The 60,782-nt window shown below is 39.6% G+C and overlaps 1 protein-coding gene across 6 annotated transcripts; it reads left to right on the top strand.

The window, feature by feature from the left end:
• The first annotated feature begins 6,559 nt into the window (after positions 1-6,559).
• Positions 6,560-51,936, top strand: OMA1 (OMA1 zinc metallopeptidase). Of its 6 annotated transcripts, XM_087820475.1 has the most exons (10): positions 6,560-6,628; positions 9,541-10,059; positions 12,608-12,836; positions 17,751-17,924; positions 18,024-18,131; positions 20,918-21,046; positions 23,679-23,753; positions 24,925-25,020; positions 25,709-25,823; positions 34,379-34,523. In XM_087820475.1, exons 2-10 carry the CDS (start codon positions 9,560-9,562, stop codon positions 34,447-34,449), a joined length of 1,497 nt encoding a protein of 498 aa, XP_087676601.1. In that variant the 5' UTR covers positions 6,560-6,628; positions 9,541-9,559; the 3' UTR covers positions 34,450-34,523. The 6 variants fall into 6 exon arrangements, 5 of the variants coding, with proteins under 5 accessions (XP_087676601.1, XP_087676600.1, XP_087676604.1 ...); XM_087820474.1 differs by lacking the exons at positions 24,925-25,020; positions 25,709-25,823 and adding an exon at positions 51,487-51,936 and having other exon boundaries at positions 34,379-34,528; XR_015715039.1 differs by lacking the exons at positions 25,709-25,823; positions 34,379-34,523 and adding an exon at positions 24,474-24,843 and having other exon boundaries at positions 6,565-6,628; positions 24,925-25,009.
• The last annotated feature ends 8,846 nt before the right edge of the window (positions 51,937-60,782 follow it).

Here is a 60,782-nt window from a genome sequence, read left to right as displayed (position 1 = left end):
TCCACTTCAGATGGAACTTCAGAATGTGACCTCTCTGGGAATAGGGTCTTTGCAGATGTTAAGAAGCTAAGGCTCTTGAGAGGAGATCACCCTGGATTTAGGGTGGTGCGTCAAATACAGTGACTGGTGTGTTTATGAGAAGAGAGGACACACAGCAACGCAGAGGAGATGGTGCTACGAAGACAGAGGAGAGACGGGAGTGATGCATCTACCAGCCAAGGGGCTCACTTGTGTGGAAGCTCATTAGTGGCTTTGTCCTGGGAGGGGGAGCCAGGCCAACCTGGGCCTCAGAGTCACCACCTATAATCTCTTAGTAGGAATGACATAAGCAAAAAGTGCCCAGGTGCATGGAAATAGGGTAACTTGCCAAGCCTGGTTCAGAGCCATGAGAGACTTGCCAGAGTGACTTTCACTGTGTGTTTTGAAGAACGCATTCGCCAGGTGACAGCAGAAAAGGCATTTATGGCAGATGCCCCTGAGGCCCTCTCGTAGCTCCCTGCATTTTGGTGCCCGGCCCACATTTCTGCACCTGCTGGTCCAACTAGCAACCAATAGCCTCTGAAACCCTTTGCTTGAGGCTTTTTCTGGGCCACAGGAGCACACTCAGGAGGCTGGTAGTGCCAGAGAATTAATCACCCCCAGGACAGCCCTCAACCAATGACTAGCTGGAGTAGGTGGGTGAATGGCCCAGCAACTTCATCTCTCAGCTGGGAACACTCTGAGATGTGTGTTCCATAGCCTCCCCACATTTATCAGAGGGACTTGGCTCCATTTGCCCCTATTTGTAACTCCGGTGTTAATGTGTCATTTCTTGGCTTCCTTTCCTTCCCTGTCTCCCTTATCTGCTCTCCAACTAACGCATCTTGGGATCACCTCCCAAAGTAATTACTTGCATTTGAATGCTTGTCTCAGGCTATCCTTCAGAGGGAGACCCGAATTGGACAGCATTTCACATGGAAAGAACAGCATGTGTGTAAGAACATGGGAATATAAGCATGGAAATCTCACCACAAATTTAAAGGGTTGTTCAAATTATTTGAGAACCTGCTGCCTGGTCTATTGGTCTAATGGGTGGAGAATTATCTGGGGCTTAGAAATAAATGGGTACTATGTTGTAATGGCCCTTATGTTTTTGTTTGTTTGGTTTTTTGAGAATCATTGGAGTTCAGAAGATAGTAGGGGATTGCTAATTTTCCCTGGAACCCTCAGGCCTACTTAGTGCCTGGCACAGAGTGTACACTCCATACATGCTTTTAAATTAATAAACTTGTTTATTGTATTTAAATTAGTGTATTAAAAGTGTCCAGTGTTTACTATATAATGTTTGCTATGTAAATATTTGTTGAATAGAACTGAAGGACACTGTGGGAAGCCAAAGAAAAGCCTCTATTTTAACAGGCATTCTGCCACCTGGTGGTGACTTTGTGGAAGGGGGACCTTGCAGGCAGTGGTTTTGTACCCTTGAATTTGGGGGACTTTGATTTTAGTTAGGGTTCAAGGTTGTAAGCTGAGCTATTTATAATAGCAAAACAATAGAAATAGCTAAAATATCCATAAATGGGAATAATAAATTAAGTGATGTAATATCCTTTCCACAGAACACCATATAGTGATTAAATGGATTAAGTTGATCTATACTCATCGATTCAGAAATTTCTCCAAGATTTACTGTTCAAATGATAAACTGGAAATCACAAAAAATACATATAGTTTTATGTCATCACATTAACCACCCCCCAGTACACCCATATCCTTGGATGTCTGAGAGGTAGTCTCAGTGACGAGATAATTTTTAAGTCCCTTCCAGTCCCGAGATTCTGCAATCCTAAGAAATCAAAGTTTATAGTTCATTTAAAAAATATACTGCTTTGAACCATATAAGAAAACTGTAAAACTTTATGGAGAGACATAAGAGAAGACCCAGATAAATGGAGACACATGTCAGTTTCGTAGATTGATAGATTCAATATTGCAAAGATATAAATTTCCTCAGAATTAATCTCAGTTAAAAAATAACAGCAATAAAAATATCAAAATTTGAATGCATTTTTGGTGGGGAGAAGTTAAAAATTACTTCTAAACTTCTTGAAGGTCAAATATGTAAGAAGGGCTAGAAAATATTTGAAAATAAAATCGATATCATAAAGTTAGAATAATTGGAATCATGTACCAGTGTCAGAACAGACAAAGGAGCAGAAGAGAGAGTCCAGAAACATATGTGAGTACTTATGAAAAGTTAGCATATAACAAAAGTGATTTCAAGTCAGTCAGGAAAGTTTGGGTTATTCGATAAATTACCGGGACAGCAGTTACCTCAGTGGCCCTCCCCATGGGCCGGGCACATGCATGTGTCTTTTGTAAAAGTCCCATTGGCCTAACCAGATAATATTTTAGGTTATATTTTTGTGTCCTACCTTCCACAGAGAGAAATTCCTGGTAGGTACAAGATTTAAGGAAGAACAAAGTCATTGAAAAAAATGGGTAAATCTATAATTTTGGGATTGAGACTGAATGTTTATATGATGTCAAAGGCAGAAACCACAATGAAAAGTTGGACAGATTTGTCTGTATCAAAATTTTAAAAACGATGCATACATGTATACATGAATTAACAAAGATGAAAGACAGACATCAAGCTACATAAACAACAGGCAATTATTAAATATGTAAAACATTTTTACAGGTGAATCTAATGAAAATGAATATTTTATAGGAAAACATGTTAAGGACAGGAAGAGGCAATTTGCTAAAGAAGAAATCCAACACATAAACATGAAAAAGTGTTTTCATCATTAGGAATGAAAGGAATGCACATTAAAATGACAGTAAGAAACATTTCATCCTATCAAAGTCTCAAATATTTGCAGTAATTTAAGTCTTGCATTTCAAGAGGGTTCCCCACCAACCTGTTAACAGTGGTAATCTTTGGGTAGTGGGATTAAGAGTAGTTTTCTCTCTCTTTTTTTTTTTTTTTGCTTTTCTGTGCTATTAATATTTTACTTGTGCAACAAAGGAAAGTGCTCAACTGGAATCTCTAGGGAGCTCATCTCTGGTGAGTCAGCAAGACCTGGGCCCAACCTGGAGCTAGATGAGCCACACTGAATCATCTCGGTGGCCCCCAGTTGACCCGGGAACTGGGCCTGGGTGGCTGCTGTCCAGACAAGAGGAAAGAGAGGGAGGCAAGGAGGCAGTCAGCAGGCTGCTCCTAACTGGTGCAGCAACAACCCAGGTGCTGATTTATAAAGAGTATATGATGGAACTTGTGATCATTCTCTCCCAGAAAAAAAAAATATTAGATGGTGTGTCTGTCCGTGTTATAGGGGAAGTAGGACTGAGACGAAAGAGGAAGTTAAACAGGTGGATGAAGACAATCCTGAGCCAATTTTGGTGAGACTAGAATATGCAAATGAAAGTGCTGCTGTTATCTATGTTGGGGTGATTTCAGACTCAGAGCCTGTCATTTCCAACATTTGGAACAGCCATGCCTGGCATATTTAAAAAAAAAAAAGGAAATCCACTTCCGTCACGGCACCACGCACCCACTGCAGCCTGCCAAGCCTGTGACCCTGCCCCGCATCACACCCTGTGGCCTTCTCACCTGGCTCAGCCTGAATCGAGATCAGCATTGTCTGTTGAGCCCCTGTCCACACCTGGTTCTAAAACAGGTCACGCCTCATAATTCTTCAGAGTTAGTCTCTCCTTTAATTCAGGATTCAGCCTCTAGAACTTCCTCTTGGAAGTGTGCAGGAAAGTCTTTCTGTATCAAAGCAACTTCCACTTCTAGGGAAAATGCAGTTGCCTTAGGTTGGGTGCCCTGGAAACTGCCTCTGAGATGCTTCTGCGGGGTGGTTACTGAGGGGGGGGGCTTGGTCCTCAGAGACAACACCTACAAGGGAGTAAAGGAAAGAGGGCTGGGCGGAGGCAGAAGGGGTCTTCTCAGCCGATCCACGGACAGCTCTGGAGCAGGGATGGCCCTGCAGGGTTGTCCTCAATTGAAGAACAGTGGCCAGGCCTTTGTACGATCTCCCTTCTCCCTGCCAGGTTAACTGGTCATTGGCTATATGCTGTCGCTGGGGAGAAGGCATATTTTTGGATGAGCCAAGGGAAATCTCCAGGGAGGAAGGCATCTGAATTGACCTGACCGACTGCAGAAGGAGGGAAGTGGGCCTGCTGAAATGATTTATTATGTGGAGCAAGGACACCAGATAGAGGGTTACGTTTCATAGGAAGACCGAAGGGCAGATCATATACACAGGCAATGGTGAGAGGAGTACCAGTATCACTAAGGGATTCACAGGCTGCTCTCCTCTGCAGGCCAGGGAGGATGGTAAGGGAAGCAGTCAAGGGCTGGGCTTGATAATATTCAGGGAGTCACAGGAGTCATAGAAGCCAGGTGGTGGCTATAACTCCCAGAAGTCTGGAGGCTGCAGGCTATAGTCATTACTATAACGGCTGGCAAGGTCAGAGGGGCAGCCTAGGAGGCTTGATCTGCAGGGGGTTGTGAAGGAATTTAATAATACAAGGTGTCCCGGCGGGGGTGGGGGTGGGGGTGGGGAAATAGATGGGTAGCCAACAGGGTGCTGCTTAACATCTGCAGCCAGAAGAAGGTAAGAATGGAGGAGTAGGAGTCTGAGGGCAGTTGCCTCAATAAAAAGGCATGCTCCTTGCTCAGTGCTCAGATCTGAGTCAATTTCCAGACCCAGACCACAGAGAGCCCATTGACTTAAAAGGTGGGTCCCTAGGAAGAAGGACCCAGTAACACTGAAACAAGTACTCACTGTAATGATCATAGGTCTATGACCTATGATCATTTTATCAGCTAACTATATGTTGGGGAAAGAGAAATACCCAGACATTGCACAGGATCTGCAAGGATCTTGTTACCCAGAAACCCAAAGTATTATCATAGGCTCTCTGTGAGAGCGGGGGCTTGTGGCGATCAGGTAATAGGCAGAGTGCTGGACAATAGCCAGCTTACAATGGGTGCATGGGTCTATAGACCCATCCAATGGTCATTTCCCTGGTCCCTGAGAATATATATTGGGGATATATATACACATATATATATATACACATATACATATATATATATATATATGGTACCTGGAGCAAGCTCCATATTAGGTCCTTGGCCTTCAGTTCTCATGGTGGAGGAGACCGAGTGAAAGCCTCTGAAACTTTCTCTTCCCTAGCAACTCGAGATAAGAAATCAAAGCCAATATTTCATCCAAGGGAATGAGGGAGGTGATGGTGAAGATCAACGTCACTGCAAGAGACCTAATGGATGGAGGAGTGGCCATCCTGTTCTATCTCCATTTAATTTGCAAGTCTGGGCCCTTCAGAAATCAGGAGAATATCTGATAGAGTACTGCAGACCAGACCAGACCTAACCATGTAGCTTTGATCACAGCCATTTTGCCAGCTCTGTGATCCATCGGAATACAGTCCGCAAGGACCTAGACCACCTGGGCACCCTATAGAACATCACAACCATCTGCTACATTGATGCCACCATGCTCATCAGGTAGGATTAGCTAGAGGCGTCTAGTACCCAGGAAACCTTGGTAAGACCCATGTACTTCAGAGGGTGGGAGGTAAAAATCAAACCTGAAGCTTTTGGGACCTGCCAGTTCAGTTTTCAGGGAACTAGTCGTCAGGGATCTGTCAGGATAGTTCCTTCAAAGTAAAAGGCAAATTATAAAACACAGATAAGCAAGATAAAAAATTATTTATAAACCTTAGAAAAGTGATACCTAAAATTGTTATAGTGTTTATATCCGTTAAGACTTTTTTCATTATGCATAGAATATAAGTACAACTAATATGGAATCACATCACTATCTTATATCCTCTTTATTTACTTGTTTAGTTGCCTGTTATCTATCTGTCCTTACTGCGATATAAGCATGCTGTGGGAAAGTCTGTTCTTTGACTTGTTCACTTCTGTATCCCCGGCACCTCCAAATACACTTGGCTCTCCATAAATATTTTTTTGGTGGAATGATTGAAGCGTATTATACACATTGCTTTTTAGCCCATTATTTTCAGCTAACTTCCAGATGCTTCAGGTTCTTCAAAATGTGCCTCTCCAGAAGTCACGTGAAAGCAGAGTCCTCACACTCCAGAGACTACTATCAGTGCAACTTCAGAACCAAGAAACCTTAGTCTTTTGGAAGCCGAGTCTTTTTCCGTTTGGCTAGCCCTGACTTAGAGTCTACAGCGGGCACAGCTTTGGAGAGGCACCTTCTTTACACCACCAGGTTCCCAGGACAGCCTACCTGGAGCTGTTCCCGGGCAAGCAGCCCGGCCCACCGCGCGTTCCCCTCCCGGCCACGCGGGGGCGGTAGAGCGCCGCAGTCCGCGCAGGGCCCGGGGACCCGCCGGGAGGCAGATTCGGGGCTGCAGGGTTGACTGCCCGGAGTGGGCGGAGCCCAAGGCGCCCGGGCCGGAGCCGAGGGCAGGAGTGAGGGGGCGGGGCCTCTGGGGTGGGGTGTGCGCTTGCGCAAGGTGCGGGGCGGGGGGGTCCTCTGCGCCGCGGCCCCCGCCGGCCGTGTCCTCGGGCGGACGCCTTTGCCCTGCCCTTCTGGGTTGGCCCGGCCCAGGGGTGGGGAGTCCGAGGAGCACCGGGGTGAGGAGCGGGGCCCGTGGGGACCCGGCGGGCGGGGCTGGGGTGGCGCGGCCCGGGGTGGGGGCGGGGAGGGACGCAGGGGCGCCCGCGCGCACTGCGGGGAGGAAGAGGGGAGTGGAAAAGGGGAGTGTGGGGAGGAGGCGTCCTCCTGCCCTCTCCTCGGGTGGGAAATGCAGGCGCCCAGGGGTGCCGTCGTGGCACCGCGGGGGGTGCCGATCGTGGGGCGGCCGTGCTTTCCGGGAAGTCCCCTCCCCGCCCCAGCCTTTCCCGCCGCCCCGTTTCTCCATTACCCCCGCGCCCCGAGCCTCCCGCCACCGTCCCGCGTGGAAACCGCTTCAGCCGCGGGCGGCGCCTTGAGTCCCGCCGACTCTGCCTCCTCGCCCCTGACGCAGAGAAAGAGAAGTTTTCCCGCCTGCACCTGCCAGTGAGGAAGGAGAGCGTTTCCCGGCGGAACGATCACTTTTTTTTTTCTCTTTTGCTGTTTAAATAACGTCGCTCGCCCGTGTGCGGCGGACCCGCGTGCGCCGGGCCGCGCGGGCCTCGGGTTTGGCCCGGGGGCCGGGAAGCCCGCGCGGGGGCCCGGGGCTCGCTCGGCGGCGGGGCGCGGGCCCCCCGCAAACGCGCGCTCCCGGCCGCGCGCACGGGTGCAGGTTGACTTCTGGAAGCGTAAGGCCCACCAAGTCTGTTGCTTTCCAATTTATTTTTTAAGCCTTCCATCATGTGTGTACTTTGCTTGAATGATTATTTTGAAGCACATGCCCTATTTTTGCCAATCTGACAGCTGTTTCCATAGAAACTAGAGGGGGGAAAAAAGTCATTTTCAGCGGAGTTGTTAAAAACCGTCGCCCCGGCTTCGGCTGTGAGTGCCGGCGAGCGCCGGCCTCGCTCGTTCCGAGGTGGCACTTGCAGAATTAAGGGTCTGAAATGTTCCTGCAGGCTAACAATCCAAATTGTTTAATTTTCTCACATCATTAATTTGGTAATCCCAGCAGCCTGCCAGCTCTGGGTGTTGACCTTCTCCAGTTCTGTGAAGTGGATGTGTCAGGCTCGATTTTTTTCGTGTGCTCCGTGTAGCCTAGTGACAGGCTCTTTGAAACTGTAAGCAGAGTTCCCTCCCATTCTTTCCCCTTCCTTAAGGATACACCAAGGATTATGGGCTGCCAGGCACTATTTCTGTTCTAAGTGACACTTGATTGTCAGTGATGTAAATGGTAATTAAAAAAAACTTATATACATATAATGTTATTCCTTCTGTGTCAGTAGAATACTTTTTTAAAATTCGGCGTAAGTCATGAGAGATGAGCAGGAGTTTGCTGGGCATCTGGGCAGAGCTAAGCAGTGTAAATAGATGTGCGTTGTGGTTGTAGAGAGGAGAGCTTTTCTTTCCTGAGAAGTGTAAGTAGATCCATGGGCAGGGAGCTCAGGAGTGGGTGAAGGAGAGGTGGGGAAGGTGCCTGGAGAAATAGAGGGAGGCCTGGTCTACCATATTGAAAGTTTATGGAAGCCAGTGGAAACCAATGGAAATTACAAAAATGGTTGCCTTTATTGGTTTGGAGGCTTACAGAAGTTATAACAGGTGCTGTAAAAACTTAAACAGCACAGAAATCTATAAGATGGAAATACTAAATCCCTTACAGCCACCATCCTGCCATCCAAATAACCACTATGAATAGTTGGGTGTCTATTCCTTTAGATTTACTTATATTCGCATATGCTACCATAGTTTGGCATTACCGTTTTTGCAAATAGGGTAGAGATCTTTGTCTGTTTTGTTTTCTGTGGTATCCCTAGTGTCTAGAGTGGCATGTAGTACACACTGACGAAATATTGAATGAATGAATGAATTATATGATTCAGAGATCAAAGACTGAAAGGGTTTGGCTATATTTGTTTGGCCAAGGTGGTTAAAAATTTTTTTTAAGATGCTTGCCAACATTTTTAAATTTGTAACTTTCATATAAAGCTTGAATTTCCAGCTTCCCTTGAGAATACTGAAACATTTGGCAACACAAAGCCCAAATTCCATTGTACTTGTTGGATCTCCTTTAGATAGGCATGAGTCTGCGTTTCCATCAGTAAGGCTTTGCTGATATTCACCTTCACTGCCTAACATTCAGTGTGTTCAAACCATTGTTTTATTTATTCTACCTGTATCTTTAGTTGTTTTAGGTGAGAGGATAAGTCTGGTCCCACTTACTCCATCTTGACCCCAATCAGAAGTGCCAGGGCTTTTTCTGAAAGGAATAAATTTGTATTTAAAAAAAAAATACATCTTACAAGTTAGGGTTATAAGCATTACCTGCTTACCTCCCACCCCGCCAGTACTGCCAAATGATAAAATTTTACTACTGTTTTTATGTAATCCATTTTTTATTCCCCAAATAATTTAGTGTTAAAATAAAAAGAGACGTCTGCCCTGGCTCGTGTGGCTCAGTTTGATGGAGTGTTGTCCGATACACTGAAAGGTTGCGGGTTTGATTCCCAGTCAGGGCACATACCTAGGCTGCGGGTTCCATCCCTGGTTGGGGGACATAGGGGAAGGCAACCAATCTCTCTGATCTCTCTCCTCTCTCCCTCTCTCTTCCTCCCTCCCTCCCTCTCTCTACAGTCAATAAGCATGTCCTCAGGTGAGAATTTAAAACAAACATAGATTTCCCCCAACTGAAAACAAAAACTGAAAAGAGGAAAAAAATTCAAATTTTGAAAGTATATGTTGGAAAGTAAGGAAAAAGTAAGTGAAACCTCTTTGGTTTGTATTGCTCAAAGGCACTGCTGTAGGGATGAGAAACCCAAGACAGTTTAGCCTGAGGTGTGTTAAAAGAACAACTGACACACCTATTTTGTGTTATGTTTCCAGTTTGGTAAATAAGTACTTTCTAGAGATAGTTATAGTTTATTTTTTTGTGTTCTAGATAATCAAGCAAAAGAAAAATGAGCTTCGTCTATGGCTTCCAGTCCGCTTCTAGAAACTGTGTTTTCTTCCGATTTAATTTACTGACCAACTGGAGAAAATGTAACACACCAGCTGTGACCTCACTGAACTGTCATCAAGCACAAATTAACCATGTAGTGAATAAGCATCAGGGCCTGGGAGTAAATCCCTGTGATAGGTTGACTTCTCTGCTTGGAAACTTTCATTTCTATAGGATTTTTAATAACAAAAGAACAGGATACCTTTTGAGTATTAGAAGTAAGGACATTTGGAGGATTACCCCAAAATGTACTGCACAGAGTGACTCTTTTTCAAGACAGAAACTAATAGACGAAGTTGCAGTAGTTCCTGCTCTTTCAGTATCGCATCCTCTAAACTGCTTTCCCATAAGAGACATCAGGAGTTTCCACACTTCTCCACGGTTTCAAGCTGCTCCCATTCCTCTCTTGTGGATAATTCTTAAACCAGTGCAGAAACTACTTGCAATCATTATTGGCAGGTAAAATGCTTTAAAAAAAACCACAAACTTTTGTGTTAAAGGATATTTGTAAAAGTACACTTTGAAAGAAAATTTGTTAGATTTTCCTTCCATATTTAGCTCAAAATTAAGATTCAGTTTTGTTATGTATGTATGATTTAATAATTTTGAAAGAATTTACTGCATATTATCTTTAAAAAATTATTCTGATATACCTTGTATAGACACTTTTAAGAAGATCAGCCTTATATACATGATTGCAAAAAGAGTCAAATATTGATTATAACTCCTATGTGAGAACAGTACTTTAAAAATCCTTTTTTTAGCGTATGGAATTTTACGCAGTGGATCATGAAACTGAAGAATTTCGCTTATTTAAGAATGGGCTCTTATACCTGAAACTAATACAAAATAATATTGAATGTAAACTGTAATTGAAAAATAAAATTTAAAGTTCTTTTAAAGTTAAAAAATAATAATAAAATGAAGGAGTTTATCTTAAAAAACAACAAAAAAAGAATGGGTTCACTCCTAACCAAGTTAACTCTTAAACCATTCATATTTACTTATTTATTTTTCTATTCTATTTTCAACCCATCTTTATTATTTGCTCTTGGTAGTCCTTTATAATAATTAATGTTTTTACAGCTAAATAGTATACTTGATATTTGATTTAACTGCCTCTCCCCGTAATTAATCCTGTTTTCTCTTACTTGCTCCATGAAGATTGAAGGTAAAGTTGAGTGTCATCTCCTCTAAAGCTTTCTTATGTTTGATAACAGTGAAGTTCCTCCTAGCCTTCCTCTTACTTCCATAGCCGCCCAATTTTGTTTTTTATCAAAATTGAGAACTTTGTACTCTGTAATTTATTGTGTTCTTTATGGTTTGGCATTGGCATGTGGAAAATGCCCAGCTAGTTTAGCTCTCAATTTAAGTAACCACTGTAAAAGAAAACCAGAGCTAGACCATAGTTTAAGCAATAAAAACAGGTTTTATCCAGGAGTATTGGAGTAAAGAAAATAGATCTCAGGATAGAACGAGTCAATTCTGAACACATACAGCGTGGGCAAGCAGGAATTTATTTATAGCCAAGGAGCAGGGTAGGGGTCATCGGATGGAAAATTAGAGGAAACATCAGGAGATTCTGCCTGAACAGACCTAACAGGATTCTTGTTGAAGGCAGGTGGGGGTGATCAGGTGTCACCTGGGGATTGCTGAAGGCTGAGGCTCCCAGTTAGATACCAAGGATGATCACATATGGAGAATGGGGGATTCTGCCTAAACTGACTTGGTAGGATTCTTGCTAAAACTGGAGAATGTGGGGTCAAGACCTAGTTGAAAATGAGTTCAGGAGACCCTGAGTAGAGTTTGCTGGAGGAAAGAATCTTTGTCACAAATCAGCCCTGGTTCTTGGGCCAGTAGCTCTTTTTCATCCTTTTAAATTATTTAATTATTTTTAACTTTTTTATTGTTACTACTGTCAGTCACCTAAAATTTTCGTTTAGAATATATGTTTATAAATTTAAACAAATAATAGCAAGTCATGTAAAGTTTTAAATAGGAAATAAGTATACTTCATAGGTTGGTTTAATCTTTTTTGGGTTGAAACACTTTAGAGGCATTTTCAGTGTGATAACACAATTAAGATAACTTCAAGAAGTTATTTTATAGAATAAATTTTGTCAAGAGAATGATGTATATGTTTTAAACTTTTGTTCTGATTTCAAAGATGAACTCACGAGGAAAACTTTTTTGTCCCAGTCTTGAGAACATTGCTTGTTTTCAGAATGTCTCTGGACCCTATTAAGCAGCAGAGAATATTGCTGCCGGGTAGAAATGGGGCTCCCTAGGTGTTATCTATAAAATCTCTTATTTCCTTATTTTCTTCGCTTATGTGCTCTTCTTATTACCACTCCTTTGTCATGTTCTGGAGGGGACGGAGTTTCTGCTACTGAACAATACTTATTTCTAAAAGCAATGCTGAGGTAGTTTCCCTTGTACCTTGCTGAGGCCCTGGCAGATTATGCTGGAAGCCTGATGAGCAGCGGGGGGAATGGTAGTTAAAGGTATAGATGCTTATTTGGGCAATTCATTCCCTATTAAGTGGTTAAGTGCTCATATTCTGGAATCACATTGCCTTCATTGCTTGGTTTTCCTCTTATTACGTCTAGGACAGATTGCTTAACTTCCCATTGTCTCCATTTTCTCTTCTGTAATATTATTATGAAGATTAAATGAGAAGACTTATGTATAATGATTAGAGGAGACCTTTGCGTGTGGTAAACAGTTATCAGTGTTAACTAGAGGTAGTAGTAAAATAGCTCCTCATTTAATATTTACCTTTAAAGTATCTGAAGAAAATTAAAATAAGCATTAGACTTTTTATAGCTCTATATAGTTAATTTTTTCATCATTTAGCTAAAAATTTTAGAAAATTTTGAAAAAACATACAGAGGAATATATCATAAGTTCAAGTATTTGATGACATAACATTCTAGCCTAAGCATTTAGTTTTGGTGATATGTGCTGATAATTTTATCAGAACTTGGAATTTTTCTTTCTGCTCTAGGGGCATAAGGAAATGGTGGCGTGCACTCCCTCCCAACAAGAAGGAGCTATTTAAAGAAAGTGTGAGGAAGAATAAATGGAAGATATTCCTGGGTTTGAGTGGTTTCGGATTGCTGTTCGTAGTGTTTTATTTTACTCACCTGGAAGTGAATCCAATCACAGGAAGGACCAAGCTACTGCTGTTGGGGAAAGAACATTTCAGTCTTTTATCAGAACTGGAATATGAAGCAGTAAGTAGCAAGAATTTTTTTTGTTTTTTTAAAAATATATATTGATTTCAGAGAGAGGAAGGGAGAAGGAGAGAGAGGGAGAAAAACATCAATGATGAGAGATTCATTGATCGGCTGCCTCCTGCACGCCCCTGACTGGGGATCGAGCCAGCAACCTGGGCATGTGCCCTGATCGGGAATCGAACCATGACCTCCTGGATCATAGGTCAATTCTCAACCACTGAGCCACTCTCAGCCAGGCAAGAATTGTTTTTAATTAGATTGCTTAATATAATACTTAAAGCAGGAAAATGTCTTAAATATGAAAGGTGTTTTACTTCTTTTTGTTTTAGTCTTTGATAGGGAATTAGCTTTTTTCCCCCCAAAAGGCTCAGACCTTTCATGCTTAATAGTCCTACTGACTATACTGCTTTCCTCCCATTTACCCAGCTAACTCCTTTTTTTTCACATGTCAGCTTAAATGACACTTTTTCAGGGGAGCCTTCCTTCATTATCCAAACTGGGTTAGGCAGGTGGCTACATTGGGCTCAAGGAGGTAACCTTCATGTGGACTGAATTATGAATCAGCTCCTTTGCATTTGTGCCTAGTGCTTGGGGTTATTTCTCCTACTTTATTTTCTCTTTGCATACCATACTTTCCCTTTAAAGCACTTATCACATGAATAACGTAATTATTTACATAATTATTTATTTGCTGATTTGTCTCGCTTGTTAGACTAAGCTCCTGTTCATGATTTTATCTTTAGTGCAGTGCACAAAATAGTGCTTAGTATATATTTAGATCTATAGTCTGATTTTTTTGTACCTTGAAAGTAGAGTAAGAGGTGTGTGTTTTTTTTTAGTAACATCAATTTTGACAATTTATTATGTTTTTTGAATGCAAAATAAAGTTGGAATTTAGAAGCTTAGCTCCTTGTAGAGTATAATGGAGATAGTTAAACATTTTATAGTAATAGTGAGCTCCTTGAGGACAGATCATCTTTCTGTCTCCAATGTGTAGCACATACATAGTACATGCTCAGTGGATGTTTGTTGACATCTCATAGCCTCACTTAATAGCTTTGTCAGGGTTAGATCTTTATATCTTTTTTTTCCCAATTGAGTTTCCCAGTTTGTCAATGGAAAGTTACCACTAAAAAAAGAAATAATGGTTTTTCATTAGAACATGTACTGGAACATCCTTTCTAGTAGAATTTATACAGAGATTTGAGATGTTTCTCAGAATATCGTCTAGTCAGGGGCAAGTTTGAGAAAAGTGTTCAGGAAATATTGAGACGGGCCAACTTCTACCATCCACATCACTAAGCAGCTTTAAGAAATTACATATGTGTACATACATATATTCTCTTCCTTCTTTCTTATTTTTTTAACCTTCAGATTTAATACCGGCTTGACATGAACATTCAAACACACGTTCTTACAGGGCTATTATAAAGTACTGTAATTACAGCAGTTCTCCCTCATTCGTGGTTTCTTTTCTTTTTTGTAGCCTCCATTCTGACTTAATTAACAGTTTTGATCTTACAATACTTGGTAGGGTAAGCGTTCCCCAGTCAGACAGAATATCTTTTCCCAGCAAACATTCAGGTAAAGGAGACACAAGTTATTTGCATAAGTCTGTTTAAACATTCCAAATTTCATACTCCCATCAACCCTTTCATTGGGAGAGCAAGCTTTATGTTCTCACATCTAATTGTAGTTCACACCAGGACTTCACCAGTGGATTTTGGTACCACAGTTTGTGGAGCTCCCATGTCAAGGAGTCCAGAAACTGTTTTACCCCCATCCCTTTACCCACTCTGGTATAAAGACTTTGGGTCCCCGGTGAGGGGGGTCGTGTCAAGGGATCTTGGTTTTTTTGTCAGCCTTCATCTTGATTCATCTCCCTAACTATTGCTCAAAGCAATTACAAGTTAGATTTCTCATTATAATCTTTGAATCTTGGCTTTCAAAATGTCTCCAAACCAGGATAAATAAAGCAGACTTGTTTGGGGCTCTTTAATCCTGGGGGTTCAGTATGGGGGTCCTTTTGGCCTGCACCACCTTAGGTAGTACTATATTAAAACCTTTGCCGAGCCCCATCAATGTCCATTTTATTCATACTTACCCATCGAGGGTTTGGGTATTTATGCACTGGGCCAGGGCTGCTGTGATTGGGGCCCCAGCATTGGCTCCTTCTCTTAGGGGCTCAGTGTCATGGGTTCTGGGCAGCTCCATCAGCTGAGATTAGTGTAGGCAAACACTTAGGGAGTCCTTAGTGGCAAAAGCTTTGGGTGTTTCTGACAGCCACGGGGGTTGCTTGGGTCTTTGGCAGTGAAAGCTGCTGGGGTCTTCTGTTCTCCTTTTCCTCCAAAGGGGGAGGTCACAGCTGAGGGGATCCCTTTTAGTGGCAAACCTTGTGGGGTTGGAGGGTGGGCTGATACATGTAAAATGCTATCTATGATTTTCTGTGTGGCCATCTTTGATTTCTGTGCTCTGCTGGTTGCTGTAGCTCCTGCATGTACTCCAGAGCTCTCTCAGAGCTATTTTCATCAGTAAGTAGCTGTTAATCATTGTTTTTCTGGAGATACAAGTGCTGGGACCTCCTATTCCACCAGTCTTGCTGATGTCACACTCCTAAGTGTTTATTGTTTCTTTCTTTTTTGTAAAAAATAAAGATAGTGCTTGGGGGGACAGGAATTTTTACATGGTATTGACTTTCACGGTGCTAAGCTCAATTGGGACGGCTAGGACCCAAGGAAAACTAGCTGATTTTGCTTCCCCCAAAGATACCGATAACTTTCCTTGATACGGAAGTTTGGTTCAGGAGATTCAGAGGACAGAAATTTCAGGTAATGATGAAAGGTAGAGGGATTTCTTCTTATAGAAAAAGATAAGTGACTGGTCTGTTTACACTGAAGTCGACCCATTAAAAGTATTTGGAAATGTCTCTCAGTTTGGCAAGATTTGGATCACAGACCTTTTTCAAGAGCTGATCTCACACTGGAGATTAGTCTTAGCTAAACCTCCTCAACCAGGGCACTTTGGGAAGAGACACTGATCTAGACCACTGGGGTAATCATCCCCAGGTAAGGCATATAGTTGTATAAACTGACCTAAGTCATAGAGAATAGAGGCCCAAGCAGGATGAGAGACCCTCAGACTTATCTGCTGGAGATCCTAAGGCTGAGAATCCCATGATGCATTCCACACAGAGACACCAGCCCCTCCAGGGTGCTCGATACCAGAAGTCTTAGGTGGTTCATGGTCATAGGCATTCACAATGCTGGGACTCACGGGATGAGTGTGTGTAGAGGTTACTGATAAGGGGGTCTCCTCATTCGCTGAAATGATTTGGTTCGGTGCTTCTAGTGCTAGACTTTGCTTAGTTTGTAGCTGCTGCTTCCTCCTCTTGATGTGCTGGTTCTTGAACCAAGTCTTTATTACTGACTCATCAGTTTGAGTAGTTGAAGTAAGCTCTGCCATGGGTACATGGTCTTTTCAAATGTATCTTAAAGTATTCTAAGCTATCCTGGACTAAAGGTTGTGTGGCACCAGTGAGCAGACCGTGGCTTTTCTGCTGTAATACCTTTTAGAAGTATAATGATTTGTTGTGTTTGTTTCTGAGCTCCTCCCTTATTCATGGTTGCAATTCCATGGGTTCAGTTACCCTTGGTCAACCTTGGTCCAAAAATATTAAATGGAAAGTTCCAGAAATAAACAGTTCATAAGTTTTAAATTACATGGCGTTCTGAGTACTTCATTTCATCTCATCACATAGGCATTGTATCATCTCACATCATTACAGGTAAAAGGATGTTAGGAAGAAGCATAATATATTTTGAGAGAGACCACGTTCATATAACTTTTATTACTATTACAGTATTTGTTATACTTGTTTTGTTTTATTATTATTGTTATTAATCTCTTACTGTGCCCAATTTACAAATTCATCTTTATTACAGGTATGTATATATAGGAAAAAACAGTATATATAGGGTTTGGTACTGTTTGCTGTTTGAGGCATCCACTGGGGTTTGGAATGTATCCCCCACAGATAAGGGGAGACTACTGTACATATAATCTTGCTTGTTTTATCTATTTCAGAAGGGTTAATATAATAGTGGGTAAGACAGTTTACATTGGTGATCTGTGGTTTTTAAAAATGCTAACTGATATAAAGACTTAAAAATTCACTTTCTAAAAATCACCTATTTTTAATGCATCTCAAGGAAGAAGCTTACAAGCTTGTTGATTTATATGCCAAAGAAATTACATGCTGATTAAAGTAATATTTTTGGAACATCCTTAATTTCAGTGCACTTGAAAGGGTCTTTCATGAATATTGTTTCAGAAAGAAGTGTCTTTATGTGGTGGCTAGTCTTAATCAGCATAGTATAGAGAAAATGATATGCCCATTAGTTCTAAAATTTCAGTCATTACCTTTCAACCTGTGTGAATAAACACTTAAAATTAATGAAATGTGGTGTTTTTTTTGGTAGAGGTTTAACTTTCTTAGTAAGTATAGGGTGTTTTTCTATTCAGGGGGTTAGGAAAGTAATTTTTTTTTGGTATGCTACTTTATGTTCTCTAGACAATGTTTTGTTTTCTAAAATACTTAGGAAAATAGAAATAATATATAAACATTTTTTAAATTTATAGGCTAATAGAAAAGATGAATGAAAATTTTATTTGCACTGATTTATATGAAAAATCTTAGTTATTAGAATTTATTCAATTTGTGAGAAACCACATTCCCTTTACATGAATAATCAAATTTGAGAAATTTGAGTGTTTGATATAAGCGTATTTTTACATAATTAAAAATTAAAATGTTCAACAGTAAGTAACCATATAATTCTCTTGAAAGAATTTAAACATTTTGTAGAGCTAAAACTCTTAAAAGAAAGACTAATTTTCTTTTTAATCTTTCAGTACATGGAAGAATTTAAAAATGATATGCTAACTGAGAAAGATGCCCAATACCTGAACATTAAAGAAGTGTTTTATCATTTAATTGAATGCAATAAAGATATTCCAGGGATCTCTGACATCAATTGGATTATTCATGTGGTTGATTCCCCAGATATAAATGCCTTCGTGCTTCCAGTAAGTAAAATGTTTTCAAACCTAAGTTTTAATTGTTAAATTTAACTTTCTGGTTTTTTATGGTGTTCTAATTGCTTATTTTTTTTTTTTATGGTGCAGAATGGCCATGTGTTTGTCTTCACTGGGCTTTTCAATGCTGTGTTTGATAGGCATCAACTTGCCTTCATTCTGGGCCATGAAATAGCACATGCAATACTTGAGCATGCCGTAAGTACCTGAAGTGAACGCCCAGTTGGTGAAGTGCTGCAGTTAGCAAGTTAATCTTTTAAAGAGCTAAATCTTTTCAGTTTTCTTTTTTTTTCTCTTTTTTTGGATGGGATTTTAGTTTTCAGTAATTGTCTTATTCTGTTACCTGAAAAAATATGATTGACTAGTTTGGGGAGTTTTTATGGTCTTTAGTATTTGATATTGAATAATTAGTGTTTCTCTTGAATACTATTTTTATCACCTGTCTCTTTTGCTAAGAAGTAATTATTCTCAACCTGTAATTATTTCAAATTAGATTTAAAATTTTTTAATAATTATTGTATTCTAGTCAGAAAATTAATTATAGGAAAGTGATATTACTATTTAAGTGGGTAAATCAGTTTTCTTACTTTTTTATTCATTCTCCGAGGATAGCTTGGAGCATCTTTGAAAATGTCTAGAATGATATGCCATATATAATTAATGCAGTGTAATAATAATGATACCTTGCCATTTTACAGTTTATTGAGCTTTTTAATATGTACCTTCTCATTCATAATTTTAATACCATTCTCATGAGGTATGTATTTAATATCCCTATATCGTCTGCGAGGAAACCAACGTTAAAAAGGCTCTAAGTAACATCACTGACGTCACAAAATGGCAGAATTGGGACTTTAACCCAGGTCTCCTGTGTGCAAGTCCAGCATTGCTTCCTTTTACTAGTTACCTGTTTGTTGGCAGCACTTTCTTATAGAACACAGAATTCAGATTGATTTTATGCTCCTTTGAATGCACATCTGATTGATTTGGTGTGAGTCCATAAAAGTAATATATTTGTTTACTCATATTTTATTTTTCATTAAAAAATATGCATGTCTCTTTTTTTATCCATTTATTGATGTACAACAGTGGGAATATAGCCAATAATGTTGTAATAACTGCATGGGAACACGTGGTTATACCAGACTATGGTGATCATATTGTAAGGTATATAAATGTTGAATCACTGTTGTGCATTTGAAACTAATACAATATTGTATGCCAACTATACTTTAATAAAATTTAAAAAAAATATGCATGGGTCTTTTGTCCACGTGTTTAGAGAGAAGCACATTTTCTTTCATTGAAAACATGAAGGTAAATAGTGAAAGGATTGTGAAATGCTATGTAGGAAATGCAAGTAATACTAACTTTAAATGGAAATGATAATGTTATTAATTTCTCTAAAAGTTATCTCAAATTCTATCTATTCCTTAGAGTATTAATAAGATGGGATGGGCCAAAATTATGCTTTTCTGGAGCACAAATCATAAAAAATCTTTATTTCTTTTGAGTTGTAGGAAAAATTTAAAAATATTTTCTTTAAACAAACATATACAAGAATAAATCTGAGCAGTTAAAATAGATTTTATCTTTCAAGAAATGGCTTCAGAACTGCAAAGACTATCAATTTTGGCCATTTTTAGCATTTAAAAGCTGTTAATATTTAGTGCATTTGTTTTTCTGGCATCTCGTTCAATGCTGCATTCAGGATATTGTTATCACCTCTTGTAAGTGCAAGACCAATAATTAGATGAGACATAAAAAGTAAAATAGCAGCCTTAAAAATAGAAAATAGTTACTAACATTTCTTTTGCAGAGGTCTTAGACCTGATCAACACTATGTTTTCCCTTTTAGGAGTCTCCATTCTGATTTGATAGAGTCTTTTATATTGTTTTCTTTAGTCCACAAATACACCGAGATTTTGCTGCATAGTAGCAATTATATTCTTCAGTAATTAATAATAAGGATTTTTCTTTTCTGTAGCAACTTCATCATTTGGAATTTTACTCTTTCATCCTAAAATAATTTCACAGTTGTTTTTTATGACCCAGTTCTTATCATCAAGCAAAGAAGGCCTCATGAGGGCAGATTATATTGTAAAGAGGAGTATTCTAGGTGGTTCTTTTTAGTTGTCAGCCATGTTTCATACATTGAAGTAATGATTTCTATATTAGCAGTATTAGCATTACGTTGACATTTATAATCAGCTTCAATGGTGAACAGTCTTGTGCACTGCATGTATATTTAGATATTACTACTAGAAACAACTATTTTAAATAAAACCTTTTTTGATTATTGTTATAAGTAAATACAGAAATTCATAGGACCCAATTTTCTGGTGAGAGATACTAGATTTATAAAATTGCAAACTCATATAAAATGAATCGTACTTCATATGTTAGGTCATGATGGCCAAAAGATTTTTATTTAAAATAAAATTCTAATTTTTTTCTGAACTGTTCCTTGTTTTAACTTTTTCATGTGTTAGGTAGTGTTTAGTCTCTGTCCAAAAGTGTAATAAACACATTGATTTAAAAAAAAATTAGCAACTGTATTAGAAACTAAAACTTCTTGGGTTTGATTCCTTGTCAAACTAATAGCTGTGAGAATTTGAGCAACTTTTAACTTGTCTCCAGCTTAGTTTCTTTATCTATAAAATAGGGATAGTAGTACGTATTTCACAAGATTACTATGCTTGTTAATATAAGACACTGGAGATTAATGAACCTGCTGTTGTATCTGAGTGAGGTGAGTTGCTCCGTAAATGTGAATGAATGAATGAACTTATAAGTATGTAAGCAAGGGATGGTGCAAGCACACTGGGAAACGATATAGCACTCAGAAGAAAAAACCTCAGGATCTTAGTTTGTGAAGGTCACTTAAGCATAAGTATTTAATGTGATTACACATGAGGAACTAGAAAATGTAAGCATGTTCTGTCTCAATTAAGTATAATTTTCATTATTTTGATTATTCTTAGGCAGAAAAGGCCAGCGTGGTTCATTTATTGGATTTCCTAGGTCTGATTTTCCTCACAATGATTTGGGCCATTTGTCCTCGAGATAGTTTGGCAATCGTGGGCCAGTGGTTACAGTCTAAATTGAAGGAGGTAAGTCTGAGACAATAACTTGAATTTATGATTGCCTGTGGTGAGGGTATTTTAATATTACAGTAAAGCAACAAATGCCAGAGATGTTTTCACATATTAGCATGAAATATGGGTACTAATTTAGTGTTTTATTGTTTTCTCATTTTGGGGGTGGGGCTATTCTCTCAAATGATAGAGGTAAATGGGTTAGAAGGGCTTAGCAAGTTTTGGCTTTACCTTCAAGCTTTCCATTTTTGTTTCTCATAGCGACCTTGGTGTACTCACTGGATGACTCTCTGTCCCCCCAAATATTTGTGTTTTGATGGGGAACTCTTAAAACCTGTGGGCACAAGGTTGGCTGAGCTACTTTACCCACCCTCACCTCCTCACTCCTAGTTAAACTGTCATTGCTTAGAAAATATTGAAAGGCCAGTCTTACTAGATGTTTGTTAGCTTTTGTTTTTAGTACTTACATATAATGATAATCATCTCATAAAATATGTTGGGTCTCTTATTTTGTTCAAAACACAGCACTACTGAAAGTAGGTTCTGCAGTCTTGATATTTGCTTTGTTAACTATGATTAATTATTTTATTTTACATCTTTTTTCAAATATTTCCTCTTGTCCTGGGAGGTTTGGTTATTTAGGAACAATCTGTTATTTGTTTATTTAATGATTTGTGGAGCACCCATCAGAGTGCCATCTGGGTGCTGTTTAAATCTACTGTGTAAAATTCTTTGAGACAAATTGCTTTCGAAATTGGATAACTAAGTCTTTTATTCAGTGTTACCATATCATTTGGCTTCATTTATATTGAAATAAATGTTCTTAAAAGGAAATAGAAGAAATGGTTATTGCTTATGTTATAGGATCTCATATTTTGAATTTTATTTCTGTTATGATGTGCTGGGAAGTCAAAGGAGTTAATTTAGTTTTTTTCTCTATCAATAGATAGCTTTTTCTGTAACAAAATCAAAAGATTTGGTCATAAAGATAACTTGATAATTCTTTTTTGAAATATCTTATGAGTCCTGCGACTTCAGGATAATTCTTCGATTTAATAATTAAGCTGAAAATAAAGTAAGGATTACTTCTCTTTGAACCCTTTTCCCCTAAATCAAGTGTTTTCCCAAATTTTGGTGACAAGGAACTGCCTCTCTCTAGAAAGCCTTGCCTGTTGTGATTAGAGAGCAGAGGGGGATGCGAGTAGTGAAGTCCTTAAGGAAGGGGAGTTGCTGACATTTACCTGCCAGAGGGAGGATGTGAAATGAATGATACCTTTAAAGCAGGATTTATCAATGTAAACACTGTTGATATTTTTGGACTGGATAATTCTTTTTGGAGAGTTGTCCTGTGCACTGCAGGGTGTTTAGTACCCTCTAAACATCCAGCTGCCCCTACACATCTGTCCTCTACCCACGAGGAGCCGGTAGCACTCTCCCTTCCCACCACCACCACCCCGCTCTTCCAGACAATCAAAACTGTCTCCAGATATTTCCAAATGTCCCCAGGGACACAGCCACATCCCCTTGAGAACTACTGATTTAAAGCATTTAGTTAGCACAGTACCTTTCACAAAGCAAGGACTCAATAAATAGGAGCTATTATTATTGTTTTCTCATTTTATTCTCTCTGCAACATGTGATGCTACTGGGCTTAGATGTGTTCAATAATTAGCCCAGGGTGAACAGTTAAAAAGTGTTAGCATTTGGACTTGAATATAATTTTGTCTTCTTTGAAAGCCAATGTTTTTAATTAGTTATACTATCAGTGGACTTGATGGGACACCAGTGGATGAATCATGGCAAGTGAAGACACTATAATATAGTTTAGCAACCTCAAACAGACATTACCGAAGAGGAAGAAAGTTATATATAACGGTCACATACTGTGGATCAGATTGATTATCTTATTTCTAGCTATCACTGACATGTACTTCTGAAAAATTGCTTCCTCAATTAATAGCTCTTCTCTCAAAAGTCTTGCCTATTGATCTATCTCCTACAAAGTTTTAGTGCTTACTGAAAATTAGAATTTAACTGGAAAGCATTCACATAAATACAAGTAATTAGGAAAATTAAAGTTACAATATCTATTTGCATTTTTTTTATTGAGGTTGGAAGAAAATTTCATTTTCCTAACTAATCAATATTTAGAAAAAAGGAAATTAAGATAGTTTATCAAAGAAAGAACATTCTGCTATGTGGTTAATTTTCCAACTGAAATAAATTCTCTAGTAATGTCACTGGCTATTATATAGCTGTACTTTTTCAATTTTCTTTTAAAACCACAAAGATCAAAATGTTCCTTGGCCGTAATAAAAGACTGCATCAATAAGCTTTCTTAGGGAATTGTCTACATAGTAGGTGGAGATTATAAATGGATAAAATTAAGGACTCTATACTATATAATAGACTCTCCAGAAGTTTGTAGGCATGATTTTGTTTTTATTCTTTCTATGTTTAAAAAATATTAATCTCTGGTGGAGGAAATAAAGGCTGCACTGTATGTGTTATGCCATGGTGCTCTTTAAATGTTCGTAAATGGAGAGTATAAAAACTTGATTCTAGATACTCCATGAAATGAATTTTAAAAATCTCATTCTGTTGAGAAATAACCTTAATGGAGCTTTTCTTTTCTATTTCTTCTTAGTATTTGTTTAGTAGACCATACAGTAGAACATTGGAGGCCGAAGCTGACAAAATTGGACTACGGCTTGCTGCAAAGGTAAAATGTTCCGTGGTTGAGAACACAGTGTCCTTCACACAGTAAAAGATAAATGTGCATTGTCTTAATGAGATTTGGCATGGGCAGAGAATGAGAGATTGTGCACAGATTTTCATTAACACCATTTTAAATCTGTATCCTCTGCAAGCCGATGCTCTCTTTATCTGAACTCCTTTCCCTTGTTTCTCAGATCTAAGGAGTAAATAAGATGATGGGTAGTTTTTTTTCCAGACTGGGAGAGAGGGTTATCATATTGTAGCTATGATCCCGGCTGAGCAAACTGAATTTTCACCATTGACATATACGGGTAGAAGAGCAGGCTTTTTACTCTGTATCTTTCAGATTATTTTTGTTATAGCAGATGGCTTATTTTTGCTCTCCACAGCGAGCAGCTCTGGGTGTTTACCCTGATTTAATTTAGTTCTGTTCATGTCTACTTATGAGGGCACTTTACACTGGGTTGCTGTTTTTAATCACCTGTGATAAGTGAGTATTATTAGTAGAAGGATTTAACATTAGAAGTAAGACTGAATTTTAAAAGATGAATGAAAACAATGCCACTTCACATATTAAATTCAAATTGCATTTGATTCTTTGTTGAGTTTTCGGTAGTTATTAAAAGAACTAACTATTAAAAATAATTATTATTTGAACTTCTCATTATGAGTTTTATGGATTTAACTTGAGATTAATCTTGACTAACACCTGGTGGAAATATAGGAACCCTGCAATAGAATATTTGGGAGTCATCAAGGATTTCCGTCCAGGTGGAGCTCGTCCTTCATGTCCATCCCTTGCTCCTGAGTACTTCCTCTTCATTTCCAGCTGTGCTCTAGCTTCTGGTTCTGTTGACTGAAAGGTACTTCAAGACCATAGAGCTTCCAGCTTTTTGTTGCCCACACTGCTCATGGCTGAGGAATTCACTGAATTAAAACAACAACAACAAAAAGCAGCACACTTACAGATCTAGTCCGCATAGTCAGTTTTTAAAGACTAGTTCTTTGTGGTCTTTGCTTGCTTGTCTGCAACCCCCACCCACCTTATAAAATACGGACTATGTATGGTGTCAGATGGGTAATCACTTCATAAGGTATGTAAATGTCTAATCACTTTGTTGTAAACCTGAAACTAACATGTATAATATAGTATGTCTCCTGTCTCGTTACCTTAGCTCACCTCACCGTGCCCTGCTGAGAGGTTCTACCTCCCTCTGTTGTGGTCAGGAAACTGTCCTAGGCAGAGACCAAGGGCCAATCTGGGAATCACCGTAGGTGTTTCTCTTTCTCTCAAGACTTACATTCTTGTCCTGCCTGTTGTTCAGTACCTGAAAATATTTGCCTCATACATCTCTCCAGTTTTATAGATATTTATGGTGCAGGGGCAAGTCCTGTAATAGTTACTGTCTCAATGGATGGAACTGTAAATCCCTAAAATTTGTGATTCATGATTGCCTGTCCGTATTTTATAAGAAGGCACTAAGAAACTTTTTAGAAGCTCTGTTTGCATGGGTTGGGATAGTAGACATCACTGTAAGATTATAGGGCAGTGAGGTAGCTCTTTTTTTGGAACCTCCATGTGGAATATGTACAGGCCTTTTTCCTGTGGCTATTCAAATTTCTTTGCAGAGGAATCCTGTAAAACTGGCTGTCACTGTTTAGAGGAGGGAGGTGGGGGTTTTCCCGTTCATTGTGGAGACCTGACTTCATTTGCTGTTCGAACCTTATACCTCACCCCTTCTTTCCTGGGTACCAAACACTGAACCTCCCCGGAGTTCCCATAGTGCAGGGTATCAGCTGGCTGCCCAGGAGGCAGCCCCGTGCTGTGATCATGAGCGGGCTCTGGAACTAGACTGCCTCTGTCTGAGAATGTGCTTTGCCAGAGAGTACCAGCTGTGCGTGACCTCAGGCAAGTTGTTTACCCTTTGTGTACCTTGATTTTTCTCGTCTGTTGGATAGGAACAAGAACAGGACCTGCATCATAGAGGTGATACAATTAAAGTCCTAAGAGCACTGATCTTCTCAGCATTGACGTTCAAATGTCAGCCTGTTATTTCCTCTTTATATTTTGCAGGTATCTCAAACCTAATAAGTTCAATGTTAAATCCTTGATTTCCTTTCACACCTATTTCTCTTCTGGCCTCTCTTTTTACAATAAATACACCACCTTATATTCAGTTGCTTTTGGAAAAAACCTGGAGTCCTCCTTAGTACTTCCCTCCTCTTTATCATTTACATGTAATCTCTTACCAAGTCCTGGTAGTTCTATCTATAAAATATACCCCTAGATGTTTCCATCTCTACTATTAGCATCCTTTACCAGGACTTCTGCTCCAGCCTTATTACGGCTTTCACTGACTCCATCTATATTCCCCTCCATTCTGTTCTCTACCCTGCCACAGGTAAGAGTCAGGTCTAGCAAGCTAGGATATTCACTTTCTCAAGGCATGACTTCAATCGACAGTGGCCAGCATTTGCCATCAGATTTTTTTTAGTTTCTGGGCTGACTTACCCCCTAATTCTGATTGACACATTCACAAAAAATATTTGTGAATATAATCAGAAGACAGATTTTTTTTAGGCCCAGGGGCCACTCTCTTTAAATTGATGCCCATAGCTCTTCTCTGACCTGTTGATTTTCACTTATTAATTCATTATATATTTAGTGTGTGCCTTTTATCTTCCAAGATGTAGGAATACACAATAAAGATGGAGCTCACAATCTGAGTAAGAAACAGAGACATTTAATACATAATTTTTACAGTTTGAAGTATTATGATAGAGATGTACAGGCTCCCAATTGAAGAATACAGTGTAGAGATGTAAAGTTAGGGATCAGGCAGACTTAGTCTAGGGATTAGACGGAGGAAGAAATAATTTGAAGTGAAGATATAAAAGCTAAGTAGTAATTATCCTGGTGAAGACTTTGATGGAGGTGTTTTAGGCACGGCGGATAGCATGTCTAAAGGCAAGAAGGATGAGAGCCTAGTCTAGGACTTGAAAGTTCTGTAAGATTACAAATAGGTAGAGTCAAGAGCACCAGTGTTAAGAGAGAAAAGTGAAAGGTAGGTGGAGACCTCTTTGTTAGCAATTTTTAGGATTTTATATTGTATCTTGCATAGTGGTTAGGACCTTGGACTCCAGAGTTAGACCTGTGCCTGAACTCTTGTCTCCTCTACATGGCTGTAGAAAAAATCACTTAATCTCTTCAGGTCTATTTTCTACTCTGAAAAAATGGGTATCATGATAGTACCTATGCCAAAGGGTTATTTTGAGTGTCCTGGACTTGATTCTTATCTGTGGCTTGTATCCCTTTTTTTGGACATTAATGCTCAGACTCTCTTGACTTCTTGCCATTTAATATTCATATCACAGAACATAATTCTCTTATTCCTTTCTACCCTTACTAGACTGGCTTCCTTTGCATTATGCCTGAGAGGGAGAGAACATGCTGACTTGAGGGCACAAATGCCCTGTGCCCGTGGTAGTTTTGGCAGTTATAGTTATTGCCATAAATTAATAAGTTGGTATTCTGATTTTATGTCAGTCTTGTGAGCTTGGGAACTGTTCTTGGGAGATGGATCTGTTGGTCATGTGCTGTACCATTAGATTTATGAGCTTTTAAGGCCAAGGGCTAGAGAGAATATTGAAAATTCATTAAAATCAAGTTACTCTGAGGCCTCTTTCAAAATAGGCAGCTTGTCTTCCCTAGAGTGCTCTCTACTTCTGCTCTACTATTGGCTGTGAGTTTATTTTATATATTTACATTTTTATAGTTGTCTTAATTTTTTATTTATAATATATTCAATTTATCATTATATAAATTCAAAATGACTAATGTAGAGTTAGTAAAAGCTGGCAGGACTCAGGTGTGACTGAAACAGAATAACTAGCTGTTCAGTTCTCAGCTGATAAAAAGATGTCCTGTGAAATATTTGGTTTTGTTGTATTTATAAAATCATTTGTCACTTATATTAAGAGAATTTGGCACTTTACAGTCATTCACAGAAAGGACTTCTGTTTATTTTATTTCACAAACAACTATATCATTCATTTGTAGTTTTGAGTGTTTGTTTCTTAACTATGAAAAATAAAACGTATTTTCTTTTAGTGGTTCTTATCTGGGCCGGGGATGTAGCCTCTTAGTGGGACACTTTATATGATTGTTTTTTATTGTCACAGTGATTGGGGAGATGGGAATTACTGATGCTTAATGGACGTGGAGGATGTATGGGGGGGAACAGGCCTGTTAAATATCCTATAGGATTGTCCAGCCCCAAAAGTTTGTAAGTGGCCCTGGTGAGAGGCAGGGCCAGCTGGTTTCTTCAAGTAGCCTAAATAACTATGCAGATAGCACCATCTAGTGAGGGAAATAGGTAATAGGCAAAATTTACTTTCATCACAGAAGTAAGAGAAAATTCAAAATTCTAAACTTTCAATAATAGGTTATAGAATCGTAGACTTTTAGAACAGGAAGGAAAATTAGAAATAATCTAATCCACCCTCTTCCTTTACAGATAAGGAAATAGGGTCCAAACAGGCAAAGTGATTTGTCCAGTAATGTATACCTAGTTAGTGGCGAGACACTGGGCTAGAATCCAGGTCTCATAGTTTCTTAGGTTAGTAATCTGAGCCTTTGTCATAGCAAACTATCTTTGGGTTCTATTTGGGTTACCAGCTTAGATTCTTTGTTTAGTTATTGATTTAAGAAAGAAAAAAATCTGTAAATGAGAGCATCTCATTTACTAGGTTTGTTATAAGGTAAGCTTTCATAGTGTATGCATTATGCATTCGTTATACCTTGTTTTGAACCTAATTGCATTACCTAGAAATATGAGACAGACTTTTGTGTATTTAATTTTTTAGTTGCCATGATTTCAGCTCTAAGGGTTGAGTATTATTATGATAAAGCTTTAGGATAGAGGAAAATATATACATGAAAATGTATTACAGATTTATCGTATTGGTGAACTGACATGCTGGCAATCACAAGATGCAAAACACTTTAAGCTAAAATGATATGAATTAAAAATAATGGATGTCTTCCCATTTCTTCTCTTTTAGGGCACATTAGTTTTGACAAGTCAGGTGTTCTTATATTTTTTTCCTTTTTTCCTTTTATAATGAGAGAGATTGGCAGATACTGAGAATGGTTTAGTTGGAAAAGAGCAATTTTTAATTACTGACTGAAAAAAGTGTTGTTTAGGCAAGGAATGGGTTACAAAGCAAAGTGAGCTTTAACAAGCGATGCCACGGGCAGTGCTGGGAAAAGGAACCCGTGAAAGTGAGAGACTGAAATGAACCAGTTTCCTGGTCCATGATGATGCCAGCTGCCACGGCAGTGCTGATAACACTGATGATGATGTTCACACAACGATGATGATGATGACAGCTAACATTTCTTTTTGTGCTGGGCACTGCTCTCAGTGTTTTATGTGTGTTCACTTTTAATCTTCGTAACAACCCTGTGAAGTATAGGGACTGTTATTCTTATTTTGCAGATGAAATTGAGGGATGGAGAAATCAAGTAACTTGCCAAAGGTCTCACAGATATGAAGGTTTTTCCCCCTGACAGGATGAAAGCACCTTCATTTCTGAAATCTGACTTTCTATTATAATTGAATCCACTAGGAATAGTCGGTCTTCTGCAGTATTGTCCCTGAGATGACCATTTTTATATCTGTGTTGGTACCTTTAAATCTCATCTTAAAATAGCCTCAGCATATTCCTCTGCCTCTATGAGTCCAATTACCTTTCTGCAACAGTTCTTTGTAGTATTATCTTAGGTGACTATTTTACCTACCATGTGTATGTGGAATACAGGAGAGGATTCCAGAATGACTGGGACACGTGTGGGGTATCAATGACATTGCAAAAAAAACACACCAAAAAAAACAACCATTCAGAACTGCTAATGTCAGAACTTACTTTTTAGAGAAGGTGATTATTTGGCAGGAGTTTTGTTGGAGAGTCATAGAAAGAGCAAAATTCAGAGACACTTCTCATCTCTGTAACTCTGATGAACATTTTGGCTACAGGTAGGGCATACTAGGTCTTGATCTATTTGTACATTTTTCTCTAGCATTGTTTTAGCATTGGGAAGTGTTCAGATTATGAGAATAGCTCACATACTACCATTTTTTAAAAAAAATATATCTTTCCTGATTTCAGAGAGAGGAAGGAAGAGAGAGAGAGAGAGAGAAACATCAGTGATGAGAGAGCCATTGATTGGCTGCCTCCTGCATGCCCCCTACTGGGGATCGAGCTCGCAACCCGGGCATGTGCCCTGACCAGGAATTGAACCCCGATCACCTGGATCCTGGGTTGATGCTCAACCGCTGAGCCACGCTCGGCCGGCCACTACCATTTTCTTATGAATATCATATTCCACTGGGTTTCTAATTGAATAGTAGCAATTTTTTTGTCAATATGTCTCTTAATTCATATTCGTGCATAGTGGTATTATAGGCTGAATTAAAGTAGACTCTTCTTTAGTTGTAAATTCATGACATCATCACCTATGACCAAACCTAGTACCCTGCAGTAACTGCAGGACTCTGGTACTCACCCAGGGAAAGGAAGAGCAGAAATAGTGTCCACTGTGTTCTGGATTCTGAGCTGCCTACTTTACAAGAGTTCCCACTTTCAATCCTAAAGATCTAATACTTTAATTCATTTTTACAGATGAATGTGAGATTCCTGGAGATTAAATTATGAGCTCAGGGTCACAAACTCTGTAACCAGCCTCTGTGGGATCAAATTGTGGCTTTGTCACTTACTAGCTGTGTTGACCTTTAGCAAATTACTTGACCTCTGTGGGCCTCAGTTTCTTCATCTGACCTGTAAAATGAGCATAATAATAGTACTTAGCTCATGAAGTTGTTACGATGATTAAATGAATTAATATAATGCAGTAATATTTGTTGTTCACATAGAACAATACCCGACACAACAAGTGATTATTAACTAAACAAAATATATAACTGATATTTTGAATCCAGGTCTTTCCAGTTCTAAAACCTGTGCTCTTCCCATTGTCCCAGTATACTGCCTCAAAAGTATTCCAGGACCTGTGTATTTCACATATTTTTGTATGTTTGTGGCCATTATTAGTTTTTTTTAAGAAGCAAATAGTGTCTAGAAAGTGTCTGATCCTTCGTTTCTTTATGTACTTCCAGACACTTGGTAAAAACAAGTTTCTTACTTTGCAAATTTTTTTTATGGAGGCAAATGAGTTAGGCTTGTGATGAGCTGAATAGTTGTTTTAAAAGTATTGCCATTTTGATCTATAATTTTTAAAAAAAAAATATGTCTTTATTGATTTCAGAGAGAGGAAGGGAGAGGGAGAGAAAGAGATAGAAACATTAATGATGAGAGAGTCATTGACTGGCTGCCTCCTACACGTCCCCTAATAGGGGTCAAGCCCACAACCCGGGCATGTGCCTTGACCGAGAATCGAACTGTGATCTCCTGGATCATAGGTTGATGTTCAACCGCTGAGCCATGCCAGCCAGGCCTGATCTATAATTTTTACTTCTTTTTTTATTTTTCTTATTATAGCAAGAACATTTAACATGTATATAATACAAGGTTGCACATCAGGTCTCTGGAATTTATTCATCTTGCATAACTGTTGTTGCAACTTCCCCCATTATTTTAAGTGTCTCTCCCTCTGGCTGAAGTGACTTCTAGGTCTGAGGTCCTCCCCTTCATTTTTTCATTTTTCATTTTTCTTTTTAGGAGCTAGACATGAAAGAATCTGACATTAAAAAACAACTGCATATATGAGAAAATTAGGAAGTAACTGCACATACCCAGGGAGAGGCTCAGAAAAAAACCTGAGAAGATGTTAAGTTTACACCTCAGGCTGATCCTCAGCACAGAGACAGCCTACCACAATAAAATACTCTCTCTCCCGCACGCACGCTCGCTCGCACACGCACACACACACACACACACACACACACACACACACACAACAGCCAGCTGTGGGGAAGGGGTAGGATCTGATTTCAAGAAATACATCGTTATTAGATTCAAATGTCCAGTGTTCAACAAAAGTTCACAGGTCATAAAAAGAAACAGGAAATTATTGCCCATTAAAGGAAAATATAAGTCATCCCAAACTGTCCATGGAAAAGCTCTAAAGGCAGATACACTAGACAGGACTTTAAAACAGTTGTTCTAAAGATGCTCGGAGAACTAAAGGAAGTTGTGGAAGAAGTCAGGGAGTGATTATGAATAAAATGGGGATCTCAATATAGAGATAGAAAAACCTAAAAAGGAACCAGCAAGAAGTTTTGAAGCCGAAAAGTACAATAATAAAAATGCAGGATTCACTAGACGCATTCAAAAGCTGGTTTTTAAACAAGCAGAAAAAAGGGTCTGAATTTCAAGCTAGTATAATGGAAATTATTGTTGCTGAGAAACAGAAGAAAAGGGTGGAAGAAAAGCGAACACCATCATGTGGACCAACATGTACACTGTGGGAGTCCCAGAAGGAGAAGATAAAGATAAAGGGGCAGAGGGAATATTTGAAGGAATAATAGCTGAAGACTTACCAAATTTGTTGCAGTACATGAATATGAACATCCAAGAAGCTCAATGAACTGGTAATATGAACCAGTGAGACTCACACCATGATACAGAGTGTCTTCTTTGACCACAGTGTGGTTAAGTTGAAATCAGTAACAAGTAGAAATGGAAAATGCGCAGAATCGTGGAAATTAAACAAAATACTTTTAAAGAACCAGTGGATTAAATAAGAAATCACAAGGGAAATTAATAAATACTAGAGATGAACGAAAAGAAAACTAGAACATACCAAAAGTTATGGGATACAGTGAAAGCACTGCTAAAAGTGAAATTTGTAGCTATAAATGCTTAAAAAATGTGAAAGGTCTCAAACAAACTAACTGTACAACTTGAATTATAAAAAGAAGAAACTAAACCCGAAGCTGGTAGAAGGAAGGAAATAATAAAGATTTGATTAGAAATAAATGAAATAGTGAATATAAAGAGTTTGTTCTTGAAAAAGATCAGCAAAATTGACAAATGTTTAGTTGGGCTAAGAAAAAATAAAGAAGACTCATTACTAAAATCAGAAATGGAAGTGGAGATACCACTTCTGATTCTGTAGAAAGAGGATTATAATGCAGGACTGTGAACAATTGTACACCCAAAATTGGACAACCTCGATGAAATGGGAAAATTTCTAGATACAAAACCTACTGGTGCAGCTACTGTGGAAAACAGTATGGAGTTTCCTCAAAAAATTAAAAATGGAACTGCCTTATGACCCAGCGATTCCACTTCTGGGAATATATCCAAAGAAACCAAAACACTGATGTGAAAGAATATATGCACCCCTATTGTTCTGGCAGCGTTATTTACAATAGCCAAGATTTGGAAGCAGCCCAAGTGCCCATCAGTAGATGAGTGGATAAAAAGGCCGTGGGACCTTTACACCATGGAATACTACTCTGCCCTAAAAGAGAAGGAATCTTACCCTTAGTCACAGCACGGAGGGACCTGGGGGGTATTGTGCTAAGTGAAATAAGCCAGTCAGAGAAAGACAAGTGCCATATGATTTCACTCCTATGTGGGATCTAATGAACAGAACTAACAAACAAAATAGAAACAGACTCAGAGAGAGCAGACTGACACCTGCCAGAGGGGAGGGGTTTGGGGGGGGCTGGATGAGGTAGGTAAAGGGATTAAGCAAAAAAAGACCAAAAACAACAGACTCATAGACACAGACAACAGTAGGTGATGGCCAGAGGGAAGGGGGTGGGAGGTAGGAGAGGGTGAACGAGGGATAAATGGTGCGGGGAGGAGACTTGACTCTGGGTGGTGCACACACCATACAATACATAGATGATGTAGAATTGCACGCTTGAAACCTATATAATTTTATTAACCAATGTCACTCCAATAAACTCAATGATTTTTTTAAAAATCTACCAAGATTAAATCACAAATAAAAAACCAAAAAGACCTAGTATGGAGATTGAATCAGTAATCAAAAATCTTCCAACAGAGAAAAGTCTGGGATCTGACTACATTGCTTGTGAATTCTACCAAGAGTTTGAAGAAGTAATACCATTTCTTCTCAAACTTTTCTAAAAGACTGGGGAGGAGGAGAGGATATACTTCCTAAGTTGTTCTGTAGGCCAGCATAACCCGATACCAATGACAGCCAAAGACACTACAAGAAAAGAAAGCTACAGATAAATGTCTAATTATTCGAGTGGTATAGATTAAGAATACAATTTTTTTAGTACAGTTTATTAACAGTTTTAAAACCTTGTTTTTATGAAAACTTAATTTGGAAGATTTTTGCCCTCGATACATGTTCTTAATACCTATCAGTGAAAAGCATGGGCTGTCTTTGGGAGTGATTATTGTAAGTATTGTGTAGGGGTGGGGCGAGGGGGAAGGGTGGGCATTCTTTTTTTGAGTTTTATAATACCATATTGTTTGAGTGTTCTTTTTTAAAGCAACGAGTATATTCTTCTTTTATTAAAATGATAGAAAATATTTTTAAATCACGTAATGACATAAAGGTAAACTTTTAAAGATGTCCTCGTGATTAAACTCATTTTGTGCTTTTATTAATTTTGGTTCCAGGCTTGTGTGGACGTCAGATCCAGTTCAGTGTTTTGGCAGCAGCTGGAACTTGTAGATACCCTCTCTGGTGATCCCAAGTTGCCAGAATGGTTATCCACACATCCTTCTCATGGAAACCGAGTTGAGCACTTGGATAGACTCATACCTGAGGTGAGCTAACACTATGTAAGGCAAGACATTATTTTTACGGTGTCATTTTTATGCTGCTACTACTTGTGCTTAGAGAAAGAGTTCTAGCTTGTCAACTGTTTTGATCACTATAATTATGGATTCTCAGTTTTCAAAGGATTTGACTGAAAAGTAAAATCCTGCTTGTCCACAAGCCTTGGGGAATAAATTGCTGTGTAAAGTTGACTTTTCTTGATGGTGAAGGCTTAAGCTTTTTAGTATTATAGCTTTTAATTTTATCTGATTTGGTGAAAGTCTAAAACTCAAGGCATATTTTTTCAACATACTGGTTATAATTTCATATTTCCTTGGTGATTTAAGCTTATTGTTTTTTTTAAAAAACACACCGAAATACTCCAGTTAATGACCTGTACAAAATTTTTTGATCAAATGGGTATTAATTCCAATAACAATGCTGGAATTTTTCTTAGAAAAAAAAAATCCCCTGATATTAGTTTGCTTGCTGGTTATTTCTTTCTTTAAAGCATGGGTGGCTCTTTTTTTTTTGGTAGAATTCATTAATGAATAAAGCTAAAGCAGCTTTTTCCCAAGTAGTTTCCACTATCTCCTAAAAATCTTTTTATTTGTTAACATCATTTAAAGTGTTTTCTGTGGTATCCACATCAGTACAAGATGGACGTCAGACATCTCCAAACCAGTCTACACGCTCTTTTTGTCTCACTCGCATTGCCAGTATGACTTCAAATTTAGTTTAACAGATATTGAGTACCTATTATAAGGAAGCAGTATGGTAGATACAGGGGATACAAAGAGAATTAAGACATGGTTTTGGTATTTTTAGGATGCTGACATAAGTACAAAGTGATTCTTAATGCAACAAGGAATATGGTTTATTACAAGAAAAGTAGAAATATAGTGGTATGCAATTTGAAGGCATAGCCTGCATCTAGTTTGGGATAAGAAACTACCAGGAGATTCATTCATTGATTCGTGTGATTAATAAAAATCCACTAATAGTTTACTATTCTGTATTCTGTTGGTAGAAACAATACAGCCTCTTCTTTCTTGGAGCTAACATTCTTGTTAATGCAAGTAATAAACAAACAAACATACACTGAGTATGTCAGGCAGTAATAAGCATATTGGCGAAAAATAAGGCAGGGTGAAGGCAGGCGAGAGGGCTGGGCAGCAGAGGGGCCAACTGGCCTACGCTCCGTTTGTCAGGGAAGGCCGTGCCTAACAACCTGGAAAGCAGCCGGGGACCAAGTCCTGTGGAATCCGGGGAGAGTCTCTCATGCTGAGGAAGCAGCAAGTGCTTAGGAGAGTGTGTCTGGTGTGTTCGAGGCGTGGCAAGGAAGACATTGGGGCTGAGTGAGTCAAGGAGGGGGAGAATGGTTGAGATATGTGGGGACCAGACCATGAAGGGTCGTCTTAACCATTGTAAGGACTTGGCTTTTATTCCAGGTGATTTGGGAAACTAGTAGAGGATTTTGAGCAGAGGAGTGACTTGGTCTGACTCACGTGATGACTCCTTCCGTGTTTTACAGTGGTCATGGGGGAAGATGGTACCTGTGTGGAGAGTGGACTGTCGTGGGGCAAGGGTGGAATCAGGGAGGCTGCTTGTGAGGCTCTTGCAGTAATCCTGTTAAGGGATTATAGAGGCAGAAGAGAGGGAAAGAATGATGAGATTTTGGATATATTTTTGGAAAGAATGATGACAGGATTTGTTGCTAGAGTGGGCATATTTTGTGCCTGTCATGGGCATTGGGGCCAGCCAGACATGGATTAAGAACTATCCTAAATAAATTTCATTTATACCCTTAATTTGAAGAAAACATATTTGAGAAAAAAATAACAGTGACATTTACTTGACACGCTGTAGGAATTATTCATCTTAAAAGAACAACATAGGAAGGGACAATATGTGTTTCATCACTGATTGATTTGTACTGAAGATCACTGACCCTAAGGGCCTCCTTAGTGCTACCCAAGACCCAGGGAACTTATATCACCCTAGGAGGCTTAGTCTGTCTCTAAAGCCATAATAACCATATGGTTTTCTCTTGGAATTCTTTTTCTTTCTGTTTTTGCTCAGTGAAATTCTAAAAATATGTGGTTTACTTAAATTGGATAATGAATTTTAGCCGACTTTCATCTAAATTCTGAGTTTTCATTTCATCATCGAAGATTAAACTAAGGATCTTCAGAGAAGTAAAAATGTGCTTTAGAGAAGTCTTTACAATAATAATGAATTGATTAGTGAGTATGAAGAAAAATGATTGGAGAAATAAATATGTTACTTGGGTGCCAGTGCTGAAGAAAACATTGGGAGATATTTTTTTCTAAAAATAAATTACTCTAATTCAGAAACTTAAATTGAAAACCTTATATAATTTCTTATATTCCCCCCCTCCCCAAGTGATTAAATTCAATTTGAAAGTAATAAAACTCTGCTACAGTATTGGGAATAATTCAGTGGTTGAAGTGAAACTTATAGTTAGTATAAGAGTGTATTGTTAATTAGAATACATAGTCATAATTCCGAGATTGGAATTCCCTACTATCATTTCTAATTTCTCTAATGAAAGAAAGCAGATCCTCAGGCAGTATATAGAATTATGTGAGTCTATATACTACTAAAGACTACATTTTTTGTTTGATTTTATTTAAGATTTTTTTTTTCTGTGTAAGTTAGTACAATATATTCTACCTAATGCTCTTGTTCTTTGAAGTGATGTACATCACACAGGTTGTCTGGCTGAGAGCACAGAAATCTAGGCCAGAGATGAGGATTTCAGGGTGACCCCAAAAGAGGTGATAGTTGAAGCCGTGAAAGTGGATCAGTTCATTTAGAGAGTAAGCAGAGAAAAAGGTCTCGGATAGAGTTAATGATATTAGGTGGTTTCCTCATTTAATTGGTAGAAGGAAGACAGAGCCCATAGTTGGTCAGATTCGTAGGGAGAGAAAAGATCAAGAAAATCAGGAAAGTAAAATTATTTGCTTCCATGAGAACATAAATCTTGGTAATTTTGATTTTTTAAAAATATAACTGACGATTGTGTATTTTTAATTTCCTATTGGATTCTTCAAATATCATCACAGAAATGTGTTATTTTTACTAAACATATCAACATTTAAGATGTTTTAAAACCGTATGCATTTAACAAATATATATTAGTCATCATTTATGTGCCAGATTGTAGGTGTTGTAGGGGCTGTGAACAAAATAGACCCCAAAACCTGCCCTTATGAAGCTTATTTTGCAGTAAAGAGAGACAGACAATAAATAGAATAAATTAGTAACATATAGAATAAATCACCAGTATATTATTATATCTTAGTCAATAGTAAGTATTAGGGAGGAAAACAGGAGGAAGAACAGTGGATTAGTCAGCCTGGGCTGCCGTCGCAAAATACTGTAGCCGGGTGGGGTAAGCGCCAGGAGCTCGTTTCCTCAGCGTCCTGAAGGCTAGCAGTGCAGCGTTAAGGTTCCGGCCCGTTTGACTTCTGGTGAGGTCCCCTCCCGGCTGCAGATGCGGCCTTCTCGCTGTCCTCACATGGGGAGAGAGTGGACACACTGGTGTCTCTTCCCCTTCTCCGAAGGGCAATGATCCCATCACGAGAGCCCCACCCTCATCTTAATCGAGTCGCCCCCAAAGGCTCCATCTCCAGATCCTTGGGGGTGAGGGTTTTAACACATGAATCTGCGGGGGAAACGCTTCAGTCCATAGCAAGTGAGTAATGTGTGAGCAGAGATGGCAGAAGTGCTGGAATAGCTGTTTGAAAGGGGGTTGATCAGAGCTTCACTGAGCAGTTGGTATTTGAACAAAGACTTGAAATAAGCGAGAGTCTTCCCCTGGGGGGCTGAGGGGAGCAGGGGTGGGGTGAGAGCTTTCCAGGTTAGGAAATGTGAGTGCAACGCTCTGAGGCAGGAGGGGGCCTGGCGTCGCTGAGGAGCAGCCAGTGCGCTGGGATGGAGCGAGCAGGGAAAGTGGGGGGTGCGGCCCCGTCGCCCCCGTAAGGACTCCAGCTTGTGGTCAGGGATAGGACACCCGTGGAGGGTTTTCGGCAGACGACTAGGGAGTAACAGGATCTGACTTACATAGGGTGTGATCTACAGTTCCTGTGGAGTAGTACAATCATATCATTTTGGAGTATTTTAGTACAGTGCATTGTTTAGAAAACAGACTAGTTCCTTTTCTTGATTTTGTTTTTAAATCAAGAAAATGCCTCTAAAGTAGAAAACAACATATTCCTGCTCTCTTTTAAAATGTGAATTCTGAGGTAAAGCATTTGCCAATGCCTAGTTAAATATAATGCTGTGATCCACGGGCATTTAAACAGGATAAATATAGGGTTGTAGCGATGATATTATTTGTAGTTAATAAGATGATATCTTGTAATTTTATTTACTTGAAATAATCAGTTAAATTTAGGAAACACATATTTTGGTTACCATAACAACTTGGGTGAAAAATTGAAGAACAGATGTTACATCCACCTGTTGATGTTTAATGGTATGATAGTGTTACAATTACTGTTACATTGTTCAGAATTTAAATTTGTGTATACCATAAGTTGTCCTGGAAAGAGATATCTTTTAAAACTTACTTTCTATAGGATTGTTATAAATATGAATGTATGTGAATAAGGGAAATTGTATGATAACCTAGGGTAAAAAAGTCACTTGAAAGATTTATTTTATAGCTGAATTTAGACTGAATTTTTTATTTTCTACCTCTCTCACCAACTCTTTGCCATCTTTTCCTTGGGGTGGGGGGAGGAGATGGAGAGTGATAAAATATAAAGGAAAAACATTTAATTTGGACTTAGTTGTTTGGGGTTACATTACTATAATCATAATTTTGAATAGGGTTTATTTTTTAAATGTTCTTAGGACTTTCAATGTCAGCTTTATTTGTAAACTGGTTTTTAAATCATTATGTTCAAATTTACTGCGTTCAGTTTTTTAGATGTCGGAACCACTCAGTGGCAGGCTGTAAATATATTCATTTTATTCTCATTTATTTTGAGTTCTGTAAACTTTCAGGAAGCTGGGGGTTTGAACTCATATGTAAATAATTCTTATGCATTTATAATTGGACAATATAAATACATAAATCATTAATATTATACATCCCATAAGTAGAAAATATGAGTGTTTAACATTGAAGTGAAATGTTGGCCAGCGTACACAAACATACACTGTTCACCTTACAGAGTTTCATTTTCTCTGACAAGGAGAGTACTGAGGAAGAGGCAAATATCATAGCAGCTCCTGTAATTGAATTGGCCTCTGGATCATATAAAGCCAGGAAGCCTGACAGTAACATTGTCTAAAACCTTTAAAACATATTATGATACATATAATGTGTATTTATTTGAGGCTGCCATGAATGAGCTCATAGAAAAAAGTCTCTTTTAGGGGGGAAGGGGAAAAAATGACATTTTCAGAAAAACATGTTTAAAAAATGTATGAAATCCCCCCCCCGAAATGCCTTGGTTCCTATTTTCATAGGAAGCTTTTAAGCTCATCATGCAACTTCTCTCATTAATTTTTTTCCTTTTTTTTTTAACTTAATATAGTTTAGTTTTTGTGAATAAGTTATTGCAGTTTTACTTGCTATGCAGTGCCTAGAAGAATCCTGATGTATATTAGCAATTGTTTCATAAATACTTTAGTTGTTACTTTTTTTAAAAAATATATATTTTTATTGATTTCAGAGAGAGGAAGGGAGAGGGAGAGAGAGAAACATCAGTGATGAGAGTCATTGATCGGCTGCCTCCTGCACGCCTCCTGCTGGGGATCGAGCCCACAACCCGGGCAGTGCCCTGACCGGGAATCGAACTGTGGCCTGGTTCACAGGTCCACGCCAGCTGGGCGATATAGCCATTTCTTAATATGCTGTTCTCGTATGTTAGCAGTGGTTGATTATACAATTTTATTTGAAAGCTTTTCCTTATTATTTGATCATTCAGAGGGCAATTGGCCTGTGTCAAAGTGGCCTTAATTTTTAATTTTTTTATATTTATTTAAAATTTCTAGTTATTTATATTTAATTATTTTAGACTACTTCAGAACAGTTTCCATTGCAGTTTATGAAGGGAAAGGAAATGAGTTAGATGAAGAAAATTTTTAAAAGGTAAGATCATGACTTATAGAAGTATCAAAGGAACCACATTTGAGATTTTACTTAATGTATTTGTGAGGGACCAGTAATGTGTTATCACTAGCTCAAAGGAGACTTCAACAACCACAGGCATGTAGGCAATAGGGAATGCTGAAATGAGTTTATAAGTAGTGCAGGACGGATCCACTCATAAGGCAATAATCAGTTGCATTCCACCAGACGTGGACAGGCATCACGTGCATTGTTATCAGTTTTCGGCAATGTACAGAGTTGTAAAAGAGCTCTCAGACCACGAAAGGTGGAGCTAACGCCCAAGGACACACTTGACAGGACACCCAGTGATCTTTTTTGCCCATATGAAAGTCTTTCACCGTCTTCTGGTTTGTTTTTGTTTTTTCTATTGTCATTTATTTGCCTTTCAAGTAAAGATACCAAATCAAATCATCCTGTCAGACTAATATATAAAGAGAAATTTTTGTTTTGTTATTTTTAAGCAGCAACATAGGCATTATTCTTGTTGTATTTCTTTTCTTTCTCTTAGAGTAGTAAGCAGCTATTCTCATTAATTTCAATTGAATCTCTTTCTAGTGAGTGTTAGGAGTTAGGTTGTTGATGCTAAAATCTTAGGCTTTTTGAAAAGTATATGCTTGCCTTCAGAAATTAAGGGAAATTAAGGGAAGAAGTTGGAAATAGAGGGGGTGTAAAAGGACTGGTTAGGTGTTTTAAGAGAAATATTTAAACCTCTCATGAGCCATTTAGAACTAAAGATACAGATGTAAAATCAAGGGTGAAGTCACAGAAATACAAAAATGACAGAGAAGGGAAGACAGAGAGGAAAAAGTGTTTTTTTATATTTTTCTTTTTTTAAAAATTGAATTTATTGGGGTGACATTGTGTAATAAAATTTTATAGGTTTTAGGGATACACTTCTATAACAACACATCATCTATACACTGCATTGTGTGTTCACCACCCCAAGTCAAGTCTCCTTCCATCACCATTTATCCCCCCTATACCACCCTTCTACCACCTCCCCACCCCCTTTTCCCTCTAGTAAAAGATGTTTTTCTTTTAGGAGAAATTGTTTTAATTTAACTTTTTATTATAATTTTTAAAAAACACCTGTAAAGGTAGAGAATAATTTAAATAATTTAACAAACCCCATTTTTTTAATCGCATCCAGTGGTATCAACCTTCTTGTACACATGCTGCTTCAGTTCCTTCTCTAATTTTTTTTTTTTTTTTTTAACCCAGACATTGTAATGCAAATCCCAGACACGAGGTCTTTCCCTCCTAATTAGTTCAATATGCACTTTTAGGAGAAGTATCATTTTCTTCCATTACATATCTGAGAAAATTAACAGTAATTCCTTTATCCGATTGCTTCTTAGTGGTATCCTCTAACTTGTTTCTTTATAATTAGAAGCTAAATTTTGGCCAGAATATTTTGTAAGTGGTGCAACTATGCTTCATATTGCTTCCCGTGAAGATTCTCTTACTCTGGCTGCTCCGCATTTAGTGATGCCTAATTCCGTCAGTGGGTTTGGATGGTGATGGCCCAACTCCTGTGGAAACGTGGTTTTCCCTCGTGTGACCAGCAAGCGATAGTGGGGCGGTGATTTCGCACTCTGCTGATACCCAGCTTTTTAGCAGCCTGAGAAGCTTTTTCGATTGAGGAGCTGTCATCCTCTGTCTCAAAAGGTTAACCTGAATGTGTCTTCCATATAGAGCAGTGAAGAAGGAGCTCAGACCAGCCAATTTAACTAATGGAATAAAAAAAGATGCCATGCCGTAGCCAATTTTTTTCTCCTATTCAAGAGGAGATTCAAGAGGTAGATAAGAGATTTTTAAAAAAATCATAGTAATGATGAGTGCATAAGATTGGAAAAGAAAGGAACGATCATCACCGGTAATTGTATTTAAAGACTTATTCAGTGTCTGAGTGTCCTTAACTAATAACAACACAAGGATCCTCATCTAAACTAAATGCTACAGTAACAACAACAAAAAAGCAAAGCCTCAGAAATGCCCATTTCCCCCCAGGAAGATAAGCTTCAAAGAGTAGAAGAATCTAAAAGAAATAAATCTCAAATCTCTGGTCTGATTTAAAAGCTTTACTCCATTGGAGAGGACAGCCTAGGTCACGAGAACTACAGAAGTGTCGCTACCTGAAGCTGGTATGATAAGGCTGATGTAATTACATCGAAAGTGACAGAAGAAGAAAGAATGACTTTAGATATATAAGATACGTCCATTTCAGAAAATTGCTGAACTTGTCAGTACAGCAGAGAAGCTGTGGAACTTGCACTGGAGGCTGTAAAGACCAGAATTGTTGCCCCAGAGCAAAGACTTACGGATGCTGGAGGAAGAGGAACACAGCACAGCCAGATTAAATCACCGAAAGCTAAAAAAAAAGTCTTAGGAACGGAAGAATATTGAAAGGACCCAAGGAAATCCAAGGTGCATATAACAGCGGTAAAGACCAGTACATTCATTCATGTCCTCATTTCTTTGGTTATGGTTAATATACCACATTTTTGGTTTAGATAATATTTCTCAAGATGGGTTTTTAGAAGAATCCCAGAGCATCATGCATGAGAAGCCCTGAAATGATGATGCCTAGATACTTATATTTATCAAGTGTTTAATATTCATTGCAAAGATAGGCTCTTAGAAGATGCCAGGGTATAAAAAGAAAATTTAAAGACATATAAGAGTAAGAATGACTTTGGATCTTACTTTTCAGACTTTGGAGAAGTGTAAGAGGTTAGGGAGAAAGAAAGAACGAAACAAACAAATAAAAAGCACAGAACCCAGTACACTGTGCTGTGGTATCTAACTAAACCAACTCTCTTTCTTTTATGTTGGAAGATCCTTAATAAGTGAAACGCATAAGCAATGTCGGTGAAGTACTCAGCAGCAGCGCTCTTTCCACAATCCAGTGTCGGTTGAGAATTAGGTAAAATATGTAGTTTGTTTATATATAGTTGTGATTATAGCTTGTACCCTACTATTCTTAGAAAACCAAAGTTCAAATAAGGAATTAACAAAGAATTGAATGACTAGTACAAAAATATTGAACCGACATAAGAGACTGCTAGGAAAAAGACGTATATTTTCTTTTCAAATGCATATACACCTTTCAAAAAAATACTGGTCATATAACTTGAACAAAAACATGTACAATTAATATAAAATGTTGTGGTTCAAATTGTCAGGATACAGTACATTAAAATTAATATACTAACAAAAATTAAAAGGTGGGTGGCCACATGAAAATGAAAATGTATATATAAGATGAGCAAGAAATCTATGAACAATTAGAGCGTGCCTTAAAATCAAGAAATTTTATAATATGTAGTTATATTTTTATGTGTTACTGTGAAACCTATATGTAAAGAAAATTAAATGTCTCTATTAATAAGAAAGAAAAATAGTAAAGAGATAGAAAATTATAATATGCCCAGACAGAATACAGTTAATAAACCTAAGCAAAAATAAGCAAAACTGTAGTAGTTGATTCTTTGGGAAATTAAGTCAAAGTGAAAATTATTGGATCAGTTAGTTAGAGAATAACATGTAAATAGGATCAGAAGAACTATAATGATTAACATACAGGAAAACCAAAATATTTGGGAGAATGTTATTTTTAGTTAGATGATATTAATTAATAGCCAAAGTCCAAATCAGAAGTAAAGTGTGTGCACTCACAAGTGTGCCTGTATGTGAGAATTGCCAAAGTGGATGCAGCCAGCAGTAGAAATTATAACTAGAATGAACCTCCTCAAATTAAGTTTCGAAGAAAGATGTATGGTGTAATTAAATTAAGTGAATAAAAACACTATTAGAAACCCAGAGTTATAACAAATTATAAAAGAAAAGGGCACCTACTGCTGACAAGGATTTACTTTGGGGAATTTTTTCAAAAGTTGAAAGAACAGTTATTCAGTGAATAATTAATTCCAGCTTCAAAATATAGAAAAGGGCCACTTGATTATCAGCTTCATTTTATGAGCGTAAATGATTTCATTTTGATAATTTGGTAAGAGCAACATGTTTGAAAGTATTTGTGGACTGGGGTCATTAACCAGCAAACAATACAGTCCTACTTAACAATAATTATTTACTATAAGCAAGTAAATTATCCTCGGGTGCATGGGTAGCATAGGAAAAAAGCACTCAGTGTCGAGGAGGAAATGCAGGACTTGACTTCGACTCTTCTGTTTTCCTGCTTACGGGGAAATCTTGCCCTCACAGGGCCCTGGGACCCGTCTCCTCCGTCGGCGCTGCTGCTGCTGAGCCAAAGCCGCCGCCATCTCCCCCGTAGGTGGCTAACTAGGGTCATCTCCTGTTTTAACCTTCCTGCGCCATTTTTCACCTCAACCCCTAACAATCGATTTTCTTTCTTTTTTTACGGGGTTCATAATATCCTTTAAAAGGGGATAATTTGAACAACAGAAGGAATAACAATAAATAGAAACACATCAAACTCAAATAGAAAAAGAACTTCATGAGTTCATAACTATATTTGTATTAAGGGAACTCATTGGTCACCATTGGCTGTTGGTAGGGCACCAACTCATTCATTTTTTTCCTTTTTATTGAGTTTATTGGGGTGACACTGATTAACAAAAGTATAGAGGTTTCAGGTGCACAATTCCACAACACATCATCTGTACGCTGTATTGTGTGTTCACCACCCCAAGTCAAGTCTCCTCTCATCACCATTTATTCCTCCTATACCCTCGTCTGTCTCCCCCCTTTTTCTCCTCCCCCCAGCAATCTATTTTCAATACCCTAGCCCAGCGACTTTCAGCCTTTTCCATCTCATGGCACACATAAACTACTAAAATTCTGCGATACACCAAAAAAGTATTTTTTGCAGATCTGACCAAAAAAAAAAAAAAAAGGTATAATTTTGATTCATTTACACCAAATGGCTATTGTTGTGTTGGCTGATGTCACTTTTTAATTTGACAATCTAAGGGGAAAGAGGTCAGTGCCCCTGATTAAATGTTAGGTATCCCATGTTTTTAAAATTCTGTGGCACAGGGCTTGAAAATGGCTGCTCACTAGCTGATAATCTTTTTTTTTTGTTATATCAGACAATCTTTTTAATGTTATTTTCCTGCTTAAAATCTTTTAGTGTCTTCTCATGTAATTTAGGATAGAAATCCAAACTCTTTAAATTCTAAAATTTGGCCACTGCCTAATTCTCCAACTTTTTCACATCTCTCTCCCCGAGGCTTTGATTCCCACAATTTCACCTGGAGCTTGTTTCCTCCTTACAACCCCTCCACTTGCCAATTGCTCTGCCCGGAACATTCTTCCCTCAGCTCTCTACACAAATGCCCCCTCCCTCTGGAGGCTTTCTCTGATCCCCAATCTCAAATACCCTCTCTTGCTCCCATTTATTATCTAATACAGTGCACTGTTTAATTTCTTCATCTACTTTGCTAAAATGATTTTGTTTACTTGTTTATTATTGTCTGTCTCTTTCCCTAGAGTGCAAGGCCCCTGTTTACTGCTGTGCCCTTAGTGCCTGTGACAGTTTCTGAAATGCTTAGAGAATATTTATTAAACGATTGCATAGTGTGTAACGGTAGAAAAAATAATGTGATACTGGGTTAAAAGTAGAAAACTGGGCAATGCAATTGAATAGCTTTTCTGCTTCCTCATACAAATTTAGCAAATTTAGAAATTTAGCATGTAGCAAATTAATAGTTGGTAATGGGAAAGGATACCCTCAGGAAGTACTGTAGAAATAGTAGCCTTGGGAATCCTGGGTTTTAATTCTGACCCAGCCACTCATTGAGGAAGTTACCTAACCTAACCTAACCTAACCTTCATTTTGCTTCACCTGTCAGGTTGAGTTAGCGATGCCTCCTGGGTGTTTTATGTACGTACTTGTGCGTTTGCTATGGTAAGGTCCTGTCTTCTCTCTTTCCTTCCCTCCTTCCCTCATAAGACACTTGAATGATAAGTATTCTGCACCAGGATCTACATTTCAAAAGTGGTTCATATGATAACACCAGTTTAGATAACATTTTAAAAATACCTGGCACAGTGCAAGGCACAGCAAAAGTGAACAGTAGATGGCAGTTCCTTCCACTCTAGTTGGAATCTTCAGGCTGGCTAATTCCATATTTAATTCACAGTCTTCCTTGGGATTCTTAGAGCTGTATATTCTTGTTATTGGAGTACATTCCTGCTTTCTGTTAGACTGTAAACTCTTTCCTATGACATTTGTCATAATGATTTATTCATAGCTTGTGTTCTATAAATGCTTGTTTAAAATTCAGCATACATTTAAGTGCCTATTATGTGCGGTGCATGAAGTTAAACACAGTAGACAAAGTAAAGGAAATGGAAAGGCATATTCTAGCTGGACAGCGGGAAAACGTTGCTCACTTTTAAAGAGACGAAGGCGCATTTAATAAGTGGATTTGAATTTATGAAAATAAAAGCTGTTGACACCTGAAAATGTAATAAAATAAATATGGGAAGGAATAGTTAAAAAGCAGGAGAAATATTTTACCAATATGTCTGATAAAATCTTTCTTTGCAAAATAGATGAAGATTTGATAGAAATATATTTGGTCTATAACAGGATTCTGCTTGATAGATAGTTGGAGGAGAGAAACAGTTCACACATGAAGAAATATTAATGGAAAGCCTTTATGAAGAATATATAGGTTTTTAGCAATAAATGTAGCTCAGACATCTCCAGAGTACATTTATTCCATAAGAGACTTACTCAAGAAATCTATAATGTGGTGCAAAAAACCATTAATACAAAAGCAAGTGGTGCAAATGCATTAAAAATGAAAGCAACACCAAAAGGCAGGTTCTAATCCCTTTTTTCTAAGCCTTTTTACTTCTATGCCAGCTTTTTTTTTTTTTTTAACAGACTTTATTTTTGAGAGCAATGTTAGTGTCATAGCTAAATTGGGTGGATGTTAACAGAGATTTTCCGTATACCTTCTGCCTCCATGTAGACACATTCTCCCCCACTCTGAAAATACTGCACCAGAGTGGTACATCTGTCTGTTGCAATAGGCATGGACCCATCATCATCACCCAAAGTCCACAGTTTCCTTTAGGGTTCACTCTTAGTGTTGTAGATTCAGTGGGTTTTGACAAATGTATAACATGTATTCACCATTATAGTATCATGTAGAGTAGTTTCATTGCCCAGAAATACTCCATGCAACTGCCTGTCACCCCTCTGTCCCCCATAACCCCTGGCAATTGCTGATTGTTTTTTCTGTCTCCATAGTTTTGCCTTTCCAAGAATGTCATGTAATTGGAGTCATACACATGTAGCCTGTTGAGATTTGCTTTTTTTCCACTTAAGTTTTCTCGTTGACTTTTCATGACTTGATAGCTCATTTCTTCTTAGCAGTGAGTATTCCATTGTTTAGATATAACACAGATTATCCGTTCACCTACTGAAGGACATCTTGGTTGCTTGCAAGGTTTGGCAATTATGAATAAAGCTGCTATAAACATTCGTTGAGCAGCTGTTTGTTCCCTGCCAGTCACTTAACCTCTCTGGAGCTCAGTTTCTTCTTTTGTAAGTTTATCTGATGAGTGCTAGGGATCCTGAGGTTTGACATGATGTGGCTATATAGATAAAAATCATGAAATACTATGCTTTACAAATTATGGATAACTCAGGTATGCCTATATGTTGATAGCATTGTAAGTTGGTAAAGCCTTTCTGGCAGAAAGCAGTTTGGTCCTATATAATAATCTGTTATCTGTTAAGTAATCTCTTCTTACTCTTTTAAAAAAAAGTATGTTTTTATTCATTTCAGAGAGAGGAAGGGAGAGGGAGAGGGAGAGAGAGAGAGATAGAAACATCAGTGATGAGAGTCATTGATCTGCTGCCTCCTGCACACCCCCTTCTGCCTCCACAACCCAGGCATGTGCCCTGACCAGGAATCGAACCGTGACCTCCTGGATCCTAGGTCAATGCTTAACCACTGAGCCATGCTGACCCGGCTGTTCTTACTCTTTGCGCAGATCATTCTATCTTGAGGGCATACTTCAAGTAAACCCAAATAGGGGTTAAAAGCATCTTTTATTTAAATTAAGATTTTTTTCATAGGGTAATTTGTAAAAGCCAATCAAAACTATAAAAACAATGGAAATGCCCAGTACTGGGGAAATGCAGAGTGATTTGCATGAGGCCGGAGTTGGGACCATCTTTCCTGAGCAGTGTGTCTAGCTCCTTACACAGCACGCTGCTCTATTTGTTGACTGTGAAAAGACTGAAAAGAGAGCTTATGGGGCAGAGAAGAGCTTTTACTGAATGTAAAAGATTATAGGAGATGACATGCTGTTCTTCCCTCTGCTGCTTTGCATCTCCCAGTGCTAAACTCAGCTGTGCCAGCTGTTACCTGCTTGTCCCTTCACTGGTACCAGGTAAGGCCTTAGGCAGGTGGTGTAGCAGCCATGACGGATCAGCTTCTCACTTGGAAAAGTATGTCGCTGTGGTTATAAAGGAGTTAAAGCCAGACTAGACCGTATGTCCCACCTTTGCTAGGACAGTCTCAGCTTATGCCTGATGACTCGGTTTATGCCTGATGAATCTTAATAGCATCTCCTTTCACTCTCAAAGGTATCCTGGTTCAGACAGTAGATCACCATTTAGCTGAGCGTCTGACTTTCTTTTTACTTCAGTGATGTAGTTGGGAAGCATTTTCTTGGTGTTGCTTTCTTTTCAGTTCAACTTACTTTAAGGAACATTTATTTAACACACTCAGTAGATGTAAGATGTGAAATACAGTGGTGCCTCGGTTTTCGAATGTTTCAGAACTCAAACGGTCTTCCGGAACAGATTACATTAGAAAAACAAGGTACCACTGTACAAGGAAAATTCAGACAAGGCCCTGTCACCAAAGAGTTTCACTTGAATGCTTTTTGTCCTCAGTTTATTTTGGTAACTCGTAGCCGCATTCAGAGTCAGGATTGCTCCTAGGTCAAGTTCCTGCCCTGGCTTCGTCCATTCAGAAGACCCTGCTCTGGCTTGCCTCTGGCTGCGTGCTCCCCTGTTCTGTATTCAGGGGGTACAGCCATCTAAGAACCTTTGCACTCTGGGTCTTACGGTAATGGAATTCCTCACCCAGACACTGCTGAGCCTGCTTCCAGGGCTGTGAGGACCTCTGCCCTTGGGCGCCCACACCCAGGGCCCCTCGCAGTGCAGGGAAGCCAGGGAGGGGAGTAGGGAGTGCAGCAGGCCAGTGGCAGGAGCTGGGGCAGGCGGCCCCCAACCTTAGACGTTCCGAAATTCAAGAGTTCTAATTTTGGTACCTGGCCTGCAGGGTCATTTTGACTGTGTGGGAGAATAGAACATATTTTATGTAGTACTTGATACAGCTTTTAGATATTAAAAATGCGGTATCTGAGCCTTCCTTTGTGTTCTTGCCATGGACTCCACAGTTACCCGGGGCAGGCCGACTCAGGGTAAATCCTAACCTCTGTGCCACGTCCTGAGAGATCCTACAGTATCTGCCCTGCCCCTGGCGCCCGCCCTGCTCCCGCTGTGGTAGCTCCCTCAGGTCCCAGAGCGCCCCAGGCTGACGCTCTCCCACCGCAGTCCTCGTGCTCGCAGCGGCCGCTGTTTGCCGTGCCCCTCTCCTGGGCGCGTGCATGGCCTCTTTCCTCGTGTCCTCAGGTCTTTTCCCCTGTTCCCAGAGTCATTATTTTATCAACGAGACCTTGCCTGGTTAGTCTTTCTAAAATTTTATTACTCCTCAAACACTGACTGCCCCTCCCCGCTTTATTTACTTCCCTTAACACGAATCGCCACCAAAAAATTAGAGGTAGTAAAAAAAACTAAGCTAGGTGGGGTTTTTTTTGTTTTTTTAACCCTAAATATGTTTCTTTTAAAACCCTTTAGATATTGACGATCTTTCCTAAATTTTTTTTTCTTTTGTTTTTATGTCTTAAAGTCATTCATGGACCCCCTTTAAAGACTCACCTCGTTCTCCAAGGCTAGTTACTTAAAGCAGCAGTCCCCCTACCCTGCCCTCAGTTTCAAGGGGAACCATTTTCAACTCTCTTAAATTACCCTTTTGATATTTCCTATCATCCTACATAACACGCTTATATTACTACTTCCTAGCTTCTCTGTTTCAGGCAGTATCTGTGTACCTTCCCACAGACGGTGAGCATCAAGCTCTCCCTGTCACTGTCACACCTGGACATGCACATGGCGTACCCAGCTCCCTTTCCAGTGTGGTCACATGGTGATTTTGGTTAGATCGGATTTAATGTTGTAAACACTGAACACTAGTCACAGCTGAGCCATTTGTATACTGTGATTACTTTTCCTTGCAGCATTTTATTTTTCTTGGAAGTAAGATTGTCATGATTTTGCTTTGCTTAGGCTATTTGCTTTTCTAGGTTATTAGTCACGCGGTTATGTATGTCTTCTTTCAGTAGCTTCAGATATCTATGCTCTATTTTTGCCTTTTTCTTGAAAGCAATCTCAGAGTCTTCAGATCTTGTCTAATCTGAACGGTTGTTCTCAGGATTGGCTCGAGTTTGACTGAAACCAAAGAGATTTTGTTCATTCCCAATGGGACGCTGGGCGGTCATCACAGACGCAGCTGTTCTTTTCCAATATATTATGTGAAAATGTAACTGTTTATCAGGAATTTGTCTGTGGTTCTCTCTTATGTGTTGTAATTAAGTTATCTTTTGTTAAAAAATACTGAATGTATTCTTATATTTTATTATTTTGCATAGAGCATATTAAGAATTATTGGAATAATCTTAATAAGTTTATGTATGTGTTTTGTGTTCTTTTTTGTACTCTGTTGTATTCTTTCTTTACAGGCTCTCGAAATTAGAGAGATGTGCAATTGCCCACCACTCTCAGAGCCGGACCCTCGATTAGTGTTTAAACTCACCATGAAGGATTTTCTTGAAAAATCAGAGAAAAAGGACCTAAGTATCACTGTTGAGAAACAGAAAGTGAATATTCTTCCCATTGAAAAACAGAAGCAAACATCATGAACTTAAATAGTTAAAAAGACTGGCAGCTGAATTGAAATATGTGAGACAACGGATATATGAAGAACACAGCTATCCTTATCATTTCTATGTTATGATTTTTTTAAAAAAATGTTCCAAATGAAAAAAAATTGATATTCAGTCAAATCATGTATATGACAGGTATTACCTAAATTTTTCTAGGTATTTTTCATGAAATATGGATGTATTCTAATCTATTTTAAAATATCTTCAATGAGGAAAATGTCACAGAATAAATTTATATTACACATTTTACGCTGTTTCATACTTGCTTTTGATTTGGAAGGCAGACTTTTCGTGGATGAGAAATCAGAATGTGTAGTAATTGTTACTGTGCAGAGGTTCCAACTGAGCCTAGACTGGATTTCAGAGACTGGATGGTGAACTGGGAAATTGACGGTCTAAAGCATCTGGTTATAGAAATTGGCTTGCATTGGGGTGGATTATATGGAAGAGGGGACCTTGGGAGAGAGAATTTCCTGATCTTTACTATGGACAGCGAGGGAAAGTGGCTGTGGGCAGAAGCTGAAGAAGCTGTTTTCATAGGAAAGCACAAGTGATTTTATTTGTGGTCCAAGTGACAAAGTGAGAAACACGATGGGGAGAGAGGGTCAGGTCATTCCCTTGTAGACACGGTGCTGCTGGTGCTCTGAAGTCTTAAGAGAAAGTCATGTCCTTTTGGCTCCTTGACGACAGTACAGTTTGGGAGTCTCAGGTTCTCAAGAGAAGCAGCACCCTGTTGAGTGTTGCACCAGGAGAGGCAGGGGAGGGTTCCGGGCCTGAGGCGATATCCCCGGGCAGCAGACACCTACAGGGTGTGGAAGAGGTTGAGGGACGAGCACAAGGCACATCTCCAGTGATACCCAGAAATTGCTGTATTATATAAATGTGGAAATAAGTTTTAAAAATGTGTTAGTATTTATATAATATTACTTATGCTTCCAAACTGGTGAAGTCTAGTGATGTTGAGACTATATTCCTAAGAGGAACATCTTTCTTGAAACACATTATATTAAATAGTTTCTTAGAGATTTCATGAAAGGGGAGAGAAACTATCTTTTACTGAATATCTACACTGAACTGAGCCCATTTATTCCACAACCCTACAAAGTAGGTGCTATTACTCTCATTTTATAATGAGAAACAGGCTTGACAAGGTTAAGTAATACAGCCAGTGTCTTTCAGCTAGAAAGAGCAAAGCTAGATCTGTCTGACTGTAATAGTCTATTTCCATAACTCCAGGTTTCTAAAAACTAATCTAGCCAAAGACAGGACACAAGCTCTATTCTCAGTTGTTTGTTAGCGTCCTCAGGTATGGCTTCCATACAGGTAAAAATCTCTTTCTGCAGGATGGTTTTCCAGGCCCTGCTCTCAGACCCTTCTATCAAAAGGGACATGAAAAGCCCAGGTGAGGCAGGGCTTAGACAAACTACCTAGTTAAGACAAGTTCACAGCTGTTTTTTGTTTTTCAGGGCTTACTATAGATTGATTTTAAGGAATTTCTTGATCACATACAACAACACTTGGAAGGAGGAGATTCAGAAGAACTGTTCTCTGTATAGTTCTTCACAGCCCTGGTGACTAGAGTTCTCTCAGAGGCACTCCATAACACTTACAGACATCTGGAGAATGTCACCTGGAAGTCAACAGTAAAACACACCATTAGATTTCCCTGTAGATGTCTTAAGAAAACAGTGCGGGGGAGGCCCTAGACCAGTTTTCTTTCATTGTATTATCACATCTAATTGTATTGTTCAGACTCCTAGAAAACATGCAAGCTGACATCATGTCAGAAAGAGAAAATATAGAGCTAATACTTTTATAGTGCATATGAAAAAGATTTTTTAAAAATCCCATGAATCAATAAATGTAAAAGAAATGTAACATTTTAGCTCAGAATTTTAGGAGAAATTAAATAGCAGTTGGAATGTAATATGTGTGCATGTATTTTAAGCTGTATATGGAAATGAGGTCTGTATGTTCTGCATTTAGTTGCATAACGCATTGCTTTTCATGTGCTCATCGGATGTAGATGTTGGCTAGTTAGCTCAGTTTTTAGGAGATGATGCCAGTAAATCCGAGACATAAATTCAACCTAATATCTCTTATAATACAGATAGTTGTAAGACTGTATCCTCTAAAACTAAACTCAAAGAGAACATGTATAATTATGGCCATGTCTCTAATACCTAACATTATAGGCATCAATTAATATTTTACTGATACTACACAGTTAACATCAACCATCTGGTCAAAGTATTAAAAAAAGGGTGGGGGGAGAAACACTCATACGCTGTGAAATTTCTGCCTCTTGGAAGCCACGGGACCCTGGGCAAGTTAAACTCTAACCCTCATTTCTTCATTTGTGAAACAGGGATAATAACTCCTGCCTCACAGGATTGGTCATATGCGTTGACTAAGGGAAATGATGTACTTAATGTCTAGAACGCCAAACAAAACAGGCCCAGTTTATCAAATGCTTACTTTGTACCAAGCTCTGTGCTTAAGCACTTTTTCAAGCACGACTGAACCTCGCTGCAACCCCATGTATGATAAATATTACATTGTCTCTCGTTATAGACCAGGAAACAAGTGTAGAGGGTTAATGAGACCTGCTCAAGGTTACATAGTCTATTCCTAAAGATGATTTTACTTGGAAGACAGAAAAGAAGCACCTTAAAGTCAATCAAGAAAATGTATCGCCTCATCTGATGGGAAAGCCTGGAAGGACATGAACTTCGGACACAATTTAGTCCAGAGGACCATGAGACCACCAGAGCAATGGCTCTTTCCTCTGCAGTCTTTCTCAGCTCTGGCTTCACTCTTCAAGGTGACGGCAGCTCCTGGGGTATGTGGCACCTTCATACCCAGGTGGGAGGGGTGACTCACCTCAGGACTATTAAAACAAAGCCTTCAACACTAAGGCACCCTCTAAGGAGCACTCCGGGAGCCAGCCCCAGGGCAGGGGATGAGGACCAGTAGGTCAGCACCACCCAAACAGAGCTGCGAAGGCCTGGGGGAGACGTGCGACCACAGGGTCTGCTAAGTAACTGGAATAGAAACCCCTTACACTTACCCTCTTTCAGCAGGCCAAGGAACACAGCAACTCCTTGAAGATTTGGTCTGCAATGACATTTAATCTGAGAAAAACAATGTAGCATAAGTTTTACATTGTAGGACAATAACTTTGCACTCCCTATTTGCTTTACCACTTACCAGATAATTTTTCCCCTACCTGAATTATCTCGTATCCTCAAAATCCACCTATGAGATTGGAAAGACAGGTGTTATTTACTCCCAGGGGAGAAAATGAGAGCTTGGAGGAATTAGGCAAGTGATCCAAGTGTGCCCTTCAAGTCGATGGTAGACCTGGGACTGGAAGGAAGGGACTCACTGACTTGTAATCCATTGCTCTTTCAGCAATACCGCATTCTCTGGAGAGGGAAGTATTGCCTCCATTTTTTTAGCTGGAAACCAAAGCACAAAGATATCAAGCAACTGTGTGCCCAGCGCTGCTCAGCATGTAATGGCAGAGCTGAGATTCAAACCCTCATCTTCTGACGAGGTCTGTGCTCTTCCTCCATTGACTGCCATTTCAGTGGGCAAATATCATAAAGGAGGTGGGAATGAAAAGTGTTCATTTCCCTTCACCCCTCACTTGGAAGCAGCAGAGCTAATGCCCTCTGTTACTTTATTTAAAAGCGCTCATTTTAATGCTCTAGGACAAGTGGTAAACATTTCCGTTTAAGTGTGTTCATATACATGAATGATAAAATTCCTGTGTGTCACCTCTTAATGTGCATTTATCAGGCTCTAGAGAGATCCTTAATCTGTGGTGAGAAATGTCTCTTACTTCATTACTGGAAAAACCCCTATCGGTGTCCTCCCCTTACCCCTTGTCCCCTCACTTCCATCAGAGAACCGGTCGTCCTCACAGGTAGGCCAGTGGCTCCCAGCCGTTTAACCACCAAGGACTCTTTTCACACTACCTGGCTCTGTGTGCCTGGACTTTTACCTCCTAACGTTTTCTCTGTCTTGAAGGGTTAGAGGAGACTCATGACCGGGCACGCACAGCCATGCATTCTTGTGCTGGCTGCTAGGAGCTGGGCTGGCTGGGCATGGGGCATAAGTCACCTTGCGGCCCTGCTTGCAGGTCTCAGAATTTCTGTGATATCATCAAAGACCAATCAGGGCCTCTGGCCATATCATGTGGTCTTGGATGCTACCAAAATTTCAGCCAAAAGAAAAATTTGTGATTTTAATTAGTCTGGGTAACCTAATTATGTGAGAGAGAATAGAAAATGTTTGCTTAGGTTCTTTGAACTGTTAAGCATACCTGGCAGATTCCCAGTACCATCTCTCCACACCACAAGGGTCCTGGGGCCTTCGCCTATGTAGCAGGGTCTAAAATCAGATGTGGCTTTTTTTTTCCTCTTCATAATATAAAAGAAAAGAAAATTCACATTTGACCAATTTATCAAAGTATAACCATATTTTTGTAGGTTAGGAATGATGGATGCTCTATTTAAGGGTTCTGTTACTTTATATTTAAGGATATATTTTTAAAAGTAACTTATCTTGGCACAGAAAAGAACAGGTTGAATTTAATTTTTTCTACAACGATTCCCCTCTGAGATCCTAGTAGCCTTGAGAGAATCAAGGGCAGCAGGATTAGTCTTATTCTTTTCTTTGGGAACACAGGACAGTAACATTTGCCCTACTTACTTCCCAGGATTATTATGGATTTTAAGTAATGAATATATGCTCTGAATAGCATCCGAAATGCTATACGCATGCTGTTTCTTATACTCAAGCATTGTCTTAATCTAGCCTATAACATTATTAGTTAGGGGAGGTCATTTCCAAGTGGATGGCCATTTGTCTGATCTGGTACAAGCCAGAATTGATGATGACCTGCTCTTCCTTGAGTGTGAGAAAAAGGAAACTTATTTGTAGCATGTTTTATTTTAATCTGATTTATGAGTGCGTGTTTAACCTAGTTGTTCTATCAACCCTATTATGCCCCTTGTCTAGAGAGTGTTCCTGATTCTGATGCTTAAAATCTAGAGAAATAAGGTCAACTGTTTCCTGGAAGGGCCAGCCCATTCTCAAGATGCACTCGGAGAATTGCAACTAATGTTTGGTGAGCCCTACTAAGGACAGGTTACCACAACCTTTCTTTCCTTTGAATCCTCACAGCAGCTCCTCAAGGTGTAGGTTTTTCCTCCCAACTTGTAGATAAGGAAATGGAAGCTCACAGGACTGTGTAACTTGGCCAAGATCATACAGGTAGTCTAGGAACTCAACTGGGGCTGTGAGACTCAAAAGCTTTTACTGACTTTCACCACCTGGAAAATGGAGGTAGTAACAGTTAATGCTCCATGGGGCTGGTGTGGAGACCAAGCATATGCCCAGAGCTCAGCCGTTTCCTGAAGTACCCATCAAGAGTGAGTGTCACCATTACTGCGAGGTCACACCCATGTCCCCTCGGTCCACCTGAGGCAGCCATGGAGAGTCTCAGTGCTCTTCACACTTTGCTGTTTTCTTCCCTCCCAAGGGATCTCTCAGGCACCACAGGATTTCACTCAGCCACAAGAAGGGACACCCCAGGGTCTTAACTCCCCCTTTGTGTCTCCCAACCAGCGCGGGATCAGTCAGTAGGAAATGTCTCATCCTCCTGAGATGACTCTATGGTGTGTTCTGCAGCTTGTCAGAGGGTCCCCGTGGGCCCCTCGGCTGCCCCAGGTTTAATGCACTCACTAGTGTGTACTATGTTGGTTTTCCTCTCTTCTCTCTCTGCCCACTTCCTCATGCTCCCCGAGATCACTGCCAAATAAACCACCCACTGCCTGCCTACCTCGCCTGGTGCCTGTCTCAGGGCCTGTTTTGGGGGGAACCCAGACTGTGAAGTTAGCTATCAAACTTTATTATTATTATCATCATTATTATTATTGAATCCCCATAGCAACCTCACTTAACAGGTGAAGAAACTGAAGTTCAGAGAGGTAAAGTCACCAGCTCATGGTTATACAACAAATCGTTCGAGTAATCCTTAGCTCTCAGGTTGTTTTGAGGAAGTGATAAGTCAGCTTAGATATAAATAGGTTTGTAAACTGTAGTATTGGGTATTGGGCACAAGTTGCTTATTGCCCTTTCATAGTACCACCTCTTCTGGGGCTGGTGACACAGGAAGCGATCCTCTGATGCCCAGAGTAGTAATAAACATGCCCGAGTACAATAGCTAATCATTTATTTGTCAGGCCACGCAATCAGTTCCTTGAGTAGCCTCGCAGTTTGAACCTGTTATCTGTGATTCAGAGGCTCAGGATCTGGAGTGACCCTAATAGCCACCCATGCAGTGGGAGTTTTGACTTGGAAATCACGGTCCAGGCATGAAGTGGTGTTTACACACACGTGACTGCTCATGAAGCAGTTTATTTAACTGCCATACAGATTGCAAGGAACACTTAATGGCCTTGTCCAGAGCACAGGGATCTGTCAGGAGTTGACATGTGAAGGCAGTGTGGGCGGGAAGACAAGCCAGCCTTGGGGAAGCCTCCTTGGTGCTCAGATGTGCTCTGCAGGGTCATTCAGGTCGGATTGCTCTGGAGATGCAGTCACAACAGCATGATCAGTAACCAGAGCAATAGTAAAGGCCATCGTTCGTTCCTGAGACCTCTTACGGGACAGGCCCTGAATGCACTTAACATGCATGAGCTGATTTGACGCCTGCAACAGTTCTGTGAGGTGGACAGGACTGTCCTACTTTACATACAAATGAAGAGGTTGGAGCCCAGAGAGCCTGACTTGACCCAGACCCCACGGTTTGGACTACTTCACCCTTGAAAGTTCATGGACCCCAGATTAATGCCATCTGGAGGTGTTCGGTGTTGGTGGGTTGGCTTTTTGGCTGGCTGGTTGGTTTATAATGTGAAAGTACAGTGCGATGCAGGGAAATGTCTTTCAAATCATATAGACCTTAGGTAAATTACCTCACTTTCCCAGGGCAGATTTCACTCCTACCAAATTTTCGATACTATCGGCCCCACAGGGCACCTGTGGGGTTATGCAGGTAGGTGCCTCGCACATGGTAACTGCTCACTACTTGCTATTTCTCTTTCCCTCTCAACTTGTGGCTTATAGTCACTTACTTCCAGAGATGATTTACAAAGGCAAGAATCTGAGAGGAGATACACTTCTTGCCTGGCCTCAAATTATTTAGGAGATTATTTCGTAAGGCAGAGAATGCCAGGAGACAAATATAAGATGGGCTTTTCAACAAAGCCTTCTGTTTTCTACTCAAAATGACATTAAGAAATAATCAGGCATTACCTGCCCTGGTTTCCCTGCCCTCTGCTGGTAAGGCCTCTCTCTCTGAACTGTTTCCCATGTCCCAGCAAGGGGGAGAGCCCTCCTCACCCCCAACCCTGTTGACACATGAAAGACAGACAGAGCTCCCCTGGTTGAGCTCAGTGACCACGACTGGTCGCCGACTCGCCCCCTTGCAGGGAAACGCCTCTTCCTCTTTATGCAACATGTTGACGAAATGTTGATTTAGGCTAAGTTTCTAAGTGAGACTTATGAGAAGTAATTATGACAAAAATAAAATAAAACGAAGAAACAAAAACAAAAATTAAAAGTTATGTTAGGGCCAAGTAACCAAGGACATGAGGGGACTGCCTCTGGGGGAAGGTGTTATGAAAATAGCCCAGAAAGGACTATTTTACTCCAAGACCGAGGCTAATGTTCACATAAATCGGACACTGCACACCTCTGGAGGGCGCCACCCACCCCGGCTACAGCGTGAGGAGCGCCCGGGAGAGGAGGCAACAGGACAGCCCACCTCTCGTGTCTGTGTCCTGCCAGGAGCACGACCTTCGAGGCAGAGCACAGTGAAGGGCACTGAAGCTCTAAGTGGGAGGAGAGAAGTTAGATGCCTTTATTAATGTTTATAACAATCGTGGGCAAGAGTAGCATTTAACACTTATGGATTAAAATATCTCAGAGACTCTACTAAGCACTTGGCATACATGATCCATTTCACCCTCAGCTATAATACTCTTGCCACCCAGCCGACAGCCCTTCTCCCTCTTTCTTTCCAGCAAAACCTTCGTCTTGTTCAGGTGGGCAGTGCCCTGCTCAAGGGGGTAAATCACGATCATCTCCATCAGTCATGGCAACGTTATCCCCCTAAGCCAGTGATCAGTCCAGGAGTAGGCATGCGATCAGATCTGGCCAGTGAGAAATAAAGGAAAGTCTGATATTTTTCAGGGATGACGAATATTTTCCTCCCTGACAAGAGAGAGGCCACAGAAAAGGCTTAAAAGTTTTCTTTTAAACTCACGTCTTCTTTTTTTTTTTTTTAATATATCTTTATTGATTTCAGAGAGAGAAAGGGAGAGGGAGAGAGAGAAACACTGATCGGCTGCAGCCCGCAACCCGGGCATGTGCCCTGACCGGGAATCGAACCTCGATCGCCTGGATCCTAGGTCGACGCTCAACCGCTGAGCCACGCCCGGCTGGGTTAACTCACGTCTTCTATTCCTGCTTTGCAAGTGTTGTGTTAAGATATGATGTTAGTTGCTGCTGTCACCTTTCAGTGAACTTGAAGGAAAGCTGAAGGAATTGGGGAGATACCGGCCCCGAACCCTGACCTCGTTGCTGAGCCAACACTGGCACCGCCTCCTCGGCAACTTTTATGTGAAGTGAGATCATTAAATGTCTTTATTGTTTATGCCCTATTAACCGGATAGTCTCTTACTCGCACCCAAAGTAATTCCTACTGTTAAAATGTTATTGGTTCCATTCTACTGATGAGTGACATAACTTTCCCAGTGTCACCCAGCGAGTGAGCGGAAGGGCACGAGTCACACAGGCCTGCTTGCGCCTGAGCCTTTCGGGGCCGCTTATCCCGCCTGGGGCTGAGGCCGAGGAAGGGGAGTCGCAGTGGGGGGCAATCTGCGGGCGCAGTCCGGCGAGGAGCGCCCTCGGCAGTGGCAGCTCGGCTAGGGGTGGAGTTCTCCGTCGCCGGACAGGCTCAAGCAAAGACGAAACTACCACCCACAAGGTTTGATGGAGAGAGGTCAGGCTCCGAGTAG

Source organism: Miniopterus natalensis, chromosome 9 (genome assembly GCF_054644295.1).
Source record: "Miniopterus natalensis isolate mMinNat1 chromosome 9, mMinNat1.hap1, whole genome shotgun sequence".
NCBI lineage: Eukaryota > Metazoa > Chordata > Mammalia > Chiroptera > Miniopteridae > Miniopterus > Miniopterus natalensis.
Note: the sequence above shows the minus strand (reverse complement) of the source record. Positions and strands in the feature narration are given on the sequence as shown.

Coding starts and splice junctions, on each gene's coding strand:
- OMA1 (XM_087820474.1), top strand. CDS start 9,560: ATGAGCTTCGTCTATGGCTTCCAGTCCGCTTCTAGAAACTGTGTTTTC. Junction 18,132..20,917: donor ATGCAATACTTGAGCATGCC/GTAAGTACCTGA, acceptor GATTATTCTTAG/GCAGAAAAGGCCAGCGTGGT. Junction 23,754..34,378: donor GACTACGGCTTGCTGCAAAG/GTAAAATGTTCC, acceptor TTTTGGTTCCAG/GCTTGTGTGGACGTCAGATC.